General features: G+C 37.4%; 2 protein-coding genes across 2 annotated transcripts; both read right to left on the bottom strand.

Moving 5' to 3' along the window:
• Positions 1-21,141: 21,141 nt before the first annotated feature.
• LOC141510227 (uncharacterized) lies at positions 21,142-23,066 on the bottom strand. The gene is given in 3 exon segments (XM_074220235.1): positions 21,142-22,277; positions 22,319-22,451; positions 22,740-23,066. Coding segments are annotated over 3 exon segments (1,596 nt in total).
• A 520-nt stretch (positions 23,067-23,586) lies between these two features.
• Positions 23,587-37,192, bottom strand: LOC141510103 (uncharacterized). Its single transcript, XM_074220103.1, has 4 exons — positions 36,946-37,192; positions 29,967-30,093; positions 28,637-28,732; positions 23,587-26,517 (listed from the first exon to the last, which is right to left on the bottom strand). Exons 1-4 carry the CDS (start codon positions 36,976-36,978, stop codon positions 23,594-23,596), a joined length of 3,180 nt encoding a protein of 1,059 aa, XP_074076204.1. The 5' UTR covers positions 36,979-37,192; the 3' UTR covers positions 23,587-23,593.
• Between the last annotated feature and the right edge of the window lie 34,897 nt (positions 37,193-72,089).

The raw sequence follows: 72,089 nt of genomic DNA, 5'->3' as shown, positions 1-72,089 counted from the left end.
TATATACATTATATTTATATAATTATAATAATAATTAATTATAATAATTATAAAATTACAACAGGAAAATAGATTTTAATTTAAAACTCTGATCACAAAATTTTATTTCCCAAGTCCAGAACAGGAAAGATGAAACAAACTATTTTCTTATATTCATAGAGGGAATAAATTTAAGGTGCAGAAATATAAATATTGGGTAGCTAAGTGACCAGTGGAGAGGTTGCCAAGCCAGAAGTCAGACTCATCTTCTTGAGTTCATATAAAAGCTCAGGCACCTACTAGCTGTGTGACCCTAGGTAAGTCATTTCATGATGTTTGCCTCAGTTTCTCATCTATAAAATGAGCTGGAGAAGTAAATGGTAAACCACTCAGGAGACTGTAGACAAGGAAGTATTTGTTTAGGATTATACTGGTTTCTTCATATTATCACTTCTTGTAGAATATTCTCCTGGGACAGCCATTCCTGTTGTTGGTCTATAAAAGAGAATCTAGAAAACATTCTCCCTTACCCAACTTGAACTCTATCAGTCATTCACAATTGCCTTGGGAAAAACCATGCAGGTTGTAAGATGCCTACACTCACCAATATAGCCAAGAACCTCAGAGCTGAATGTTTCTTTACCAAAGTTGTGGATTTGTCTCTCACTCTGTGTGTGTGTGTGTGTGTGTGTGTGTGTGTGTGTGTGTGTGTGTGTGTGTAAGATACTTCAGCCTTAGAGAACATGAGCTTTTCAAAAGAAAATGCTATTTTAGTCATGTTTTTAGCTGTCCAAGACAAAACTCTCATGTTTAGCAATTATGAGGATGTAATCAATATTTGTAAATAAATAAAATATTTCAACAGAGAAAGTGCTGATACCTATAGTGAGGGGACAAGGAGAAGGAAGGTGGGATCAAGAAATCTTTGGTTCAGAGGTGGTATCTGAGCAGTGCTTTCAGTGAAGCTAAGTGAGAGATCAGCAAAATTGCAGTAGTGGAAGGTAGTTGTCCAGCTCCCCATTCCAAGAGCATGAATTCTGCCCACTGGCAAGTCAATTTGGCAAGGACTTTGAAAAAAAGGTTAAACCTTGAATTTTTACTGAGTTCCCAAGATCAGGGATTTTATCCCAAATAGAGGCAAACAACATAGGTCACTGACTATAGAGTGGGATCATGAATTCAAGTCTCAGAAAACCAGAGCTGGGTTGCAATCTCTATCACTCTAAACCAGGAACTCTTAGACTCTGCCAAGATGTGAATGACCTGGTCAGGGTCTCTGTCCATAGCTTTGACACTTTGAACCTGTAGAATCATTGAGCTAGTTCACAGTGGGTCAGACAGGCAACTATCTCCTCTGATCCCCCTGGGGGATTATTTGTCATTGTGTTGCCTAAACTCAGAATTAGTATTTGGAAAACTCAGACCAAGAGGGTAGGGTTGAGACTACAGCTAAGATCAGATTGCTTGGGGCATCCTGCCAATTTGATGCTCCATGACCTGAGCCTCCCTGTTATAGCTGAACTCAATACTGAAACAAGGCCCCTAAAATAAAGATAAGGGCCATGTAGGTTCCTGACATTACCTGGAGGAGTGCATACAACTTGATTCTAGTGAAAGAATAAGCATCATCAAGATCATGATCATGATCATTATCATCATATCCCAGGTATTGTGCTAAGGGCTTGGGATACAAAGAAAAAAAAAAGACATTCTAATAGAGGAGACCGCAAAAAAAAATGTACAAACAAACTATAGGAAAAAAGGAAATATTAGCAAAAAGAAGATACTAGAACTAAGAGGAGGTGAGACTGGCTTCCTGTAAAAGTCAAGATTTTAATTAGAACTTAAAAGGAAGCCAAGGAAATTCATAGGTTTAGTTGTGAACATTCCATTCTTAGGAAATAGCTACAGAAAACACCTGAAGCCAAGAGATGGATAGTCTTGTTCATGGAACAGCCAGGAAGCCAGTGTCCCTTAATTGAAGTATACATGTTGGGAAGCAGTTGGAAGACTGGAGAGAGGAGCAGGTTATTAAAGACTTTGAACACCAAAACAGAAGATTTTGTGTGTGATCCAAGAATTCATGGGAACCTACAGGAATTACTGCATCTGGGAATGATATCATTGGAGCTGAACTTCAGGAAAATCATCTCCACAATTGAATGGAGGATAGATATGAGTGGAAAAAGAACAGAACATTATGATAGTATGAGTGTTATCGATGGTGGCTGTCTCATAGGAAAGAAAAGGACTTATTCAAGAAATTTTGCAGTTAGCCAAGATGGTGGCATGAATCTAACATGCTTCCAGTGCTTTTTCTTCAAAATGCTAAATGAAGTCTCTTCACAGACATTAAAGCTACAGATCCCACCAAAAAAAGATCAAAAACATTTTCAACTAAAGACATCATGCAGGGTCCTCAGTGACAAGCTGTCTCTTCTGGAGAATTGGGGAAATAGAGCCCAGCTGAGTGGGAGTGTGGGAAAACCTGCAGGAGGCTTTTAGCCACAGTGTAGTCCGCATCCTAAAAGCCAGATAGTAGCACGTGTCCTGGAAGCTAGATAGCAAGTTATTGGGGAAGGTCCCAACATTAGACAAAGTATGAACTCTGGGAAGACTGGGGCATTGCATAGACAGAGTCTGGACATAAAGGAGGAAAGAAACTTCTGCATAGGTAATGCACAGGCAACATCTTGGTCAAAAATAAGCCAGACAACAGACTCCAGCTCTAGATGCCCCAGGACCAGAGCTCAAACAAAATGAGCAAAAAAACTCAAAAAAGTACTACCCATAGACAGTTACTATGCAGATAGAGATATAAAAATGCTACCTCAGAAGAAACAGTGACAAATTACCTGCATGGGAAGTGTCAAAGGAGTCTATGAATTGGACTCAAATCCAAAAACTCAGAGAAGAGATAAAAAAAACTAAAAACCAAAGAAGAAAAATGGAAATAAGAAATGAGAGCCATTCAGGATAATTGTGAAAAATTGATCAAAGAAATCAACTACTTTAAAAGTAAAATAATCAACTGGAAAAAGAATGAAACTCATCAAAAAATAAAATCGACCAACTGGAAAAGGAATGAATCTCATTTAAAACTCAAATTGATCAACTGGAAAGGGAATGCAACTCAGTAAAAAGTAAAATTAACAAACTGGAAAAGAAAACACAAAAGTTAAGTGACGAATATAAAACCCTAAAAATTAGAATTGGACAAATAAAAAAAACGAATCTATGAAACACCAAGATTCCATCAAGTAAAGTCAAAAGGCTGAACAAATTAAAATGTAAGTACCTTTTAGGAAAACCAAATGACTTAGAAAATAAATTCAGGAGAGATAATTTATCAATTATTGGTCTACCAGAAAGTCTAGATCAAAAAAAAGAGCCTGGAAAATATATTTCAGGAAATTATCAGAGAAAATTCTCGCAATATATTTGATCAAGAAGACAAAATAACTTTGTAAGAGTACACAAAACATCTCCAGAGAGAAATCCAGGATAAAAACTCCAAGGACTATCATAAACAGATTCCAGAATTCTCAAATAAAGAAGAAAAAATGGCAAGGAGCCAAAAAGAAGCAATTTAAATAAAAAGGAAACACAATTAGAATTACACAGGACATACAGGCTTCAGCATTAAAGGATTGGAGGGTCTGGAATATGATATTTCAGAGGGTAAAGGACTTTGGATTACAACCAAGAATTTACTACCCTGCAAATTCAGCATATTCTGTCAGGAGGAAAAACAGATGTTCAATGAAATTGAGGACTTCCAAAATTTCGTGATAAAAAGACCAGAACTGAACAGAGAATTCCATCTTCAAAACAAGAATTAAGAGATGCATAAAAATGTAATTAGAAGGGGAAAAACAAACAAACAAATGTTAGATGAGAACATTAAATTGTATACAACCCTACATGGGAAGATAATATTTGCACCTATTGAGAACTGTATTTCTCTTAGGATAGTTAAAGGGTTTAACATAGTTGAAGAATTTATACTTAGAGGATATGGATAGGGTTGGTTCTTGTCCAAACATAGTGGTATCACTATGTTTGAGTCTAATTACTGTGTGTCTGAATGTACCTGTGCTCAGAATGCCCTACCAGGGGTCAGACACAAGTAGACCAGGTAAACACCTGGGGTGTTCAGTCTAAACGAATATCTCATGTTTCCTTTGAGTTACTTACTTCTTCCTTGCTCATAGAGCTCAGTACTTTCTCTGATGAGGGCATCCTTTTCTGGGTAGTCCTGCATCAATGTCTGTCATGTCTTACAGTCAATGCTAGTTTTTAAGAGAGACCTTCAGGGTGTCCCAGTACATAGAGTACTTAAAGGTTTTGTATAATTAAATCAGAAGAGACATTACTTTACCAGATACTTAGAGGTTACAATAGGGGCAGAGGGAGGGATCCTACTTAGAAGGGTTAAACATAAAGAAATTAGGACCTGATCTTATTTTAATCCATATTTTGGGATTTTGTATCATGATTGGAGTGCTAAAGGGACAGTGGGAGAGAGTGTTCCTGATACTTTGGTTGGGGAGGATCGTGGGGCTGTAGTTGGAGTACTACAGAGATAGAGGGAGAAAAGTACACTTAGACAGACTGGATATACTTGAAAACATCATGAAGAAATATGCTTTGGTGGAAGTTCTGACTACAATTGGAGGAAGTAGCTTGGTGGGGGGGTAGTGTACAAATGATTCATGAACTGATTTGGCTTTGCATGCTGCTTTGACTCATGAAGACTGTGTGTCTATGGTGCATACTTGAGAAGGGGTAAGGTATAAAGTGATTGTAACTTAATGTGATTCAAGATTCTTGAGGAATGACTGAACAAGTTGTGGTATATAATTGTGATGGAATAATACTATGCCAGAAGAAATGATGAACCCCATGATTTTAGAAAAAAAAAACATGAACAAGCTTCTATAAAATAAGTGAGGGTAAAATGAGCATAACCAAGATAATGTTGTATGCAGGAATAGAAATATTGTTTTAAAAACTTTTAGCAAATACATTATTTTGACTACTGTAAATACCCAGATAAAATGCAAAGGACATATAAAGGAAAACATCATTTGAATACAGAGAACTGATAAATTAGAAGTATGAATGGAGATATTTTATATATATGTGTGTTTGTGTGTGTGTGTGTTCACAAATGTATTTGTGTCTGTCTCTAGGGCAAATGGTAGGGAAGAAAAATAAAGAAAAAAGAAACTTATGAAATAATCTTATATATTTAAAAGAAATAATAAGATGTACACAATTCATTTACAGTCTATTTTTTCTTTTTAATAAAGATTTTATTTATTTTGAGTTTTACAATTTTTCCTCTAATCTTACTTCCCTCCCCCCACCCCCCACAGAAGGCACTTTGCCAGTCTTTACATTGTTTCCATGGTATACAATGATCCAAATTGAGTGTGATGAGAGAGAAATCAAATCCTTAAGGAAGAAACATAAAGTATAAGAGGTAACAAGATCAGACAACAAGAGATCAGTTTTTCTCCTAAATTAAAGGTAATTGTTCTTGGTCTTTGTTCAAACTCCCCAGTTCTTTCTCTGGATACAGATGGTATTCTCCATCACAGACAGCCCCAAATTGTCCCTGACTGTTGCACTGATGGAATGAGCAAGTTCATCAAGATTGATCATCACCCCCATGTTGTTGTTAGGGTGTACAGTGTTTTTTTGGTTCTTGCAGTCTATTTTTAAATGGCATTTAATTATACTTTTGAATTAAACTATGCTATGGAAATCATTGTTTTATTCCATAAATTATAAATAAAATAAATAAAAATGTTTTAAAAGAATGCGAACTTTGTTCCTAGATAGTACTAAGCTTCTGATTATAGATTTCTCACATTAATCTTAATATAAAAACTTCTATAGAAGTATAATTGACATTTACCCCAAATTCAATAATATCAAAAGCATAAATATTGGAATAGTCAAACATGGAACTGATTTGTGAGGGAACACACACTGAGGAATATTGACTGGACATTTAAGATGCAAAACCAAATATTTTGGAAAATGTTTCTAGTATCTTGAATTTTAGAACACCTAAAGAAACTTTCTTTTCAGAGAATTACTCCATTGGCCCCCCCAAATTCAAAGGACCCAATTCAGCCCTGAGAAGACCAAATCTGCACTACTTACTATCCTGGCACCATTGCTTGAAAATGTTAAATTTCATCCTTTCCCCAAGGTTCTTTGATATCCTTAAGATATATCAAAGCGTCTAACCCATGGTTCCATTCCCACAAACAGTGTTTTCTTAATTGAAAGAAATGGATTCCCTTGCACAGCAGTTCCATTTAGTCAGGAGGATCAGTGTTTTTACACAATAACATTTACTTCAAAAGGTTTAATCACAGATATACAAACTTACTCTTCCCTTCCTTAACACAATGCCCTGAATCTCCCCCCAATATTCCTAAAATAAAGAGCTTTTACTGGGCTGGGGATTGCCAAGACACATATCCAGAAGAAGTGAATGACTCTAAGGTATCAAGATATCTAAGATATATATTAATGCAGTTTGACATCCAAGAACTGAAGCAAGACCCTTTTTAAAAAATTTTAAAATAATGTTACAAGTGAAATAAGAGCTCTAGAGGAAAATTTCCCCAAAATGAGGACATTAGAAGAAAGACTTAAAGAAAGAATTTACAACTCAACATGAAAGGGACAGAAACATAAGCAATTAACAGATACACTAATATTTAGAAACAACCAAATAGATGTCATTCATTGTACTGGACAATAACATTGAAACAAAGCCAATAGACAGGAAAACGTGACACAATGCAACATTTCTCATAATAAATTGTCAATCTTAATTTATATACTAGAAATTATAAATGTTGAAGTAAATTACTATTGTCATTCAATCATTTCAGTCTTCATGACCTCATTTGGAATTTTCTTGGCTATAAGATATTGGAGTATGTTTGACAAATACTAAAGCATTTTCCTTTTCCTTCTCCAGCTCATTTTACAGATTAGAGAACTGAGGCAAACAGGGTTAAGTGTCTCTTCCAGGATTACATAGCCAGCAAGTGTTCAGGACCAGGAAGAAGTCTTTGTGACTTCAGATCTAGCTATCACTCCATCTACTACATCACATAATTTCTTATAAGGTACCATAGGCAGTGAAGTACTATCGATATTAAAAATATATATGCACAAAGTTGTATATTATTCAAATTCGTAAAGGAGAAGCTAAATGAGTTATAGGAAAACATAAACAGCAAAATTATATTATTGTGGAACTTCAACCTCCCTCTCTCAGAATAAGATAAATCTAACTATAAAATAAACAAGAAGGAAGTTAAGAAGTGAATAGAATGCTAGAAAAATTAGATGAGAGATAGATCACCAGACAAAACTGAATGGGTACAGAAAGAAATATGCCTTTTTCTCAGTTGTATATGGCAACTACACAAAAATCTAACAATCAAATGTAGTAAGGTGGACATATTAAATTCATCCTTTTTAAATCATGATGCAATAAAAATTACATATAATCAAGTGCTATGGAAAGATAAATTAAAAATTAATTTGAAATTAAATAACCTAATTTTAAAGAATGAATATATCAAATCCCAAATCATAGAAATATTCAGCAATTTCATCCAAGACAATGACAATGACAAGACACTATACCAGAACTTGTGCGATGCAGCCAGAGCTGTTATCAGTGGAAATGTTACATCTCTAAATGTTTATATGAATAAATTAGAGAAAGAGGAAATCAATGAAGAGGGCATGTAACTAAAATGACAAATAAAAATTCCAAAATTAAATCAGAAATTATGAAAATCAAAGGAGAAATTAATAAAAGTGAAAGTATGTATTGAACTAATTAATATAGCTAAGAGTAGAGGTTTTTGTTTTGTTTTTTTGGGCAATGGGGTTGAGTGACTTTCCCAAGGTCACACAGCTTGTCTGAGGCTGGATTTGAACTCTGGTCCTCGTGACTTATTTAATACCATACCAATCAAATTACCAAATAACTATTCTACAGAGCTAGAAAAAATAGAAACAAAATTCATCTGGAGCAAAAAAAGGTCAAGAATATCAAGGGAACTGATGAAAAAAATGTAAAGAAAGGTGATCTTGCCCTACCAGAGCTAAAACTATATTATAGAATAGTGGTCATCAAAACTACTTGATGCTGGTTAAGAAAGAGAGTAATGGACTAATGGATTGGATAGTGGTAAATGACAATAGTAATCTATTGTTTGACTAACCTAAAGACATTAGTTTCTGGGATAAGAACTCACTATTAGGTCAAAACTTGTGGGAAAACTGAGAAATAGTATGACCAAAAGCTAGGTCTAGACCCACATTTTATACATATCAAAATAAGGGCAAATTGGGTTTAGAAATTTAGAAATAAATAAGATTTAGAAATAAAGGGCTCAGGCAGCTAGGTAGCTCAGTGAATAGAGTACCAGCCCTGGAGTCAGGAGTATCTGAGTTTAAATGTGACCTCAGACACTTAATAATTATCTAGCTGTGTGACCTTGGGCAAGTCATTTAACCCCACAGCCTTGCAAAAAAAAAAGAAATAAAGTGCTCTATCTGTCAGATCTATGGAAATGGGAGAAATTTATAACCAAACAAGAAATAGAGGAAATTAAAAATTGCAAAATGGATGATTTTGACTATATTAAATGAAGTTTTTGCACTAATAAAAACCAATGCTGCCAAGATTAGAAGGAAAATAGCTCAGACAGCTTGAAATTCCAATAAAGATCTCATTTCTAAAATGTGTAGAGAATTGAATCAAATATATAATGATTTGCAAGCCATTTCTCAATTGATAAATGGTCAAAGGTTAAGAACAGGCAGTTTTCAATTGAAGACATTAAAGCTATATATAGGGGCAGCTAGGTGGAGCAGTGGATAAAGCACTGGCCCTGCAGTCAGGAGTACCTGGGTTCAAATCCAGTCTCAGACACTTAATAATTACCTAACTGTGTGGCCTTGGGCAAGCCACTTAACCCCGTTTGCCTTGCAAAAACCTAAAAAAAAAGCTATATATATATATATATTAAAATGAAAAAAATACTACAAATAATTTCTGATTAGAAAAATGCAAATTAAAGCAACTATGAGGTACTATATCACACCTATCAGATTTGTTAAAAAGGAAAAATGATCAAAGTTGGAGAGGTATTATTCCCAAACTCTCATGATTAACAACATCCAAGTCTTTGGTAAGAATGCAAAAATACTATGCTCAGATCTATGTTCTGATCCTGGAATTATATCCATGGACCATTCTTCAGTCCTTCCTGAAGCCTCATTGGCTCTCAGGTAGATGATCATCTTCCAGAGGAATTATCAACTCATATAATGTGATTTCTTTAGCCATTCCAAGCAAATTGTAATTTGAGACTGCAATAAGAAGAGTAGTTATGTTGAGTGCTGTCCATAGAGATGTTTTTCTTTTGATTTCTGTGAGGTATTGACCAAATAGGAACCATGGATATTGATATTTCAGTATCCTTTGGCTGACACAAAGGGGAAAAATTCCAAGAATCATCTACTTGAGATCCCTCCCTAACCTTTGTATCCTATTCCTAAGGCATCTCCTGCTTCTAAGAAATGGAAGATTAATGTAATATCTAGCGTCAGATCCAAGTTTCTTTGATATGGTGATTGCTTTCCTCTTACTGGAGGTTTCAGAAAGTCATCCTGACCAGAGGATATTCATCTGTCATCAGGGTCAATATATGAATTTCCTCCCTCAAAGAGCATAGAGGTATCTGGAAAATTGTGAGTCATTGTTGATCAGCTCATAGGGGCTAATGGTTGAGGAACATACAGCCAGGAAAGTAGAGGTTTGCATCAACCAGAGTTGATACTAATGACATACATGTCATCAAGATGCAATTGAGGAAGTAAGAGAAAATAAGTGTTCACCAGGAGAAAGATAGTTTTGGTGGTCCTGGTCTCATGGGAGGCTCTGAGAAGGAGCTAAGGTGAATTTTCCAGACCTGTTTGTGATGCCATGTAGCTACTAGTGGAGACCATGAAACTCCTCCCCTCCCCCCCAAAAAAAGTATAAAGAAAGGAAAGTTGCAACTAAGTTATGAATTCCAGAAAGAATATTATGAGAACAATTTCCATTATGCTGTATCTCAGTGATATTTCTGTTTTGTCTGGATCCCTTACTTTCCCAAATAACATGGTTGCAAAAAAAAACAGGTGAAAAATCCAACAGAAGAGACTAGAGGGAATGAGGTATTATGGGGGCTCTGACTTTAAGCTCCACCCATTTGAAATTGTTGGGGCTGATGATGATGGCCTGAAAACCACTCAGGAAGTAGATCATATTGAGGGAAAGGTCCCAAACTACTTTGTGAAGGTAGAAAATAATTTGGCAGCCAAGTCCCTCCAGGAAATTCATCAAACCCACAACTGCCTTGTCTGAGGGATGCCCCTTGTCCAAAGGACCAAGAAGTACAACAAGGCCAGCTGAGTGACAATGGAGTCTATAGGTCTCACCCTGTGTCCACTGAGAAAAATACAAAGATGAAGACAGAAATAAAGAAGGCATTCCCTAGAACCCCAACTCCTATCTGAGAGCAGAAGGCAACACTCAGGATTATATCTTTAGATTTCATGATAGTGATGACTTGGCAAGAAGAACTGTCATGAAAGACAGAGGGAACTCGAGAAAAGTAAAAGTTGCTGTTATTTGTGAGCACTGACTCCACAAACCTACCTTGCTAATCCTATGGGAGATTTTTTCTGGTCTTTACAGAAACATTCTGACATTTGTTTTTGGGCCACGAAGCAGAGAAGTTTGGTGGAATTCTATTCATGGTGGGATGCTATTCCTTAAACCTCTCTTAGTTTAAGAAATAGTTCATGAACTATTCATATAACTAGCCCTCTAAATATTATCCTGCCACAAAATGAGATTTTCAACCATTGAAAAGGAATATGAGATGAATGGGGGCAAAAAAAACACCTAAGATAGTATTTCAGGGTAATTTTCAATAAATTTATTAATAAGGTCAGCTGACAAACAATATATTAATAATTTGTGATTTCTCTCAGTAATTAAAACACACTCCATGGAGAGTATAAATATTTTAATAACCCTTGAAATGGAATTCTCTTGACAACTCAAAATAAATCCATAATAGAAAATATTTAAGAATATGACTTGATGATAAGACTCAGTTGCCTCTAGCAATCTGGACAGGGAAATATGGGTTTTCTCCTTCATGAGCTGGGTCAACCCTATATTTCAATGATAAGGTATGTTAACTGGGGGCTCATTTTCCCTGGGAAAGAACCCATCAAACTGGATTCTGCTTACGTTCTGAACAAAAGTTAGTCTACTTTGGTGAGGCCAGCCTAAGATTGCAGAGCAGATTACTTGAGGACTAGGGATGTCTTTCAGACACTGATTTCAACAATTTCAAGGTCATAATGAGAAGCTTAAGAAGAAAAACTTAGATTCCAATTTAATAATTAATTCTTGATGATGATGTTAGTCCTTCGTTTTCAAAGACCATGATATCAAAGAGTTGATGCAATGACAAACAAGTGAATTGGATTTGAATGAAGCAATCCTGTACTTAATCACTAGTCTCATGCCATTTTCCAGAATTACCTGGATCTCAGTGTCCAGAAAAGAATCATGATGACTGGAGATAGCCCTGGATGTAAGGCTTAAATAACTTGATGAAGGTCACGCAGCTAGTAAATGTCTGAGGCTGGATTTGAACCCAAGTCCTCCTGTCTTCAGAGTGGGCATTCTACTCCTTGTGCTATCTAGCTGTTCCTTAATATAAAAGAAAAGTAGTTTCTCTCAGACATATGTGAGAACTGGGGTTAAAACCATCACATCCAATCCCCCAAAGTTGGTTTGAAGTCATTTTTCTAAACACACTTAGAAAATCAATCAATATTAATGAATTAAGTAACAAATATTTATTAAATTCCTATTATGGTCCATGGACTGAATCAAGCACTGGGGATAAAAAATGGAAGTGAAACTTTCCTTTCTCTCAAAGATTCTAATGAATCAAGAAATATGTCTCTATATAAACATAAATAGAACAAACCTGTGTCACTGGGCAGACAGTTGGACCAGCTCTGAAAGGTCGACTTCAGTGAGGCTTACCTATAAAATTTTATTTCTTTGAGGTTCCACTCTTTAACAAAGGTAAAGATTGTTTCATCTAAGTAGATTGGAGTATATTTTCTTTCTTGTGGGAATAGAAACTTCTACATGCTAAGGATATTTTTATTTCATCCATGTTCGTCCTATAGCAGCTTTCAAAAGACTGACAAACAGTTTGAAATTCATAGATGCTAAATGTTTTAAGGAGGTACAAGAGATCAATGAATATTATGTGTGTGTCTGTGTGTGTGTGTGTGTGTGTGTGTATCAGTTTCTGTGTAAAAGAAAGAGCAGAGAGAGAAAAAGATATTTACAATGTTCCCATCTGTGCCATTCTCACTCACTGAACCATTATCATGGTTCAGTATCTCAGGATCTTTCACACAAAATATTGAAATATTTTTCCTTCAAAATTTTATGGTGGTTCCCCCTTTCTCTCGCTTGTATGAAAAAAAACAAAGCTTATATGAAATATGTATAGTCAAGCAATAAAAATGTGAACATCAGTCATCCAAAATATATATTTTATTCTGCATCCTAATTCATACCTCTGTGGGCAAGGGGAAGTTTTGCAATATCTTTCTAGCAAAACTCCTTGTCTCGAGTCTTTTCCCTCTCCAATCCATCCACCATCCAACTTGGTTAGTTTATATCTTTAATACACTGATCTAGCTATGGGCTTTCCTTACTAAAACATCTTTTTGCCTTTAGAATAAAATCCTGTCAGCTCTCTTGGAGCCTGGTATAAGATTATATATATATATATATATATATATATATATATATATATATATATATATATATATATATATGTCTACTCTCAGACTCCTCTAACTTCCTTTTCCATTTTATTTCATTTCAGATTATTCCTTTTCATATATTCTCTATATTACAATAGATTGCTAGATAGGGTAGCCTTCTCCTATGGGTACATTATTCAGGAAAATGCCATTTTGAATAAGATTCAGGCCAGTAACTCTTCATTGTTTGCCTTGGCTGTGAGTACTGATCTCTAGATCTCCCTGTTCCTAATCTGCCTTCTCATCCTGGAAGTTCCCTTGTCTACCATTTCATTCCCACTTGAGCTGTTCATTATGCCTTTGAAAGTTCCTTCTTTGATTGGTGAATTCCTCTCAGAGCCTCTATTTTGAGTAAATGTTCGGACCATCCATCCTTGATTCATCTCTCTCCTCTGATTTTGACTTTCTAAATCTTTTCACCATGTCCATATGAGTGCCTGTCCTTCCTCCCCCATAATAGGAAAGAAAAGTACTTCAAGCCTTGAATTTTCCCATAAGGTTGCATTGGTCTCCCAAAAATTTAAGTATGCTGTCTCATCATTTTTATTATTGTTAATGAAATTATCCCCCTTACTCCAATCAAATTCATGTGCTTCTCATGGTATCATCTCCCTGTTTTCATGGTCTTCATCACAAATCAAGTACCAACATCAAAGAAATGGTCTAACGGTTCTATAATCTTGTCTTTGACTTTTGACTTAAGAATTGAAATATTTTCTTACCAATTAATATCTAAACCTTTATTCAATGACTATTTATTGAATATAATTATTGAATGATGGTGAACTGGGCAATCGGGTGGGGCAGTAGATAGAGCATCAACTCTGGAGTCAGGAGGACCTGAGTTCAAACCTAGCTTCATATCCTTGACAGATTAAATACAAGTTACCCTTAAAGGAAACCAGGAGAGGAAAGGGATGGGAGAAAGAGGTCAAGGGATGGGAGAAGGTAATGGTGAGAGAAGAGGGAAGATTGTGGGAGAGGGCAGTCATATACAACTCACTTTTAAAGAGGGACAGGGTGAAAGGAGAGAGAAAACAGAATAAATGGGGTTGAGGGAGATAGGATGGAGGGAAATATAGTTAGCAATAGCAATTACGGGAAAAAAATGCTGAAGGAATTTCTCGGATGGACTTATGATAAGGAATGCTATCCATTCCAAAAAGAGAAGTGACAATTCTGAATACAGCCTGAAGTACATTTAGTTTTTCTCCCACTTAATTCTTCTTGAGTTTTCTCTTTGTGGGGGTGGAGAGGAATTATGTTTACTTTTACAGCATGACTATTCTAGGAATGTGTTTCAGGACTACACAATTTTAACCTGCATTAAGTAATTTTATTTCTCAATGGAATGAACTGGATGGAAGGAAGGGAACAGAATTTGGAACACAAGGTTTTGGAAGAAAATGTTGAGACTACATTTAGCATATATATGGGGTAAACAAAAATTAAGATACTCCATGAAAATAATTTAACCAGATAAAATATCTCAAAGTATACTGCCCAAAACAATCCCAGGAAGTATAAAAAATTTATAAAAACAATATTTATGCTAATAAATTCAAATTGAAATTATTGGATAGTAATTATATATGGCTAGTTTGCTTATTTCTGTAAGAGTTTTCACAATGCTTGCATTCTTAAGTTTTCACTTTAGTCTATATTCTTTGATATTTAGCTAAAGAGGATCTCTGAAAGTCTTTGCACAAAGATCACATTCAATTGACTTTTCTTTGGTTTTCATTTTCTGATGATTAACAAGATAAGACTTGAAGCCAAAGGCATTTCCACACTAATTTCCTTCATAAGGTTTCTCTCCAGTGTAGATTCTCTGATGCTTAATAAGATGGTAGGTCTGTCTGAAAGTCTTTCCACATTGATAACATTCATAAGGTTTCTCCCCAGTGTGGATTCTCTAATGTGTAATTAAGACTGGATCTCTCTCTAAAAGTCTTATCACGCTGATTACATTCATAAGGTTTCTTTGCAGTGTGTATTCTCTGGTATTTAATAAGACTGGATCTCTCACTGAAAGTCTTATTACAGTGATTACATTCATAAAGTTTCTCTCCTTTGTGGATTTTCTGATGTCCAATAAGCTTGACTCTCAATCCTAAAGCCTTTCCACAATGATTACATTCATAAGATTTCTCCCCAGTGTGGATTATCTGATGTGTAATAAAATCAGACCTCTGCCTAAAAGTCTTTCCACATTGATTACAATCATAAGATTTCTCTCCAGTCTGGTTTCTCTGATGGATAAGAAGAGATGACTTTTCCTTGAACGATTTATCATATTCAACATACTCATGGAGCTTCTCTAGAGCATGAATTCCCTGGTGGGAAATAAGCAAGGACTGTCTCCTGAAGTCATTTTCTGATTGCATATATTTAGGAAGCTTTTTTCCTGATATGAACTTTCTGATGGTAAATAAGGATGACTTGCTTACAAGCTTTACCACATTAATTACAATTATAAAACTTTCCATTGTCAATTTTCTGGAGGTCAACAAGCTCTGAATTACAGCTCAAAACCTTCTCCCATTCCTTACAGATAATTATTAAGGAATTTTTACAGATTTTTTACAGAATTTACAGATATTAGGCATTTTTCCAATATGGCTGTTCTGAGGTCTAATGAATTCTGAATTCAAGCTGAAGGTCATCTCACATTGATAAGTTTGCACTTCAGGACACCTGTTACAAGACAGAGCAGATGCTACCTGTTCAGTAAAGCTTTCACTATCTCTCCTTTATCTTTTCCAAGTCAGTTGGTTTTCCTATAATATATTTAATATTATCTTTTTTTTAGTTTTTCAAATTACTTTTATCGTTTATTGATGTCACATGTTATTAACTCACTTGACCAATTCTAATTTTTAAAGAGTTATCTTCTTCCATAAAGTTTTGAAGCACATTTTAGCCTTTGGCTAATTCTGATTTTTAAGGAATTTTGTCCAATATTTTTTGTGCCTCTTAACTATTTCTTTCTCTGCCATGATTTTTTCAATTACTTTTATTCAACTTTCCAATTTTTCCTCTGCCATTCCTATTTTGAGAAAGTTTATTTAATGAAACAAAGTAAAAAATAGTGTACTCAAGTAAAAATAACATACTCAAAAATCTAAGGAATCAGAATAGGGAATGAGCTAATGAAACAATTTCCTTTTTTATACAAAAAAATTCAAATCATAGAGATTATTATTCATGGGTTGGCAGAGCCAAAATGATGAAAACCTTAGCTAAACTAAGTGATATATTCAATACTATCTCAATTAAATTACCAAAACATTTTTCTTAGATTAGAAAAAAAAATTAAAACAATTCATTAGGAAAAGCAAAAAGTCAATAATACCAAGGAACTGATTTAAAAAATGTAGAGAAAGGAAAATTCACAGTATCAAATATAAACCTATAGTACAAGGCAGTTATCAGAACTATCTGGTACTGATAAAAAGGTCTATCAATGGAGTAGAAAATACATCAAATTACAGCAGTAAGTAAATATAATAGCTTTGCATTTTAAAAATTCAAAGACATGATTGGGGGGGATAAGATTCATTATTTGGTGAAAAATTATTGGGGAAAATAAAAGTCTGGCAAAAATTGCACATAAATCATTATCTTATACCATTTACCAAGATAGGGTCAAAATGACTTCATGAGCTGAATATAGAAATATTACAAGAAAATTAGAAGAAGATGGAATATATTTCTTGTCACACTTATGGGTAGGTGAACAATCTACGAATTAACAAGAGCTAGGAAGCAGTGTAAGGCCCAAAATGAATAATTTCAATTTAGATTAAAAATGTTTACAAATGGGTATATGTGGCCAAGATCAGAAGCAAAGCAGAAAATTGGGGAAAATAATTTATGAATTTCTTAGAATGTTGGGGCAGCTGGGTGGTACACAGATAGAGCACAGGTCCTGGAGTCAGGATGGCCTGAGTTCAAATCTAGCCTCAGACATTTAATAATTAGCTAGCCGTGTGACATTGGGCAAATCACTTAACTCTATTGCCTGGAAAAATCAAAACAAAAGACCAAAAGTTTCTCAGATAACAATCTCATATCTCAAATATATTAAGAACTTTACTAATTCCATAAGGATGAGTTGTTTTCCAAATGGTAAGTGGTCAAAGGATATGAAGATTTCTGAAGAAACAAAGAAATATGAAAAATGCTCTATATCATTATTAGAGACATGCAAATCGAAACATGCTAAAGATATTATTTTACATCTACCACACTGACTAAAAACACAAAAGGGGAAGTGACAAATGTGTGGAGTGGTATGAAAAAAATGGGACACATTCATTTTATTCTTTATTGTGCACTGATCCATACATTTTGGAGAACAATCTGGAATTATGCCCAGAGTTACAAAACTCCAACTTTGAGCCAATGAGAATATTATTAGATCTATTTTTCAACATGATGATGGAAAAAGAAAAGAACCTAAATGTTACCTGGAAGGGCATCAAAAACCCATATATATTCATATCCAGGAACTATGAAATTTCTTCTATCACCTGTCCCTTCTCTTGCCATTGATAGAATTTCTGACACAATGTTATATAATATTAGTGACAACTGTGCATTCTTGTTTTATCCTTGAGTCTATGGGAGAGTTTCTGGATTAATTAATGCTTGCTGATGGGTTTAAATGTTTTTTTTTTAATCAACTGAAGGAACAATCCATTTACATCTATACTTTAAAGTCTTTTTTTTTAATACTTTGCAAACTTTAATGCTTTCTTTAAATGTTGTTACACTGATATTTCTTTTGTCCTCAATTTTTTCTACATTTTTATAAGTCTTTGGCTTTTTGGTAATATAGTCTATTTGTTTTCCAATTTTACACAATAGTAGTTTTTACCTATTATTTTGTAATGTTTTGAATTTTACAACTTTTCCCTCTACCTTGCTTGCCTCCCTCCAACCCCCCCCCCCGAAGGCATTCTGATAGACTTTAAATTGTTTACATGCTACACATTGATCAAAATTGAACATGTTGAGAAAAATCATATCCTTAAGGAAAAATTAAAATATAAGTGATAGCAAAATTACATAATACATAATACCTCTTAAAATTTGAAGGTAATAGCCCTTGGTCTTTGTTCAAACTCCACAATTCTTTCTCAGGATACAAATGGCATTCTCCATCGAAGATAGCCCAAAATTGTGCCTAATTGTTGCCCTGTTGGTATGAGCAAGGAAGTGTTCTGGTTCTGCTCATCTCTCTCAGCATCAGTTCATGCAAATCCTTCCAGGCTTCTCTGAATTCCCATCCCTCCTGGTTTCTGCTAGAACAATAGTGTACCATAAAATTCATTTACCACAATCTGTTCAGCTTGGATGGACATCCCCTTGATTTCCAATTCTTTGTCACCACAAACAGGGCTGCTATGAATACTTTTGTACAAGTGATGTTTATACCCTTTTTTTATGGTCTCTTCAGAATATAGACCTAGTAGGGGTATTGGATCAAAGGATGTGCCCATTTTTAATTGCTCTTTGGGCTTAATTGCACATTGCTTTTCATATGGATCAAATATTAAGTCTTTTTAATTGAAATGAGTGTTATAAATTATCAAAAGGTTCTTGTGACCATGATTTTTTTTAAAAAAATATTTATTTTGAATTTTACAATTTTCCTCCTAATCTTGCTTCCCTCCCTCTACCCCACCACAGAAGGCAGTCTATTAGTCTTTACATTCTGTCCATGGTATACATTGATCTAAGTTGAATGTGATGAGAGAAAAATCATAATATATGAATTTTTAAAACTTTTGTAATTGATATAATTGATCATGTTAATAATAATTCTTTTTATCAGTTGAAGGAACAATCCATTTGAACTTATACTTTCAAGAGTTGCACTTAGAAGTGGGCAAGGTCTGAGGTAATCACTGCATGGACTTGAACACTGTATGGTCAATCATGACAGCACGTAGTCCCAATAGAAAGAAAACAACTATGGTTGATATGAACAAGTTTGTTGTTCCAGAGGAAAATGTTGAGATATTTACATTTTTACATTTTTCTATGAAAATACTTATGAAAAATTCTAACAATAATTCTTCTGTTCTCAATTTCATTAAATAATTTTTAGCTCAAACATTTTCAACTTGTTTTCAAACCCCAAAAGGTACATCAAGCACAAAATGGAAAAAAGGTGCAATAGGAGCAACAGTGAAGCATGTAGTCCAGTTTCTATCAGAAGGAAATAGACTTTAGGTTCATGATTTTTGTAATTGTAGTTATTACAAGGATTGTGACTTTTCTTTTTCTAATGAGGGAGCAGAAGCATTCAAAGATAAAATTTCAAAAATAAGCTAATTATTGCTATCCTAAAGAAGTGATGGGCCAGAACAGAATATAGTATTCCTTAAGTGAATAAAAAACATAAAACAAGGTTGACAATCATGATGTGGCCTTAGATATGAGAACAAAAACATAAAGGATAAAAGGGATCAGCAGAGAAATTATACATTATACTTTATATCTATGCATAGATCTGAATAGTTCTGAATATAAAACATAGAATACAATATAGGAAACTCCTAGACAAAAAGAGAACTGTTTCTTACATTGGTATATGAAATTAATAGAAAACAAATGTGATAATGGATCAGAGCTGGTCAATAGAGAAAAAAGCATCATGACCCAATTAAGTCTGGTAACTATCATTCTGAACTTCATGAGCTGAGACTGAAGTGAGAATTCTGGTTCTTCCTGTGGGGCAGGTTTGTTGTTGAGAATCCAACTGTTTATGAAACTGTAAATTAAATCAACCTAGAAATGTGAACTAATGGCATTTTCAAATGACTGATCCTCCCCATTTAACTTTGAGGAATCTTCTCTTTCCCTAGGCTTATACATTATAAATCAGGTTCCTTTGATTCAGTTGAGGGAAGATTTTTAGATTTTGTGTTTTTTGTGCATGTTTCCCCATCTATATGTCTGGCTACTTCCTTCAGATGAAGAGGGAGGCTGCTTCAGAATTGAGCATGTGGATGAAAGAATTACATCATCAAAGATTTGTGACCACGGACACTCTTTGCACAAAAATGACATTTAAGTGGCTTCTCTATGGTTTTGTTTTCTGATGACTAACAAGATGAGACTTACAGCCAAAAGTATTTCCTGATTACATTTATAAGGTTATTCTTCAGTGTGGATTCTCTGATATGTAATAAGATGGGATCTCTCTCTAAAAGTCTTATCACTGATTACATTCATAAGGATTCTCTGCAGTGTATATTCTCTGATGTGCAATAAGACTGGATTTCCCACTGAAAGTCTTATTACAGTGATTACAGTCATAAAGTTTCTCTCCTTTGTGGATTTTCTGATGTCTAGTAAACTTGGCTCAAAAGTCTTTCCAAAGAGATTACATTCATAAGGCTTCTCTCCAGTGTGGATTCTCTGATGCTTAATAAGATTGGCTCTCTCTCTGAAAGTCTTATCACACTTCTCTGATGTCTAGTAAGTTTGACTCTCATTCCAAGTCTTTCCACATTGATTACATTCCTAAGATTTCTTCCAGTGTAAAATCCCTGGTGGTTAATAAGTTTGGATCGCTCTCTGAAAGTCTTATGACAGTGATTACATTCATAAGGTTTCTCTCCTGTGTGAAGTCTCTGATGTCCAGCTAGATTGGAGATCTGAAAGTCTTATCAAATTGATTACATTCATGTTTCTCCACAGTGTGAATTCTCTGATATCTGAGACAGGATCTCTCTCTGAAAGCATTACCACACTGATTACATTGATAAGGCTTCTCCCAGTGTGGATGCTCTGGTGTTTAATAAGACTGGATCTCTCACTTAAAAGTTTTATTAGTTATTACATTCATACGGTTTCGTTCCTTTGTGGATTTTTTGATGTCTAGTAAGCATGGCTCTCAATTCAAAAGTCTTTTCACATTGATTACATTCATAAGGTTTCTCCCCAGTGTGGATTCTCTGATGTGTATTAAAATCAGACCTCCATTTGAAAGACTTACCACAATGATTGTATTCATGTTTTCCAGTGCGAATTCTCTGATTTCTAATAAGACTGGATCTCTCTCTGAAAGCATTACCACACTGATTACATTCGTAAGGTTTCTCCCCAGTGTGGATTCTCTGATGTATAATGAAACTGTATCTCTCTCTAAAAGTCTTATCACACTGATTACATTCATAAGGTTTCTCTCCAGTGTGGAGTAAGCTGGGCTCTCATTCCAAAAGTCTTTCCACATTGATTACATTTGTAAGGTTTCTCCACAGTGTGAATTCTCTGGTGTTTAATGAGACTGGATCTCTCACTGAAAGTCTTAGTACAGTGATAACATTCACGTTTCTCTCTTTTGTGGATTTTCTGATGTCTAGTAAGCTTGACTCTCAATTCAAAGGTCTTTCCACATTGATTACATTCATAAGGTTTCTCCCCAGTGTGGATTCTCTGATGTTTATTACAATCAGACTTCCATCTGAAAGACTTTCCACAATGATTACATTCATAAGGCTTCTCACCAGTGTGGATTCTCTGATGCTTAATAAGATTGGATCTCTCTCTGAAAGCATTACCACACTGATTACACTCATAAGGTTTCTCTCCTGTGTGGATTCTCTGATGTACAGTAAGCTGGGCTCTCATACCAAAAGTCTTTCCACATTGATCACATTCATAAGATTTCTCCCCAGTGTGAATTCTCTGATGGCTAATGAGATTGGATCTCTCTCTGAAAGCATTACCACACTGTTTACATTCATAAGGTTTCTCTCCAGTGTGGATTCTCCAATGTTTACTAAGCTCAGACCTCCATGTGAAAGTCTTTCCACATTGCTTACATTCATAAGGTTTCTCTCCAGTGTGGATTCTCCAATGTGTACTAAACTCATACCTCCATCTGAAAGTCTTTCCACATTGCTTACATTCATGAGGTTTCTCTGCTTTGTGAATTCTCTGATGTCAAGTAAGCTGGGCTCTGATTCCAAAAGTCTTTCCACACTGATTACATTCAAAAGGTTTCTCTCCCATGTGAATTGTCTGATGTCTAATAAGCTTGGCTCTCAATTCAAAAGTCTTTTCACACTGATTACATTCATAAGGTTTTTCTCCCCAGTGTGGATTCTCAGATGTGCAGTTAAGCCTGGATCTCCGAATGAAAGTCCTATTACAGTGATTACATTCATAAGGTTTCTCCCCAAAGTGGAATCTCTGATGTGTTATAAGACTGGATCTCTCTCTAAAAGTCTTAATCACACTAATTACATTCATATGGTATATCCCTAGTGTGGATTCTCTGATGTGTATTAAAATCAGACCTCCATCTGAAAGTCTTTCCAGTGATTACATTCATAAGGCTTCTCACCAGTGTGGATTCTCTGATGCTTAATAAGATTGGATCTCTCTCTGAAAGCATTACCACACTGATTACACTCATAAGGTTTCTCTCCTGTGTGGATTCTCTGATGTACAGTAAGCTGGGCTCTCATACCAAAAGTCTTTCCACATTGATCACATTCATAAGATTTCTCCCCAGTGTGAATTCTCTGATGGCTAATGAGATTGGATCTCTCTCTGAAAGCATTACCACACTGTTTACATTCATAAGGTTTCTCTCCAGTGTGGATTCTCCAATGTTTACTAAGCTCAGACCTCCATGTGAAAGTCTTTCCACATTGCTTACATTCATAAGGTTTCTCTCCAGTGTGGATTCTCCAATGTGTACTAAACTCATACCTCCATCTGAAAGTCTTTCCACATTGCTTACATTCATGAGGTTTCTCTGCTTTGTGAATTCTCTGATGTCGAGTAAGCTGGGCTCTGATTCCAAAAGTCTTTCCACACTGATTACATTCAAAAGGTTTCTCTCCCATGTGAATTGTCTGATGTCTAATAAGCTTGGCTCTCAATTCAAAAGTCTTTTCACACTGATTACATTCATAAGGTTTTTCTCCCCAGTGTGGATTCTCAGATGTGCAGTTAAGCCTGGACCTCCGAATGAAAGTCCTATTACAGTGATTACATTCATAAGGTTTCTCCCCAAAGTGGAATCTCTGATGTGTTATAAGACTGGATCTCTCTCTAAAAGTCTTAATCACACTAATTACATTCATATGGTATATCCCTAGTGTGGATTCTCTGATGTGTATTAAAATCAGACCTCCATCTGAAAGTCTTTCCAGTGATTACATTCATAAGGCTTCTCTCCAGTGTGGATTCTCTGATGCTTAATAAGATTGGCTCTCACTCTGAAAGTCTTATCACACTTCCCTGATGTCTAGTAAGCTTGGCTCTCATTCCAAAAGTCTTTCCACATTGATTACATTCATAAGATTTCTCCCAGTGTGAAATCTATGATGGGTAATAAGTTTGGATCGCTCTCTGTAAGTCTTATGACAGGGATTACATTCATAAGGTTTCTCTCCTGTGTGGATTCTCTGTCTAGCTAGATTAGAAGTCTGTCTGAAAGCCTTATCAAATTGATTACATTCATACTATTTCTCCAGTGTGAATTCTCTGATGCCTAATGAGACTGGATCTCTCTCTGAAAGCATTACTACACTGATTACATTGATAAGGTTTCTCCCACAGTGTGGATGCTCGGATGTTTAATGGACTGGATCTCTCACTTAAAGTCTTATTAGTGATTACATTCATAAGGTTTCTCTCCTTTGTGAATTTTCTGATGTCTAGTAAGCTTGGCTCTCAATTTAAAAGTCTTTTCACATTGATTACATTCATAAGGTTTCTCCCCAGTGTGGATTCTCTGATGTTTATTACAATCAGACTTCCATCTGAAAGACTTTCCACAATGATTACATTCATAAGGCTTCTCACCAGTGTGGATTCTCTGATGCTTAATAAGATTGGATCTCTCTCTGAAAGCATTACCACACTGATTACACTCATAAGGTTTCTCTCCTGTGTGGATTCTCTGATGTACAGTAAGCTGGGCTCTCATACCAAAAGTCTTTCCACATTGATCACATTCATAAGATTTCTCCCCAGTGTGGATTCTCTGATGGCTAATGAGATTGGATCTCTCTCTGAAAGCATTACCACACTGTTTACATTCATAAGGTTTCTCTCCAGTGTGGATTCTCCAATGTTTACTAAGCTCAGACCTCCATGTGAAAGTCTTTCCACATTGCTTACATTCATAAGGTTTCTCTCCAGTGTGGATTCTCCAATGTGTACTAAACTCATACCTCCATCTGAAAGTCTTTCCACATTGCTTACATTCATGAGGTTTCTCTGCTTTGTGAATTCTCTGATGTCGAGTAAGCTGGGCTCTGATTCCAAAAGTCTTTCCACACTGATTACATTCAAAAGGTTTCTCTCCCATGTGAATTGTCTGATGTCTAATAAGCTTGGCTCTCAATTCAAAAGTCTTTTCACACTGATTACATTCATAAGGTTTCTCCCCAGTGTGGATTCTCTGATGTGCAATAAGACTGGATTTCTCACTGAAAGTCTTATTACAGTGATTACATCCATAAGGTTTCTCTCCTGTGTGGATTCTCTGATGTTTAGTAAGCTGGGCTCTCAAACCAAAAGTCTTTCCACATTGATCACATTCAAAAGATTTCTCCCCAGTGTGGATTCTCTGATGTCTAATGAGACTGGATTTCGCTCTGAAAGCATTACCACACTGATTACATTTGTAAGGTTTCTCCCCAGTGTGGATTCTCTGATGTATATTAAAATCACACTTCCATGTGAAAGACTTTCCACACTGATTACATTTATAAGGTTTCTCTCCAGTGTGGATTCTCCAATGTGTACTAAACTGAGACCTCCATCTGAAAGTCTTTCCACATTGCTTACATTCATAAGGTTTCTCTCCAGTGTGGATTCTCCAATGTGTACTTAACTCAGACCTCCATCTGAAAGTCTTTCCACATTGCTTACATTCATAAGGTTTGTCTCCAGTGTGGATTCTCTGATGTTTAACAAGGCTGTATCTCCCTCTAAAAGTCTTATCACACCGATTACATTCATAAGGTTTCTCCCCAGTGTGGATTCTCTGATGTGTAACAAGCCTGTGTCTCTCTCTAAAAGTCTTATCACACTGATTACATTCATAAGGTTTCTCCCCAGTGTGGATTCTCTGATGTTTAACAAGGTTTTGTCTCTCTCTAAAAGTCTTATCACACTGATTACATTCATGAGGTTTCTCCCCAGTGTGGATTCTCTGATGTGTAACAAGGCTGTATCTCCCTCTAAAAGTCTTATCACACTGATTACATTCATAAGGTTTCTCCCCAGTGTGGATTCTCTGATGTGTAACAAGGCTGTGTCTCTCTCTAAAAGTCTTATCACACTGATTACATTCATAAGGTTTCTCTCCTGTGTGGATTCTCTGATGTCTAGTTAGCTGGGCTCTCATTCCAAAAGTCTTTCCACACTGGTTACATTCATGAGGTTTCTCCCCAGCGTGGATTCTCTGATGTGCAATAAGACTGGATCTCTCCTTGAAATTCTTATTACAGTCATTACATGCATAAGGTTTCTCTTTGTGCATTTTCTCATGTCTAGTAAGGTTGGCTCTCAATTCGAAAGCCTTTCCACATTGCTTACATTCATAAGGTTTCTCCCCAGTGTGGATTCTCTGATGTCTTGCTAGAGTGGAGCGTACTCTGAAAGTCTTACCACACTGATTACAATCATAAGATTTCTCCCCAGTGTGGATTCTCTGATGTACAATAAGACTGGAGATCTCTCTGAAAGTCTTATCACAATGATTACATTCATAAGGTTTCCCCCCAGTGTGGGTTCTCTGATGTCGAGCTAGACTGGAGCTCAGTCTGAAAGTCTTTCCACACTGGTTACATTCATAAGGTTTCTCTCCTGTAGGGTTTCTCTGATGGATAAGGAGAGATGACTTTTCACTGAATGATTTATCACATTCAACGTACTCTTGGAACTTCTCTCTAGTAAGAATTCCCTGGTGGGATGAAAGCGATGACTGTCTCCTGAAGGCATTTTTAGATGGCATACACTTAGGTAGCTTCTTTCTCGTATGAAATTTCTGATGGTACATGAAGGATGACTGTTGCTTAAAAGCTTTACCGCATTCATTACAACTATAATATTCCTTTCCATTTTCAATTTTCTGAAGGTCATTGAGCTCTGAATAACAGCTGAAACCCATCTCACCTTCATTACAGATATTAGGCATTTTTCCAACATGGCTGTTCTGAGGTCTAATGATTTCTGAATTCAAGCTGAAAGTCGTTTGCACTTCAGGACACTTGTCACAAGACTGAGCAGCTGCTAACTGATCAGTTAAGCACTCACTATATTTCTTGTCTTGAGAAGAGTCATTTCCTGACATCATTTTCTTACAGTGAATTAGGACTGAATGTTGTCTGACACTCATCCTATCTGTAGCAAAGTCCCAGTGACTCTTTTGCTTTTTCTCTGTCTTGATTCCAGAATTACAGATTTCCCTGAGATGTAGGTCACAGTGAGCATCCTTCACCCATCTTTGCCCTAGTGATGCTTCCACAGACAAGCTCAGCTTTGAAGTAGTCTCCCTCAATTCACTCCTGGTCTTTCCATCTGAAGGAAACAACAAAAAATACAAGTCAGAAAACAGAGAAAAACACAATATTAGTTCACATTTCCAGGTTCAATTTCACTTACAAAGAGTTTCACATGCAACTAGATTCTCAAAACAAGCCTGCAACACAGACAAAACCAACATTCTCATTCTTTTCTCAAATCAGGCTATGAATCTGAATGACAGGTTCCTGACCAACCTCTCAGACAAGAGGTAAAATTCAGTGACTGGTCAATCTCTGTCTATAGCTCAATAATATTTCTCCATTACCTTTTCTTTTGTTTTGTTTTTGTTTTTTGAAGTCAGTGGGGTTAAGTGGCTTGCCCAAGGCCACACAGCTAGGTATCCAGTGGTCTTCACAGACAGAAAAGTGAATAAAACTGGTAGGATCTTGACCAGGGGAAGCAATGCTTCAAGTCCAGGAGGTATCCATTCTACTTTGTGGGATACTGTAGGGAAGAATGAAATCTGACAGAGGATCTATACTCTGACAGAGGATCTATGAGCCCTTAATCCTCTCCCAGAGTATCTTAGAGGTTGCTACTCTCCACAAAAAAATTTAGGCAACATCCTCTTAACTGGCACTATAACAAGGCAATCCTTTTGATTTCTTCCCGACTCCCTATGCCATTCACAACAACCTTTCCAAATCTTTTCATTCCTTCCCAGCAATCCATATGACTTAATACCCTGCACCTATGCTCTTGGTACAAAATTTGACCTCATATGTCATTAAAACAATTGTACATTTATCAAGAGCTTTACCTTCTCTTCACCTCATAGAAATGCCTTCTGCATTCCTTTCTCACAAGAGATCCTCCTGATTTATACTTTATATAATTTTTTTTACACAATTCTTTCCAAGTTGTCTTTCCCTCTCAGTAAAGGATATGCATTATCTTTCTCTGAATCACAAGAATAGAGCACTTAGCCTGAAGCATAGTTGGGATGGTTGATTCTTGTCCTTTGTTATCAAAGAAGAACAAAATGACATCACTATGATAGAGACCACTTACAATGTGGCCAATTAAGGTTGATCAGACCAATATGAGCTCAGAATGCTCCACCACAGGTTGGGCACAAATAGATTGTGTGAACACCTGAGAAGCATTCTCTCAACTCCCATATCCCACTCATTCTTTTGTCTTCTTCCATTCTGCCTTACTCATAGGGCACAGCACCTTCTCTGATGAGACCACCCTGTACTGGGTGGTCCTGTGCCAGTGTCTCCCATGCTGCACAATCAATTCTAATACTCTTAAGAGAGACCCCCAGGGCAGCTAGGTGGCTCAGTGGATGTAGCACCAGCCCTGGAGTCAGGAGGACCTGAGTTCAAATCTGCCCTCAGACATTTAATAATTACCTAGCTATGTGACCTTGGGCAAGTCACTTAAACCCATTGCCTTAATATAAAATTTTTTAAAAAAGAGAGACCCTGAGAGTGTCCATTTATTGATGTTTCTAACCTTAAAGTGAGCACTTGCCCTGTGTGAATTTTCCATAAAATAGTCTTTTTGTCAACCTCATGTTTGTCCTTAGAATAACATTGCCAGTCCATCATAGTTTTGCTCTCTGTATAATGTTACAATGCTTGAGAAACAACCAGAGACAGAATCCATATGCATCTCAGCTCCAGAGGCTACATTGAGGACACCATCATCTACAAACAAAAGACCAACACTCCCTCCATTGTGAACTTGGCTTGTAGCCTTTTCACGTTGAAGAATTTACCAGCAGTGTGATAGCTGACCTTGATGCCCTCTCCATCATTTCATAAATGCTTGTTGACTTGAAAAGAGTTTAGAGAACAGCTTTCATTAGTCCTTTCTGGATTCCTGAAGGAGAGTTCCATGACACAGAATTCCAAATAGTGAATCTGACAGGATCATAGTCTTATCCCTGGAAGTCAAAGGCTAGGCCATGCAGTCACTTCATTTCACAGATTGTGAAATTGAGGTTCAGAAATTCAATGACTTGCCCAGGAGTCCACTGCTCAAAATGCCTAAACAAGATTAGCAATCAGATCTTCATACCCCCAAGTCTAGCATTCCCTTCTCTGTGACATATAGCTGGTTCTTCTGATGATAGCCCTCAAGAACTTGCTTCCATTTAACACACCTGGACAGGAGGTTCTGGGATCTCCTTGCTGCAGTAGGCAAGGACCTTCACCTTTCTCTAAATGGGAGATCAAATCTTCTCTGGGAATTGGAACACCTGGGAGTGGGAAATAAAAGATAAGAGGGAGAGGCATGTTCAATATGGTTCTCTTCTTTTTTTTAAAGTTTTTTCAAGGGAAAGGAGTTAAGTGGCTTGCCCTAGGCTACACAGCTAGGTAATTATTAAGTGTCTGAGACCAGATTTGAACTCAGGTCCTCCTGATTCCAGGGTCAGTGCTCTATCCAATGTGCAATCTAGTTGCCCCTCAATATGGTTCTCTTCGGGGAAAGAGTGCATAGAGGAAGGGTCACCAGATGGTTTCCAGGATACCTCCAGGATCATTTTCATGGTCTTTGTATTTAGGAATTTTGGTGGGAGTTGGGAAAGAAACAATTTGGAAACAGAAAAATCAATTTTATATACTTCTTTCATTGAAGCATTGACTGATTTCATAGATTCCATGATCTAAAAATTAAAAAGCAACTGATAATACAGGGTATGAAGTTTTGCTCCTGGATTCCAGAAGCCCTGTTTTACAAATCCAGTCTCAGACAGTTATTACCTCAGTATCTGAGGCAAGATACACAAACCCTTTTTGGCCTTAGTTTCCTCCAATGTAAAACAGTGATGATAATATCATCTGACATTTACTTTGAGGATCAAATTAGAAAATACTTGTAATGAAAGCATTTAGTCCATTTAGGTATATACAAATGCTTGCCTCCTTCTTTTCCTTTTCTACCGTTTGTTCTAGAATTTGGGAGAAGTATGAAGCAGGACCAGTGACACACTACTTCCACCAGCCTTCTAAGAATAAGAGTAGGAGTAAGGACCTACAACTTTAGACTTCTTTTAACCTCCAAAGACCAGACCCAACCCAAAGAGGAAGGGACTACTTTGTGAAGGAAGGGTTTTTCAATACTGCCCATATCAAAGGAAAAGCTGCTTGAGCAGTTTTCAGAGATTTCACAGACAAACATAATGTTCAGAGAGATGGCAGATTATACACAACCTCTAAGATTGGTTCTAAGTCTGAGATTCTCTAATATTGCTGTGATCTTTGACCTCAGGATCTCTAGAATCATCAAGAGACAGTCCCAGGGGTAAGAAAGGAAAAAACCCTGTATCCTGCTACACAGGGCAAAGACCCTTTATGGGAAAACCAGGCAGCAGGAGGACTACCATTTTGGTCTTTCTAAGAACTGATAAATACTGCAAACCCTGAACATGAGGGAGGGAATGAAAGCATTTCCTTTGATAGCAGATTCAGTTACCCAGGAATGGCCCTTACCCAGGAATTGCAGGTTCCGGGCAGTCTCCAGCATGACCTCCTTATACAGCTGTTTCTGAGGAGACTTCAACAGGCCCCACTCTTCCCAAGTGAAGTCCACAACCACATCCTTGAAAGTCACCAGCACCTAATCCATGAATAAAACCAAGATTTAGAGTTGAAAGACACTTCAGAATTCATCTAGTTTAATGTTCATCAATTTACAGGAGGAAATTGAAACACAAAGGAAGGATTTCCCCAAAGTTCCTATCCTCATGAGGATCAGAGTCAACACTTAGAATCACAGTCAGGAAAAGCTCAGTGCAATACTAGGAGAGTTTTTTATATTTGCAGTTAGAATAAAGTAGAGATATTTGTATAGAGAAAATTGTAAAATCAAAATAAATCTTTCACAAAAAAAATAAATTCCTGAACAATCTCATTTTCTTCTGAGAATATATGTTCTATCCAGAACATATCTGGGTAGAAGTAAATGTATAAAAAAGAAAAATCAAAAATCAAAAGCTTAAAATTAAGAAAACCGCTATGCTATTTTGACTCTGCTAAGAAATAAGAGTTGAATATAAGGACATGTTTATAATAATTCATGCTGTCCTTCCTGGAAATATGACTGTTCTTATAATTGTATTGTTTGAAATTCATAATACCTGTTTAAACTTTTTAAAAATCATCTAAGATGTTTTAATTGTTTAAAAGGATTCTAAAAGCAATTTTTATTTATGCTGATTTTTAACCTTGGTTAATAACTAAATATTCTTCTACAAAAACATCTTTGTTTACTAAGGCCTAATCAAGAGGCAATTGGGATTGTTAATTTTATTTTAAACCCAAATTCATTTCACTTTTTAAACCAGTCTTTTGTGAAACCATAGAACTGAGTTGTGAGGTTGTTCTGTAATAGTAAATTATTGTTGCCAATGAAAGATTACATTCACTGTGTGGCATATTCTGATCCTTTGGACTATAAAGTATAGGACTCATTCTCTGTCTGATTATAGGAAATTGCTATCATGAGCCTGAAAATTGGTCTTTTGAGTCTGTAATCTAAGCAAAAAGGAAATTTTGGTTGGACCAATGACTGAGGCCCTAGGAGGTTCACAAATATTTGTGGGTGATGGGTTCATTGAGAAAGGTTAGGGAAGCAATTGTTCAACAAGTACTGAGATTGGACTTTCCTAACTTCTGAACTCATTTCTCCAATATGACATTTGGAAATGTCTTACCTGGCAGATTTGAAATCTGATTCAAGGCAAACTTGGTCATCAATCTAGCCTTACCTGGAAAATGATATCTATTCTATAAATATCTTCTTTGTATTCCAATTATATACAATAGTAGTTTCTACCAATCATTGTTTTGTGAAGTTTGGAATTTGACAATTTTCCCCCTATCTCCCTTTCCTCCCCACTACCCACAGCAGGAGGAATTTAATAATCTTTACATTGTTTCCATGATATTCATTTATGAAAACTGAATGTGTTGAGAGAAGAAAATCCTTGAGGAAGAAATAAAGTATTAGAAATAACAAAATTATGTAGTACAAAAGGCAACTTTTTTAAAAATTGAAATAATAATCTTTGTTCTTTGTTTAAACTCCACAGGTCTTTCTCTGGATTCAGATGTCACTGTACATCATAGATTCCCTAAAATTGTTCCTAATTATTGCACTGTTGAAGTAAGCAAGTCCATTAAATTTGATCATTACCCTCATGTTGCTCTTAGGGTATACAATGTTCTTTTGGTTCTGCACATCTCATTTAGCATCTATTCAGGTAAGTTTTCCCAAGCTTCTCTGAAATCCTATCCCTCCAGATTTCTAATAGAACAGTATTCTATCTCATATATACACCACAATTTGTTTAGCCATTCCCCAACTGATGGACAATGCCTCAATTTCCTATTCTTTGCTTTTTTTCTAGATGACCTGAGGTTAATCTGTGTTTCAAAGCTGTGTTTAATCATATTATGTCAACATTCCTCTTAGGAGATGACCTAAGTTCATCTGTGTTTCAAAGGTATCTTTATTGACACTATTAGAACCATTATCTGGTTCTTTTATCCCTTCTTTACATCACTTCATACAAGTCTTCTTATGACATTCTGAATTCCTCTTATTTATAATTCTTATAGTCACAATAACTCTCATCTCAATGACAAAGGATAGTTGTCCTCTCTTATGTCAGATGATCAGTATAACAGAAAAATATATGCTTACAACTATCTAATTCTAAAAGCTAGACGGGCTAACCTAGGCATTTGTTATCAACCACATCAGGGCTGTCCAATCTTGCTTTTAAAGGTTTTTTATTGAAGCAATAGGCAATATATACTTCTTGCCATTTTAGTGAGAGGTCTCCTGTAGCTCGACTTCCTCTAGGAAAGCATTTAGTAGACCCACAGGCAGGCTGCACGCAGCCCCAAAATTTTGCAAAGCCATGAGTCACATGATCCTGTGAGAATAAAGATCTTTTAGCATTTCAAAGTGCTAAGGGAATATTTAAGCAAGTCAACTAAATACATACAAAGGAGACCTGTGGTCTAGTTTTAAAATTTTCTTTTCATTTTTGTTATCTTTTTTTTTTTTTGCCCTTTCTGACTCTTTTAAAAATGGGCAAATGGTGGGATGGCTAGGTGGCGCAGTACATAGAGCACCTACCCTGGAGTCTGGAGTACCTGAGTTCAAATCCAGCCTCAGATACTTAATAATTACCTAGCTGTATGGCCTTGGACAAGCCACTTGACCCAATTGCCTTGCAAAAAAAAAAAAGCAACCTAAAAAAAAATGGGCAAATGGTTAAAACTGATGTATACCTGATTTATAAAAACCAGCTAATATTCCCCAAACTGATTACTGTTATGGAAGTTATTTTTGTTAGTGGAACACAATCCTCCAAATGGGGAAAATAGAGTTATTTCAAGTATTTCAAAAAGAGTTTTGAAACTGGATTATATGAAATTTGGTTTTGAAAAATGTTCTACTTGTAAACCAAGATCTCTGCCTGCCAAATCAAAGAGTTTCAAAAATCATAGGTTTTGGCCAAAAATTTGTACTGAGACATTTCTTTTATCGGAAGACACATACAAGTAACCTCAATATATGTGGAGAAAGCCTGGTCACTGACAGACTCCTGGAGATACAAAGGACATCAAAGGCATCCAGGAAAAAAAGAAGAAATAGGTCAGAATTTTATATTTGTATTTACATTCTGCCTCTGGAGCTTCTTGACTGTACTTCAGAGAATACATTTTGCTATTTCCTAAATACTACCTAATACCATACCCTCAACACATCCCCAATAATGCTCATCCTGCCCTCCAAAAGAGTTAAGCAGAACATCCTGATTTCAACTGCTAAAATGTGTCACTTTTCACTTATGTGGTTTGCTGCTTATTACCAAAAGGGAAATTATGTGTTCTTTAACTTTAATCATATTATGCCTCTTTGTAGATGAACTGAGTTCATCTATGTTTCAAAACTTTTTTTATTGACATTGTTGGAGCCATTGTGTGGTTCTTTTATTCTTTTTTTACATCACTTCATACAAGTCTTATGATTTTCTGAATTCCTCTTATTCACAATTCTTTATGATATAATTATACTCACAATAACATCTTCAACCTGCTTCAACTGTTCCCTAATCATTACAACGATATCTAGTTTTTGTTTTTTTTAATCAAAATAATGTTTTTCCTTGGGGAAGGGATGAGGAATGAGAGGATGGGAGGAATGAGATGGAACATCTGTTATAAAGAATATGAATAATTCAGTAACTTTCCTCATATAATTTTGAATTGTTTTTGGGGATGCTTAAATCAATTCCCTGTTCGAACACCATGGGATGATGATCAACCTTGTTAGACTTGCTCATTCCATCAGTGCAACAACCAGGGACAATTTGGGGCTGTCTGCAATGGAGAATACCATCTGTATCCAGAGAAAGAATTATGGACTTTGAACAAAGACCAAAGATAATTACCTTCAAATTAGAAAAAAAAAACTATTATCTTATTATGTAATTTTATTATCTCATACTTTATTTTTCTTCCTTAAGGATAGGATTTCTCTCTCATCACATTCAACTGAGATCAATGTACAGCATGGAACCAATGTAAACACTAACAAATTGCCTTCTGGGGGGATGGGGGGAAAGAAGCAAAAATGGGGAAAAACTGTAAAGCTCAAAATAAATAAATCTTTCTAAAAAAAACCTCCTGTTTAAATGGAAGAGAACAAGCACACATATCTTCCCTTTGCTCCTTCAGGATCTAATTTTCCTATTTCATTTATACAAGTTAGATTCTAGAATTCTTTGATTCCAGGATTCCTGGAAAGTAAAATTCCTGGTGGTAGAGTAGGGAATTGTGGGAACAATGATTCTGGTACCTTCTCTGGGCTACCAAGCTATGGAATTAGCTTTTAAGTTCTACTTAGATATAGGATGGGCTAAGAGTAGTCACTTAATTGGGCTTTTGGCCACACTCCCTTAAAAGTTTCCATCCTACATTTCCCAGAAGTTCCTGTAGAGGTTAGAAGTCATAAAATAATTCTGAAGATTGAGAGGTTAAACCTGCTACCCAGGATTCACTGATGCTCTCTTCTCTTTGCTAGAATGGGGTTTATACTTCACCACTTTGTCCACAGCCATGGCCAGGGCCATGGACAACAGCCATGGGAGCAGCTTGAAGGAGAAGGAACAGAATACCAGGGTCTGAGCAGCCTCTATCCATGTGTGGATTTCCTTTTGCAGAGTTCTTGTTGTTGCCTATGTCCTCTACTATAAGGTAAAGGCATTATTAGCTCAAGGTAGGAATGGACACCTTTTCAGAGTTCAAAACAGAACTGAGTTCCACCACGTAGTGAACTGTGAATCTAACCGAATTCCTTAACCTCTCTGGACTTCAGTTTCCTGTTTTGTAAAATGACTGCCCTGACTTCCTCTTAGGCAGGTTAAGATCATGGGCAGGGAAAATTCTTTGAAGAACTGTCATTGTGGAAAAGATTATTTTTCAGCAGAAAGACTGAGAAGTCTTAATGGGTGGGTCTTCCAATACAATGATATTTCTCAGCTCCAGAGATGTTACTGATGTCTGGTTAGACTAGGCAAAGTCAATTTAGGTGATGCCCATGATGGGCATGCTATGGGGAAGAGACCTGCCTAATATCAGATTTTCAAATCTAAACCTATCCATTTTAATACTGCTTGCCATTCATTCTCAAAAAATACCATGACATGAGGGAAACACACGAACTGGATGTGAGTAAGGGGAGGCTGTGCTGTCTGCAGTCTCATTTTCTCCTCCAGAGCCATCTGGATTCAGTAACCAGATATGAATCAGGTCCACTGGAGATGGCCTTAGATGGGAAGTCAATCAGGGTTAAGTGACTTACCCAAGGTTACATAGCTAGTGAGTACCAAGTCCATGACATTGGATTTGAACTCCTGACTCCAATGTCAGTGTTCTCCCTCCACTGAATCCCCTAGCTGCACTTCATCAAGTATTGGGGCAAGAGGGGACCTTACAACCCATCTCGCACATTTCTGTAAGTTTGCAGAGCTTAAAAAGGATTAGGAAATATTTCCCCATCTGTGCCTGCAGAACCCTAATTTTCCTTTTAGGCTTGGCTCAGTTGACATCTCCTAGATGAAATCTTTTGTTTTTCAATAATGAACAGAATCCTTGTCTTGGACAGAAGAAGACCTGGATACCAACCCTGTCTAGGATACTCATTACCTGTGTGACCTTAGGCAAGTCAACTAACTTCTTAGTTTCTTTATCTGTGAAATGGGGCCGACACTTACAGTAACTAACCTCAGGCTTGTGGTGAGTCTGAGAGGATGTTTATAAAGTGCTTTGCCAACTTTCAAATGCTCTATAAATGGTTAATTTCCTACCATTTATTTTCCAAGAGTAGTTCTTATTGGTCAATAGTTTTCAACCCCATTTGAGGTTTTCTTGGCAAAGTTACTGGAATGGTTGACCATTTCCTTCTGCAGCTCATTTTATTATGAGAAAATTGAGGCAAATGGTGGTAAGTGACCTGCCCAGGGGCAAGCAGTTAGAAATGGCTGAGGACATTTCCTTTTTGATCCCATAACCCTCGAGCTTTTATTTTACTTAACTATGAATAGGTCATATTCTCCTTTATTTAGTGAAAGATAAGGGCAGAGAACACTTCCCACTGCTTTATACACAGTAAGAGCTAAACATTTGAGTTGAATTGAGAAAAGCAGGGCCAGAGAGGCCAGAAGTGATCCCCCCAAGACCACACCTCTAGTAAATAGCAGAAGCAGAATTTGAAACCAGGTTTCCTAATTGCCTATGCAGAAGTATTTCCCCTCTTTTCCAATGTTCTTGACGTTCCTGAGGCAATAACTTCTCCCTCCTTAAAGTCATTTCCTCAGGGATTATGGCCCAAAATAAGGGCAGCTGGGTACAGAAGACAGAGCTTCACTTCTCATTCTAGGTTTTAATAAATACAGCCTAGGAAATTGCTTGAACATCCTAATCCATTGGTTCAACAAATGGATATTAAGTTTGCTGGGTGCCTACAAGTTTTTACAACTATTCCTCATCAAAGATCATTTTTCTTAGGAAGGGAGGGAATGTGTCCTCTTTAGCCTGAAAGGCAGACTAGTCCAGGACTCCTTAATCCAGAAAAGAAATGCAGCCTTGACAATTGGAAAGGAAGATCTAGTCTTGCCCTCCTAATGCGGAAAAGAGTTCTGTTCTCCTTCACCTCCTCACGGTGCCCTTTTGGTAGGGAATTTTTGTTTTTGTTTTTGCAGGGCAATGGGCCATCATTAAGTGTCTGAGATCTGATTTGAACTCAGCTCCTCCTGACTCCAGGGGAGGTGCTCTAGGCACTGCGCCACAGAGATGGCACAGTGGTACCTGGCCTGGGCCAGAGGGCACTCACCCGGGCCGGAGGGCACTCAACCGGGCCGGAGGGCACTCACCCGGGCCGGAGGGCACTCACCTGGGCTGGGGGTCTGCGGCTCCGCGGGGCCATTCCCTCGGGGGAGGAGGGTCCCGGAGGAGGGGTTCTCTCGGGTCTCCCTTCCGGGGCGGGAGGCGGCGGGGAGCCGGAGGGAGAAGGTTCTGGAAGGCAGAGGGGAGGGGGAGGGGCCCTGGGGGGCGGCTCAGCCGGGCCCCCGGGGGGAGACCTGACTCGGGGGAGCAGATGGGGGCCCCCCGGAGGCGGCTGGGGGAGGCGGGGGCTCTGGGGGCGTCTGGGCCCCGGCGAGGAGAGGACCGGGGGTACGAGGGGGGGCGCCCTGGGGGGGACCCGGCGGAGGGGGGGGGCGGGAGGAGGAAGAAGGGAGCCCCAGGGCGGCGGCGCAGAAGCCGCTTCCTGAATGGCGCGGGCGGCGGGAGCAGCAAGGCCACGTGACCTCGGTCCCGCGTGGCCCGGCCGGAAGGCGGAACCCGAAGGCTGCCCCGCCCTCCTGCTTCCGGCCCCGCCCCCGCACCGCCCCGGCCTGCCATTGGTCAGCAGCTGGCAGGGGCGCGTTCTCCGGGGGTTCGGCCGCCCCGCCCCCCGCCCCCTCCGGGGACCCCCCCCCCCCGGCCCGGCGTCACGTGTCGCCTCCCCGGACCCGCCTTCAGACTCGGTTCCATAAAAGCAGGAGCGCCCAACTTGGAGTCCCAGAGGCCTGAGTTCGGATCCTGCCCCAGGCGCTGCTGAGGACCCCGACCGAGATGCTGAACGGAACTTGAAGACCAGCAGTTAGAACAAGCGTGAGACTTTTTTAAAATACTCAAACCCATGGGGCGGCCAGGGGGCGAAGTGGCTAGCGCCCCGGCCCTGGAGTCAGGAGGACCTGAGTTCAAATGTGGCCTCAGACACTTAATGATTACCTAGCTGTGTGGCCTTGGGGAAGCCACTTAACCCCACTGGCCTTGCAAAAACCATACTCAAACACCATTAAAACACTAGCTATTAACATCTTTAGGAACGAAAGTCATTGATCTCACTCTAATAACTCTTTGCCAGCCATAATTAATACATGACTAATTACCCCCAAATTAGGCCTAGCCTTTATTCACTGAATGTCTCCACAAATTGAGACCTGAGAGAGACCTTAGTTTAAAAAGACAAAGATCTGGCTCTAGAGGAGAGAATGATGCTGATGACTTTGCACAGTCCTGCTTTACCTCAGTCCAATTCACTTGCACATTGAGACTTTATACTGCTGCTGCCCTTGGTCCTTTTTGAGAATGAAGGATGAAAAGCAACTTGGACATCCCATTTTGTCCTCCTGGGCCCATCGTTTCCTGAACAATAGAGGGAGAAGAAATGGAAGTAATGTCCGATTTTATATTCTTCAGCTCAAAGATCACTGGAAGAAATCTATGACAAATCTGTATAGAATATTCAAAAACAGAGATACCATCTTGCCAACAAAGGTTCATCTAATCAATCATAGTAATCCAGAAGCAATTTAAGACTGAGAGTTGGACTCTAAGCTGAGGCTTGCAGAATCACTGTGTTCAAATTGTCTTCTGGAGAAGACTTCTGAAAGTCCCTTGGACAGCTGCGTAATCAAGTCAGTCAGTTCTTGCAGAAGTTCAATGTACTATTCACTGGAAGGTGAATACATTGAAGCTGAAGCGTAAATATTCTGGTCAAAAAAGATGATGATGGTGAAGATGACTGAAGGCAAAAAAGAGAAGGGAACTGCTGAAGACAAGATTGGTAGATGATGGAATGGAAACGGTGAACATAAACTTGGAGAGACAGTGGAGTAGAGAAAGTCCTGCTATGCATTGGTCCTGAAAAATCAAACAGAACAGAACCACAACAATACAACAACCACAACATGCTTGAGATATCCTTCCCATACTCAGTATTATTAAAATGAGGACATATGGGGGGCGGGGCAGCTAGGGGGCACAGAGGATAGAGTACCTGGAGTCAGGAGTACTTGAATTCAAAACTTGGACAAGTCACTTAAGCTCATTACCATGCCCCCCCCCAAAAAAACAGAAGTATTCAGGGAACAATCTTACCAACAATGATTCAAAAAGAAATATCCCTGGGATTTTCTTGGGACAACCTAGGGACTTTACCTTTATAGAAATGGATGATGGAGACATTCTTGAATTCTTATGAAATAGCCTCTTCATGTCAGCCTTTGGAGGAGCAGTGGACACCCCAACTTTGTAAATCTCAACTGCAATAGAATCATCACCAAGTGTTTTGCCACTTGAAAGCTTAGTGACATTTTTCTTCAATTGGAACGTCAGCTAGGAACTGATTGATTGACTTCAGTTTTAAGGGAAGTGGTCAATGGCTTCTGCACTGATTGATTATGAACATCATGGAAGTCTTAAATCCTCTCTAGGATCATGTCCCTATTATTAATTAATGTGGATCTATCAGCACCAAGCAGTTGAGATGCACCATAGATCTGGTGTGTGTTCTTACCAAGCCCTTTTCATAATTTCTCATCCATCTTAGGAATCCTCTTATATCCAACTCTCCCTTGTGGCTCCAAGGAGGTGTAACATAAAGAGGCCACACCCTGTGCACCTAATCTTCTTGGCAGATGGGGAAAAGCAGATTGAGGGTAACTGACAGGACTCAAATGTCTTGTTGGGGGAGATATCTACCTAGGCATGTGAAGCCTTTCCCTGGACAGATGGACTGATGAGAAGAATTTGTTCCAGTGGCCATGAAGGTGGCTGAGGTAGGTGCTATGGAGTCATCAGAGTTTGGTCAACCATCAAAGACACCAAAGTAATCCACTGTACCCAAGCCCATAGCCTGCCATCCTGACTTTAGTTTTGAGGTTCTTAGGAAAGAACCTGGAGTGGTTTGTCATTTCCTTCTTTTTTCATAGATGAGGAGACTAAGGTAAACAGAGTTAAGTGACTTCCCAGGGTCACATATCTAGTTCTAAGGCCACATTTAGACTCAAGAAGATTAGTCCTCCTGACTTCAGGGTTGGCATTCTCTCTATTGGGCCATCTAGCTGCCCATTCTAGAGAATGGAAGACTGGTCTACTATCTGGGAATACATTCAGGTTTCATTTGATGTAGGTATTCCTTCACTGTGGTTGGGAACTTTTTTGTACCCACATTTCATAGAGGATTTATATCTACTATTCCTTCCACAAAGAGTATGAAGGTATCTGTGAATTTGTGAGTCATTGCTAATCAGCACATAAGGACTAGCAGCTGGGAAACTGGAGTTTAGGAAGGCAGATGTACCTATCAGTGCTAATGAGAACTTTATAAAAACCATATGTGCTGTCAAAATACAGTTGAGTAAGAGATGAGAAAGGTGCTCACTAGCAGGAGGATAGCTTTGGTGGCCCTGATCTCAGGGGAGAATTTGGGGGAGAGGCAAGTACTGTGCATTTGTTGTACTTGCTTGTGAAACCTACTTGGAAAAATCACCATGTAACCACTGGAAGAGACCATGAATCCCAAACACACAGCATCAGGAAACAAAAAAAATGCTTTTTAAATAAGGAAGCATAAAATCTCAAATGAATTTCATGAGAACAGTACCCATAATGTTGTATCTCAGTCATGTTTCTAGTAAGTCTTGGTCCTTTCATTCCCCAAGCAATACAGACATTTAAAAGCAGGTGGGAAGTCCAGCAGAAAAGACTAAAGGGAGTGAGATATTTTGCAACTCTGGTTTTTAGTTCCATAAAGTTGAAATTGATGGGGCTGATGGTGGTGACCTGAAAGGCAATCAGGAGACAGGTCATACTGACAGAATGACTCTGAGCTACTCTGTGAAGGAAGAATACAATTTTACAACCATTATCATCCAAAAAATTTGTGAGACCCAACACTGTCATTGTCTGAGGGATGCCTTTTGAGAGAAGTCCCCAAAAGTTCGCCATGGCCTGTTGGGTGACAATAGTGTCTATAGATCTCAACATTTGTCCAGTGAGAAACATAACAAGGAAGAGAAAAATAAGGAAGGAGTCCCCTCGAATTCCAATTCCAAGCTGGGAGAAGAAGGCAAAACTCAGGATTTTGTTTTTAGGATTCATGGTAGTGTTGTCTTAATGAGAAGAACTGCCATCAAAGTCAAAGAGACCTAGAGAAAAATGAAAACTGATATTTGTGAGCATTGTCTCCTCATCCCCACTTAGTTGATTCTTTTTGAGAATGTCTCCTGTTCTTTATAGATTTCTACACTGATACTTGAACATAGACCAGAATCTACAGTTGACATTAAAGGTTTGATGTTGATTGTTCTTTCCTAGACTTTTATAATTCATGAAATATTCAAATAATCATGCCTATGTGTCTAATCCTATTGAATCAGAGTTCAAAGGGTATCCAAACTAAAAATGACATATTTGGTTTGTATGTATATATGTGAGTATATTTTCTTTTCTATGGGAATGTTTTAGAATGTAGACTTTTAGATTCCACTGACTTTTCATTTCATAGTCCCTCTGAAGTAACTATCAGAAATAGTTGGTATAAGCATACATTTCTTCACTTTAGTAAGACTCCCTCCAGTTCATCCTCTTTGACTGCCCCCAACCCAAAAGTCATAATCATGAACCTGTTGCAACTCATGATGAAAAAGACAGAACTTTTTCCTCTGATCTCATTTGCGAGTTTTGCTGTAATTGGAAAAACTTGTATGTCTCTCTCTCTCTCTCTCTCTCTCTCTCTCTCTCTCTCTCTCTCTCTCTCTCTCTCTCAATATATATTCCCTTTTCAAACTGATGTGATTGTTAACAGAAAGAAAAACCCGGAACCATGGGAAAATTGGAATTCTCATCAGTCTCAAAAGCTTAGTACATTTAACCAAAAGTGGGAACCTATTGAAGAGTTGTAGACTCTCAAACAGTTGATCAAATAAAGACTTTCCTTCTAAAGCACACTTTCTAAATCTGGTGGAAACATTTCTGCATTAACTAGACTCCTGAAACCAATGTATGGGAGTGCTTGTGCTACATTTTTGAGCTCTGAGTAAGAAATTTAATTTGGTCTTCAAAGTGGCATGCCTAGCAACATCCACAGAATCAAAAAATAAAATTCTCTTATTTGCTGTCTTGAAAAGTTGAATTTTATATCATGTATGAAGAACATTAAAATATTCAAGAGAATTTTTTGCATGCATTTCTATTTCTGTAGTCTTTTGGAGCGATTATGATGATTTGTCAGATGAATTGTCCACTAAAACCAAGTGAAAATGTGTTATTTATCTAAAAAGTTAGATAAGTATTTCATCATTGAAATAAATCATCTTTGAGTCATTGGAAAATTAGTTAAAAATGTATATATATATATATATTTGAATTTTTGTACTTGAACCTAAAAGATGTAAAAAAGTATTTTTCCACAATCATTTTCCCAGTTGAAATGTAAAATTTATTTCATTCAGTTTAATGGAACTGCTATTAAAACTTGATATTTTAGAAATCATGATTTCATTGGTCTCTTATAGACATACTGCAAAAGATATTGTGGGTTTGGTTCCAGATAATTGCAATAAAACAAATAACCCAAAGTGAAAAAAAAAGAAATAGTTGGTACTCATTAGAGAAATAATTCTATTTTTCTGGTATTTATATTATATTTTAGAAACATTTCTAAATACATAGAGAAATATATTTTCTATTATATATAATATAATGTATTACACATAATAATATATTCTGTTAATAGATGAAAATACTTCATTTAACACAATAACTGATAAATGAAAGAGTATCATGTATGTATACAAGTATATTAAAAAGAGAAAATGGAGCAAGAGAGGAAAAGCTCACATCCTTCCCATTTCATTCTCCTAATCTCAAATACTAACTTCATAACTTTTCATGGAAGATGTTGAAATAGCTTTTCCCTCCCAAAAATTTATGTAATATTTTCTCTTCCTCCTATTCTCTTTCCACTGGATCAAAGAACAAGTTCCTGACTCTAAATATGCAGAGTCAAGTAAAAGTGAATTCAAATACCAACAATATCAAAAGATAGATGGCATAGTCTCCATTCTGAATCCACCATCTGTTGGCAGTAGCATTTCTAACAGAACTCCCTGCTGTAAGTCTCTTCCTCCTCAATTCATCTATCATCAAAACTGTCCCCTTGATATCCTTAATGTACTTATATAACAACCCTTCTTTTCCTGGAGATTCCCTTTCCTTCTATGACTCCTTTCTCCCATTTATGACTTTTTCCTAGAACCATCACCTTGAGGAAAGTCTCAGGTTGACCACTCCTCCTGGTTTGGGCTCTGATTCTGATTCTATTGATTTCACCACCATATCTCAGTTACCTTTTTATCTCCTATATCCATGCCCTAGAAGCTATTGCTCCCTAATTTTAAAACATTTTTATTTAAAGTTTTGAATTCAAAGTTCTAGCCCTTCCTCCTTTTTAACTCTCTCCCATCCCTGAGATGCTAAGCAATCATATATATGGGTTACATATGTGCATTTATGTAAAACATTCTTGCATTGGTCATTTTGGACAAGGAGATTTGAATAAAAAGAAAAAAAAGAAAGTGAAAAATAGTGTGCCCCTATATTCAATCAAAATCAATTTTTAAATAAGTGAATTTATTTTTAATTTTTAATAGCATATTATTTTTGTTTATTTCATTTACATATTAAGAAAATTTTTTTGCATTCATTTTTACAAGATTTTGAGTTCCAGACTTTTCTCCCTGTCTGTCTGTCTGTCTGTCTGTCTGTCTGTCTGTCTGTCTCTCTCTCTCTCTCTCTCTCTCTCTCTCTCTCTCTCCTCCCCTTGCCTTTTACAGACAATGGGAGGCAAAAGAATGTTAAGTTCCCTGGGGACTGAGCCTCTATTGCTTGTGTCTTGTTTTGAAATCCTCAGTGCTTAGCAGAGTACCTGCCACGGTATTATTGATTTATTCATTTTGTTTGACTGGACTTATTGACTTCCAATTTTCAGCATTCCATCATTAGTTTACATGCCTTTGCAAAACTAGTTCTTTCCATCTGAAAGTAAACTTTACCACTTCTACCAAATAGGACAAATGGAATTTTATAGAAAGGCAAAAAGTTCATCACAACTGATTGAGGTATTGAAAAAGTCTGAACACATGTGCTATGTGTAACATCTCTAGAAATGGCTTTTAGTTTTTACTGTTTATGAGTTTGTCCAAATTGCCCCCATCCTCAAAACCCTCACGTGCTCCTTCCATCCCTGCCAGTTATTGTCCTATATTTCTTCTGCGCTTTGTGATTAAACTCCTTGAAAATTCCCTCGCAATATGTGTTCACTTTCTCTCTTCTAATTTTCTTCTTAACCCCTAAACAAGCTGACTCTAAGCTCATCATTCAATTAACACTGCTCTCTCCAAAGTTTCTAATGATATTTTTTCAAACATTAATTATTTTCAAAATTGTTTTCTATGGAAATGGAAAACAAGAAATAAAAGAACACTAGAAGAACATAAACCAGAGTTTCAGAATAAAATCAAAAATTTCCTTTTCAGGCTGTTAATATCTTTGTGAAAAACTATGTCATAAATACTATACATTATTTTCAAAACTACCCAGGTTTTTTCTACTTACTTCCAAGTTTTTTCTCTACTATGCATTTTTTATTTTTGTTCTCTCTTCCTCCCCACTCTGCCCTAGAGAAGGCTTCAATTAAAATTATCACTCTCTCTCTTTATCTATACATCCAGCCATCCATCATCTATATATATATATATAGCTGCATATATAATGTGAATATATATGAATCTAAATATTAATAAAAGTATATAGATATATAGATATTATGTGTTAACTTAACACATCCACAAATACATTTATGTAAAACCATACTACACATATTTCTATTCCAGTTCTTTCTTTGGAGGTATATAGTATCTCCTTTATAGGTTTAAGTATTTCCATAATTTTCTAAAATCAACCGAAAATCAATCATCATTTCTCTTCTCACACCAATGATCTTCTCCTTGTAGAATCCAGCAGCCTTTTCCCACAACCCATCCTCTGAGGTCAAAATCTTTTTGCATTTTTTTGCCAGTTTTAATTACCACCTTCTCCTTGATATTCTCTTTTCTCTAGGTTTTTAGGATACATTCTTTTCTGATGCTCTTCTACTCATCTGACTTCTCCTTCTCAGTCTCCTTTGCTGGCTTCTTATTCAGGTCACACCCACAGGACTTGGTCCCCTTTCCCCTATGTCACATCACTGAATGAGTTCAATTCCCATGGATTTAATTATCAGATCTATGCTGAGGATTCTCAAGTCTACTCATCCAGTCACAAACTCACTGATGAATTCCAAGGTCACATCCGTTCACAACCTTGAACTAAACATTCTTAGACATCCTAAGCTCAACATGACCCAAACTGAGTTCCTTTTTCCCCTAAACCTTTCCCTGCTTTTAAACTTTCCTTTTCTCTCAAGGGGACTACCATTTTCCCAGTCCCTTAGGTTTATGACTTAGATATAATCTTTTTTTCCTCTTTTTAATTTATTTAAGACAATGGGGTTAAGTGACTTGCCCAAGATCACACAGCTAGGCAATTATTAAGTGTCACCTAGCTACTCCAGAGATAATCTTTAAAATCTCTCACCACCAATATCCAGTTTGTTGCCATGGCCTCGGGATTTTGTTGATACGTCATTTCAGTCACATTCAACTCGTTACCTCATTTGGGGTTTTCCTGGCAAAGATAGTGGAGTAGTTTGCCATTTCCTTTTTTTGCTTATTTTAAAGATGGAGGAGAGAGGGATAGGAGGAGACTTGCCCAGGATTCCACAGCTAAGTGTCTGAGGTCAGATTTAAACCTAAGAAGATGAGTCTTCCTGGCATCAGATTTGCACTCTATTCATGGTTCTACCAAGCTGCCTTAATTTTTTACTTTTGTAAAATTTCTTAACTCCTTTTCCTTCCTCTGAGCTAGCCACCATCCCTAAGACTTGTATTATTACAATAGCCTGCCAGAGGATCTACTTGCCTCAAGTCTTTCTCCACTCACATCTATCCTCCATTCAGATGTGGAAATGATTTTCCTGAAGTTCAATTCTGACCATTTCACTCTCGTACTCAGTAAATTCCAGAAGTTTCCTTTCAATTCTAGGATCACATACAAAGTCCTCTGTTTTGTTTACTCCCCAACAGGTATGCGCTTCAGGTAAGTGACCCTGGCCTCCTGGCTGTCCCATGAACAAGACCTTCACCTCTCCTCCAGGCCCTTTCTCTAGCTGTCTCCTATGCCTGAAATGCTCTCAACTCTACCTGCTGATTGCTTAGATTCCTTTGAGTCTCCATTAAAATCCTGACTTTCACAGGAAGCCAGTCCCACCTCTTCTTATTTCTAATATTCTCCCTCTGGTAACATTTCCTGTAGATAGACTGTACATTTTTTTGTTGTCTCCCCCCCCCCCCTTTAGATTGTGAGCAGGGATTGTCTTTTGTCCTTTATATTGCAAACCCTTACTACAGTACCTTTGAAATGATGAAGATGATGATGATGATGATGATGATATTTTATCTTTCTTGAAGAAGACCATGGCATTAGGTATGTGAGTCTGTGACATTCATGTGAATTGGATTTGAGTGAGGGGGTCTTCTGCAAAGTAATCAACCTCACTTTCTCCTCTGGAATCATATGGGTCCTGTGGCCAGATATGAATCAGGATGGGAGAAAACCCTGGATGTGAGACAATCAAGGTTAAGTGACTTGCCCAAGGTCACACATCTAGCAGATATAGGAGGGCAGATTTGAATTCAGGTTCTCCAGACTTCAGGGCCAGCGCTCTACCCATTGTGGAGCTTGCTAACCTCAACTGGCATATCGTAGGCCCTTAATTTGTGTTAATTAACTGATTCTTATGAATTTGGGATACATTCTGCAAATGACATTTATAAAAGGAACTTACTACAAAGATTTTTTCCTTCCTAACTGATTCAATTATAATTTTGGATCAATTTTTATGCAAAAACTTAAATTTCAGGTCCACAAAATTATCCATTTTAATCTTCCGTGATCCTTTCTATCCCTTATTTAGTCATAAACTCTTACCTTATATACAGGTCTGTCAGGTATTTTCATTCTTACTCTACAAATTTGATTATGATATATAGCATTTAATATTTAGATATAAATCTTTTATTTAAAATTTTTAAGTTTTTTTAAATAAGTTCTTAAATTTAAATATAAAGACACTATCTGGGAATATGAGGTGAATACTCTGAATCACTATTTATTAGTGAAATGTAAATTAAAGTCAATTTCAGGTGCCACTTACATCAGTTTTATGATTTTGAGAAAAAAATTTTGAAAAAGTCTGTGGAAAACAAATTTAGTCTGGTGAACAATTTAGAAATATGTACTAAATGTACTCAACTGTATGCATATTTTTTTCATTCCTGTTTTCTTTTCAACATCTTTCTAATTTTCCATTTTTTGTTAAACACTGTTACCTTATTCCAGTAGCTGGTGTAGGGTTCAACATATACCTCATATATTCTACTGATCAACCTTTCTACTTTTTAACTTGTACCATAATGCCTTAATGATAGACTGAGATCTGGTAGAGTTAGTTCTTATTATTTCTTACTTTTTTCCCATACTTTCCCTTGAAAATCTTGATCTTTTGATTCAACAGAAGAAAGCCATTATTTTTCAGCTCTAAAAATTGATCAGTTGGTGCTTTGATTGATATGACAGTTAATAAGCAAATTAATTTGTATAGTACTATCATTTTACCATGCTGTGCTTTTGATTTTCTTTGCTTCCTCATAAATAATTAACATTCCTTCAGTATTAGATTTCCTCATTTATGATGTCCTTTGTAGTTGAATTCATATAATCCCTCTTATCATCAGTGACTACTTATCTTCTGACCAGTGCCTACTTCCAGCAAATATGCCTATGTATACATCCTCAAAAAATCTTCCCTTGATTTATTTTCGCTAGCTTTTTTGCCATACATTTCCTTTTTGTTACTGAAATTGAGAGAGCTATCTATAATAAATGCTGCCATTTCCTTTCTTATAAGTTCCTTCTAGTATCAAACATCATCAGTTAATCAAAATTACTTTCTCCACAATTAGCAATGACTTATTAATCATCAAACCTATTGCTTTTTCTTACTCTTCATCCTTCTTGACCTCCATGATATTTGACAGCATCAATCACCCTCTTTCTTGATATTCTGTTCTCTCTTGGTTTTCATGACTGTCCATTTCTGGCTCTCTCTCCCTATATATGTGACTTTTTTCCCCCATTCTATGCTGGATTTTCTCTCAGGTCTTGCTTATTGACCATGCCTGTCCCCAACTTCTTCCCTTCTCTCTGTAACCTTTTCATTTGACAAGTCAAGTATCAATCATAGCAATGCAAACATCATAAGATTCAAATGATCCACATTAGCTTTCCCCGTAAACACTCTCTGCTCCTTTACGCTCCTGTTATAGTTGAGGGTACTCTTCCTAGTAACCCGAACTAGAAACCTAGTGATCATCCTTCATTTCGCATTCTCTCCTCTCCCCTCCCCCACACCCAATTTCCATATCAGTTCTACATTTGTGATTTCTCTCACAGGTAAGGAGGTGACCTAGTAGGCAGTGATCTGGCCCCAGAGTCAGGGTGATCCATTTTCCTGAATTTGAATCTACCCTCAGACACTCACTAGCTGTGTGATCCTAGGTAAATCACTTAACCCTGTTTGCCTCAGTTTTCTCATATTAAAATGAATTAGAAAATGCCAGTATCTTTGTCAGGAAAAAAAGCCCAAATGGGATCAAAAAAGAGTTGGATGCCATTGTAATAACTGAACAGCAATAATTTCTCCCATATATGGCCCTTTCTTCCCTCTGATAGTGCTACCACCTTGGTCCATCTATTGTCATCATCATCTCACATTAGACCTAAGGTAATGGACTGCTGATTGGGCTTCCTTCTCGCATCCCTTCCTGGTCTATTCCATCTGCTACTTATTTGACACATTGGTCTTCCCAACAGCCAAGTCTCACCACGTCACTGAATGTTGTAATCAGCTTTGAGAACAAATATAAAATCTGTAGTTTGTTATGAAAATCCTACATCAGCTGATCTCTTCCTCCCTTTGCAGTCTTCTTGCACCTTTTACATCAACCCTATCTCATGCTACTCCACACTTTGTGAACCAATATCCCTGAGCTTCTTGCTCTTCATTCAACTAAATCTCTCCCTCTAGGGAGTGTTTTTCCCCATGCCTGCAACTCTCTCCCTTTGTGTCTCAATCTCCTAGCTTCTCTGGATGCTTTCAGATCTTAGATAAAATTCCCCTTTATTGTAAGAAGTTGGGTTTTTTCCTGAATCCCTTCAATGCTAGGTTCTCTCTGTTTGTTTTTTGCCCACCTCACTCAACTGACTATTAGCTCTACAAGAGCAGGGATTATTATTTTGTCTATAAATCCCTGGAGCTCACTACAGTGGTAATCACTAAGTGACCACTTAATCAATGTTAATAAATTGACTGACTTTGAGGCTTTACTTATGGATACTTTGGAGTTATTCAACTCTTCTGAACTGCATCTTGGGCATATCTGGCAGTTTAAAAGCTTAATAAAGGGGCGGCTAGGTGGCATAGTGGATAAAGCACCAGCCCTGGAGTCAGGAGGTCCTGGACTCAGGAGTACCTGGGTTCAGGAGTACCTGGGTTCAAATCCGGTCTCAGACACTTAGTAAATTACCTAGCTGTGTGGCCTTGGGCAAGCCACTTAACCCCATTTGCCTTGCAAAAACCTAAAAAAAAAAAGAAGCTTATTATAATTATTAAAGTAATTATTTTTTGTTTACTCATTTCACCAGATTTAATTTCTGCATTGTGGCCTTGCATTAAAGCCAAGTTGTATGCACTCTGCTGTCAAGACCTTATAGGACCCTCCTTTTTATTATAGGGATCTTAGGTTGTCTAGGAAACTACCTGGAGAGGCTCTGGTCATGAAGCACCAAGATGGCAGGACTCCCCAAGCAATCTGGACTTAAATGTGGTCTGATCCCTGCTCTCTTGAACTGAGCTTTCCAGGACTTGACTCTGTGTTTAGACAACACAATGACAGATGTGCCCTGGGGGGATCTCCAGGAGACAGCATGTCTGACCCATTCTGAGCTAGATCAAAGATTTTGCAGGTTCATGTTAACAAAATTGTTGGTGGAAGCCCTGACCAGGTCCTTCACTTCTTTTTTTTTTTTTTGCTGTTTTTTTTTTGTAAGTCAAATGGGTTAAGTGGCTTGCCCAAGGCCACACAGCTAGGTAATTATTACGTGTCTGAGACCGGATTTGAACCCAGGTACTCCTGACTCCAGGGTCGGTGCTTTATCCACTATGGCACCTAGCCACCCCGGTCCTTCACTTCTTGGCAGAGTCCAAGAGTTCCTGGTTCAGAGTGACAGAGATGCCAACCCAGCCTGGTCTTTTCCTGAGACTTGAATTCATGACCCCACTGTGTGGACACAGTGACCTAATGTGGCTGTCTCTACTTGGGATAAGATCCCTGATCAGTGTGGAATCAGTTAAAAACTGGAAGTTCAATCCTTTTTCAAATTCCCTGCCACATTCACTTGCCAGTGGGCAGAATTCAGATCTTGGAATGGAAAAAATAAGCCACTGTGTTTTCCCCTTGGATTTCCTAATCTCTGTTCTGTCTGTTTCTCTTGGATATTTACTTGAGGAGCTGTGGGGACAATAGAGCTGTATTGCTATCTCCCATTCCTCCAGTGTTGCCAGTCTCTCTCTTAGCTTCATTGAAAACATTGCTCAGATACCCCTTCTTGGACCAAACATGTCCTGACCCTCTCTTCCCCTTCCTGTCCCCTCACTATAGTTATCAGCACTTTCTCTGTTTGAACATATTACTTATTCACAAATATCGGTTACATGCCCATAATTGGGAAACACAAGAGCTTTGTCTTGGAGGAATAAAAATTGGACTGAAATGGCATTTTCTTTTGAAGAGTTCACCTCCTCTGAGTGGGACTACCACCATTCCCCCCACCCCACCCCCCACACACACAGACACATACAACTCCACAATTTAGGTAAAGAAACATTCAGTTTGGCCACATTGGTGAGTGCAGGCCCCAAGGCGATTATGAATGGCAGATGTAGGGGAAATGCCTTTCCCCAAGCAGAATCCCAACTGCCAACTTTGCCTTAGCTTATAGTAATTGCAGAACAAGTTCAAGTTGGGGCAGGGAGAATGTTTTCAAGGTTCTCTTTTAAAGGTCAACACCAATAGGGACTGGCCCAGGAGAATGTCCTACAGGAAGTGATGATAGAAGATGCTATTACAATCCTAAACAAATCCTTCCTTACCCATAACCCCATGAAGCTGACCAGCTGCGTCTTTTGGATCTAAATCCATGGTAGCTCAGGAGATGACCACAAGAGGCTTCTGGGACATCAAGTTTACACTTAATTTCATTTTATTCACATTCATTTTCCTGACGATGTAAGTAGTGCAGTGAGTACCTTCCTGGGCCTCAATTTCCTTTTCTGTCAGAGGTAAGAACTCAACTAAAAGCCCTCTGATGTTCTTTCAAGTTTGAAATCTAAGCCTCATGGAGCCTGGGCCTTATCACCCCAAAACTATGCTATAGCAGAACACAAGAGCCTGGGAAGTGTGGGACAAAGGGAGGAAGGGAAAAGAGAAGGAAACATCAGAGGTATCTGAGCAGAGGAGGAGGAGACCAGAGCTAGCACAGAGCAGGGAAAGGAAATATCTTTTCTGTCTTGGATACTGGGCAGCATTCTAGCTCTGGTTCTCAGAATCTTCCTTTAGAGTCACCTCCCTGCCCTTCTAGAAAACTGGCCCCCATGTCTCTGTCTCTCTCCTTGTCTCAAGAACCTCTGATCTTCTCAGGAGTTCATCTCTATATTTGGGGCTGAGGTATAGAAAGACACTCACCAGGCAGCACAAACAGCTGGCACATGGGGACTGAGGCTGGCAGTCAGCAGGTTGGGTGACAGGTTTGGTGAAGCAAGGGCCCTAGTTATAGAGTTTTGATCCCTGAACTGATCTGCACCCTCTCATTCCTATGTCACTAGGGAGGGGGGGTTTGTCTTGTCTTGCACAAGATTTGACGATGACAGTCAGCAAGAAAGGCCAGGGCTGTCCCAGAACAGGAAATCTTTTCCCTTAAATGCTAATTGTCACCTGTAATTACTGAATATTAATCAGAACTTCCCAATGAAAACTAATTATCTTAATGAAAACTGCCAAATGGACAGCCAGAAGCAGTTGAGCAAGGAACTTCCCTGAGCTCTGAGAGGAGGATGAATGTGTCAGATGGAGTCACAGAGATGCTCTGTTGGGGCGGGGGATAAGCTGAGAAGAAGAGCCCTAAATCTAGATCCATCACCCCACTGTTGGCCACTGGCATCACAGAGGCCAGGGTGCTGACCTTAGATTGAGTTCAGAGCCTTCCTCCTACACACACTGGCTCTGAAACCCTGATCAAGACCCTTCCATGTCTCAGCCTCAGTGTCCTCATCTATAAAATGATAAATCAGAATTTACCTTTGTGGTTGAGATCAGATGACTTGCAACCCTGGGGCTGACAACTGTTGTTCATAACTCTCCTCATTGGAAGAGATTGATGACTCAAGCTGCTCAAGGAACTATTTGTCTTGGCAGAGATAAATGCTCTGATAACTCCTCACCCTCCCCAAGGAGGCCACATCTCAATGATAGAACAGTGTACTTTTGGATATGATGGGAGCTCTGAGCCCTTCTCAAAAGGCTCAGAGAGGTCATGTGCCACTTCTAGTACCTGGAGAACATTCTATCAGGAATAATGCCCTAGGTTCTAGAGGATATAGCTCAGGATTGGGAGAACCAAGCTTCCCCTCTCACTGACTTGTGTTTTTGAGGCAGGAATGATAATGCTACTCATATTCAGTATCTCTCCCAATTGAAGGAGAATCTGAGAGCTGCCATGGTTCTAGTTCAGAAGAATTGGAACACAAAAGAATGTTATATTGAGATGTTATGATTAAAAAGAAAGTTCTAATGAAAAACCTTGATATTCATGTGACTCAAAAAACTTAGGTGACCAATGGAAACCCAGCCTGTACAAACAGCTGACCTTTTTGCCAAATAGCCCCAGAGGAAGGGGAAAACATTTGAGCACTCTTTATTTCAGTAACCTATTGCCCTTAGCAGTGTTAGTTGAACTTTTGATGTCTGGTTGACACTCCTCTCCTCAAAGGCTGAGGAGAAAAAACAAAACCTGTTCATCAAATATACAAAAACTTTCTGATCCAGATTTGAATGATGAAAATTATGCATACAGATGACTACTAACAGGTCAGGAGAATTAATCCTAGACAGAATTCTTTTTCTTCTCAGAACTGCAGCAAAATCATAGGGTCCAGATTCAGTTTACAGAGCATGAACCTATTGTGATGATATCCAACCATTCCCTGCTTCTACCCTAGCTGAGATGCACAAGTCTACTAGGATCCTTAACTTATTTTATTTTTTTAAGGCAATGGGGTCGAGTCACTTGACCGAGGTCACACAGCTAAACAATTATTAAGTGTCTGAGGCAAATTTGAACTCAGGTCCTTCCAGATTCCAGGGCCAGTGCTCTAGCCACTGCTCCACCTAGCTGCCCCTTATAATCTTTAACTTAACACATGCTTGCTGTAGAGAAGCTTAGAAATCCATCAATGAAAAGAGAATCAGATAGATGCATCTGAACAGCCAATAGGCTCTTTTGATGTTACAAGAAACCTGTTACCATATAAAAAGATTGCCCAAGGAAAATAGTCTTGCATGTAGCAATGTGTGTTTATTGCTGAACATATGAATCATTTCATGTTTCTTAATGCTTGTTTTTTTTTTGTTTTACTGTCCATACATTTCACTGTTTTGTTCTCTGTTCAAGTTATTATGTCTGTCTATGTAAGAGCAAGTGCCTCCATTTAAACTGCATTTATATAGACTTACTGATCGTAAGAATCTTGGGAAAGAGATTTACAATGTTCCCTTCTGTGAACTTCTCACTCGCCCAACTATTATCCTGGTTCAGTTTCTCAGGATCTTTCAAACTTGTGTTAGTTTTTTTCCCCTTCTCCTTCTCATTTACATTAAAAAAGAAAACAAAAACTTGCAATAAAAATTTTGACATCAGTCACATCCAAAAACATATAGTTCATTCCCTGATTCATTAGGCCTCTGCAGACTCAGGTCAGTTTTGTAATATCTTTCTAGAATAACTTCTTGCTTCATGTCTTTGCCATCTCCATCAAACCTGATCTAACTATTACTGATGTAACTATCACAATTTTGATATTATTTTTTGCCTTTAGAATAAAATTCAGCCATCTATCTTGGAGCCTAGCTTATATCTACACTCAGTCTCTTCTAACTTCCTTTCCCATTTTGTTTCATTTTTTTCTTTTCACGTATTTTCTATTTATATTAAAATGGATTGATAGATTGGTAGATGTTTCCTACCCTAGAGTACCTTTTTCTCTTGGCAAATTATTCTGGGAAATTCCATTTTGAATTAGTCTCAGGCTAGTAACCCATCATTATTTTCTTTGGCTTTGAGCACTACTCTCTGGACCTCAACTAATCTACTTTCTCCCCCTGGAAGTTCCCTTATTTCCCTTTTTCTTCTCACTCTGGTGATTCACTTTGCCTCTGAAGGTTCCTTCTCAGATTGGTGAACTCCTCTCAGATCCTCTATTTTAAGCAAATTATCAGGCCAGTTATTCTTTTTTTTTCTTCCAGTTCTGAGTCTGACTTTCCAAACCTTTTCACCATGTCCATGTGACTGCCTGCCCCTCCTCACCCGCAATAGTGAAGAAAGGACTTCAAGATATGAATTTTCCCAAAAGGACTTCATTGGTCGCCTCCCCAAAATGTTAGTATGATGTCTCATTTTTATTATCATTAATGAAATTGTCTAACCTATCATTTCTTTAGTATTGAACTCCTTTTCATTAATTTTTTAAATTTTATTCAATGACTTTCTTGAATATAATTTTTATTAAATTACAGTGAGATGAGCTGTTAAATGGTGCAGTGGATAGAGCATTAGTCCTGGAATCAGGAGAACATGAATTCAAGCCTGACCTCAGACATTTCATACTAGTTGTGTGACTCTAGGCAAATGACTTAACCCCAATTACCTCACTAAAAAAATGATTTTGATCAACTAAGGAATAGCCTTAATATTTCTGCTCTTCTGCATTTTTATGACTATTTAAGGTTCTAATACATAGAAACAAATTTTAAAGTATTATGTTATTTAGAAATGTGAGCATTCATTTTCAATTTCCATAAGAAGTATAAGGACTTATTTTCCATTTCCATGAAATAATCATCAGAGGCCAGTAATAGATTATTGTAGAAATGCTACTCAGCCCTTTAATATCTCTTAGTTTTTAATCTTTCTTTAAAAAAAGAATTTTTCCAGTTGTGAAAAAGATAATTGGAGCATTGCAGTATAATAGTTTTCTTCTTTATTTCTCCCTAAAACCATTTCCTTCAAATGCATATATGCCCTGTAATTTGGTGCATACATATTAACAGTGACAATTCATTGTCTATGGAACCTTTCAGGCTAATCTAGTATGATCATTTTTTAAAAATTCAAGTCTAGTTCTAGCTGGGTTTTTGGGGGGGGAATTCAGGTTCACTATTACAGTTTTTTTGTTCCATTCATTTATTGCAGCTATGCCTGATTATTAATGTTTCAAATTAATTTATTGTTAACACGATATTCCAAAGAAAAATATATAGTGTAATAAACACTAATAACTCACCCCCCCCAGAAAAGTCCTCTAGTTCTGTTTTTTAAAAAAAAAATCAATCTTTATGACCAAGGAAGAGATGAAGAACAGCATTAAAAACAAACTAGATAATTTTGATTACATTAAATTAAAAGGCTTTTGCACAAACAAAACCACTGTAACCAAGATAAAAAGAAATGTAGTAAATTGGGAAGCAATTTTTACAATTAGTATTTCTGACAAAAGACTCATTTCTAAAATATAGAGAGAACTGAGTCAAATATATATATAAAAAAGCCATTCCCCAATTGACAAATGGTCAAAGGATATACAGAGGCAATTTATAGATGAGGAAATCCAAGCAATCCATAGTCATATGAAAAATTGTTCTAAATCATTACTGATTAGAGAAAAGCAAATTAAAGCCTCTCTGAGGTTCCACCTCACACCTCTCAGATTGGCCAATATGAACAGAAAGGAAAATGATCAATGTTGGAAGGGATGTGGGAAATCTGGGACACTGATATATTGTTGCTGTGAATTGATCCAACCTTTCTGGAGAGCACTTTGGAATTTCCACCAAAAGGCAATAAAAATGTGCATACCCTTTGATCCAGCAATACCACTACTGGGTCTATACCCTGAGGAGATCATGAAAAATGGTAAAAAAAATCACTTGTACAAAAATATTCATAGATACATAATATATATATATATATTACATATATATCTGTTTGTGGTAGCAAAGAAACAGAAATCGAGGGGATACCCATCAATTGAGGAATGACTGAAAAATTATGCAATATGTACATTATAGAACACTGTTGTTCTATTAGAAACCAGGAGGAATAGGAATTCAGGGAAGCCTGGAAGGATTTGCATGAACTGATGCTGAGTGAGATGAGCAGAACCAGAAGAACGTTGTATACTCTAACAGCAACATAGGGGTGATGATCACCCTTAAGGGTGGATTTGCTCATTCCATCAATGAAATGATCAGGGACAATTTTAGGGTATCTGCAATGGAGAATACCATCTGTATACTAAGAAAGAACTGTGGAATTTAAACAAAGACTATTATGTTCAATTTTTTTTTAAAAAATTGTCTTACGTACTCTGAAATTTTGCTATCTCTTATATTTTATTCTTTCCTCAAGGATATAATTTACCTCTCAACACATTCAATTTTGACCAATGTACAGCACAGAAACAATGAAAAGATTATCAGACTGCCTTCTCTGGGGAGATGAGGAGAGGGAGGGGAGGTTGGGGGAAAATTGTAAAATTCAAAACATTACAAAAAAATGATAGGTAGGAACTACTATTGTATGTGATTGGAAAACAAAATATTTATATTAAAAAATCAATTTTTACTTTTTTATATTGTACTCAGTATTTCAAGGTAAGTAATTCCTGGTCTGTCTCTTTTTCCTTTAATATTGTGTTAAAAGCTCTCCACTCCTTTGGGGGAGTAGTTGCAAAATCTTGTGTAATTCTGTGATTCATTCTGCATTGAATTTTTTTTTAGGATCCTTTCAGAACTTTTTCTTTGACCATGAAGTTCAATTTTGACTTAAATGACAAGGAAAGATTCCCATTTGGAGTTTCTTCCAGGACCTCCACATCGTAATTTTCACTAGGCCTTCGGATGCCAACAGGTTAGGCAGTTTTCTTTCAAGATTCATTGAAACATAATTGTTGAGTGCTTTTCAGTAGATTTCAGGTAGTATTAGATTCAGGTAGTTCAGATTTATTTAGATTCAGATAGTTCAAATTTAAAATAACCTCTTCAGGGGTGGCTAGGTGGCGTAGTGGATAAAGCACCATCCCTGGAGTCAGGAGTACCTGGGTTCAAATCCAGTCTCAGACATTTAATAATTACCTAGCTGTGTGGCCTTTGGCAAGCCACTTAATCCTGTTTGCTTTGCAAGAACCTAAAAAAATAATTTCTTCATTTGTTTTACAGGTAAGGTGCTTTTTATAATATGAAATGCCTTAATATACAGCTTTTTTCAACTGTGGGAACTTATTTTATTTTTTTTTCTTGTCTCAAAGAGTTATTAGCTTCTATATGTTTATCATAATTATGTATGGTGCCTATTATGTGATTACAGTTTTTGTACTTTTCCTAAACTATTATTTCTTCTTTCAAGACTTTCTTCTAAGTTCTCATTTATTTCTGATTCTTTTCCCTAAACTTAGATTATAATTTATATTAAATTCCCTAAATGTGTGTTATAATTTTCAATTCATTTTCAAGACATCTTCCTTCATTTCTACTAGAAATTCTAGTTGACCTTGTGGCTGTACTGTGTTTTCCTTGTGTAGTACCAACATGCAAATATTTTGAACCTTTGGACCTTGTAGCATGGGATTCATTAGTACCATCAAAGGTCTTCATCCCTGGAATGTTTTTTGTTTCTGTGTTTACTGATTCCATAAGCCTTAAATCTTGAATTCCAGCTTTGTGTGAGAGTGAGGTTCTCTGTACTTGGAGAGAAAATATTGAGAATTCATGGCCACAGTTCATTTTCTCCTTCTCCCCTTTGTTTACTGGGTATTATAAGTGGTAGTGATCGGGGAGGCTCTGACTCAGGAGTTGAAAATGTATGAATGGGTTCTGAACACTCTGATCTCGATTACGATCTTGTCACTGCCCTCATGGACTGAGGTTTCTGGGCTTCAGACCCTGGTTTGTGTCCAGGCAAAAGAATTACAGATTCATCTTGGAGTGGGGGGAGTTAAGTAGGCAGAGGCTATGAGCTAACTCGATTGAGTTTGACAGAAGCAAAGGTGGACCATTGGTCCCATAGGCTCTGTCCAGGTCAGTCATCTCTCATTAGGGTGCTAGACAGAACTTCAGAATCAAAGTGAGAGACATGCCAGTTCACAAGAGAAATGCACCTGAAGATTGGACTGAAGACATTTTGCCAGATTCAGGGTAAAGGAAGGACTAGTCTCCTACTTAAGTCCCTGATCTTAGCCCAGTGTGAAAGTGATAGAACTGCTGACCCATCCCTCCGCTACTGTCCCTGCCAGGGTCACTTCCAAGGGGACAGAAACCTTGACTTTGCTGTGGTTGAATGACCACTGGACTTTTGTAAATTTCCTAAACTCTACTCTGTCCGGATATCTTAAAAACTGGTTTGCAGGAGAGCTGGGTATCCCTGGTGGATTGCCCCAAGCCTGGACCCTTATTGCCTGCTGCTACTGCTGTCTTTGGACTTCCATACCCCCACCCACCCACCCAATGAGACAGATCTTTCCTGCCAGGCTGGGTCCTAGATCAGTTTTGAGTCAGCTTTCTAGGTGTTTGGAATTGAGGATGATTTCCTTCTTCATTGCACCATCTTGGTCTCTTTCAAGTTCTTTATTTTTTAAATAGAACCACCTTTTAAAATAATGAACTGATACATAGATGAATAGTCAAGAAAAACAAATCCCCACATTGACCAAGTCTAAGAATGCTCTTTCTTTTTTTGTAGTTGACACATTTCAGTCATTCTGACTCTTTGTGACGCCATTTGGGGATTTCTTGGTGAAAATACGAAGTCATCTGTCATTTCTTTCTCTAGCTTGGACTAGGGATAAAATCCTGATAGAATCTCATGGTCTCATAACTCTAAATTATAAGAGATAGATAAAGTTTAACATGCAGGTACAAGATCTTTGGATGTGGGCTTTATCCTTAAAGGATGAACAATTAGCAGGAGAAAAAGCCAAGGCTTATATAGGGGTGGGCTATGCAGTGGGGGAGGCATAAGGGCTGGCCCAGGTAAAAAGAGTATAGAAAGGATTATGTCAGGTTTTTCAAGGATTCAGTTCTTGGGGACAGAGAGGCAATAGTTCGTTATCCTTTATTGGGCTCAGTCCTCTACCTCACTGTCCCTGGAGGATGTTTTTAAGCAGCTGTTGCATCTCCAATATTACCAGATAGCTGGCTATATTATCAAGGTCTGGAACAGAGAGGTAGTTAGGGATGATATGACAATGTTTCTCTAACATACTGTCTCCCAGGAATAGCATTACATAGTTTGCTCTATAGCCTATTTTTCACAAGGCATAGTATAAAGCATGAGTAGCAGTTAGTTGTGAAAAGGCAAAGAATTTAACTTTTTGTTCTCTGTGTAGTATTTCCTTGGCTTCATTTCCCACCCAAATGATTTTGACCCATATTCTATTGAGAGTAAGGGACATGGGTCTCATTTTCAGAAACTTCTTCCTGCTAAAAGGGGTGTAGAACTGCCGGGGAATCAAGATGCATTTAGTAGATGACTGAGGATGTGTCTGGGGGTCACACACACATCTAAGATTGTGTAGAGGATGGCATCCAGCTCTGGCCACCAGATGGTTATGGATGGCCTCTAGCCTGAAGGAAAGAAATTTTACAAGGAGATTGAACAGACGGGGGTCAAAAAAAGTAGCAAAAGAAATGGGTTAGGATCAGGGTCAGCAAGGAGAAAAGCCAAGAGCCCCATCTAGAAAGGTCAGAGTTCAACTAGCTGGGAGCTGGTAATAGTCAAACAACAATGGCATAAAGTAAGAAGAATAATACAAAGAAGCATAAGTAATAATACAGAGCTCCATGGCTTCAGCAGTTAATGGTTCGATCAGTGTTTCTAGCAGTAGGCCAAGCCTGATGGCAATAGTGTTTTCAGTATGCAGGGAAATATTTCATGGTACCATGATGCATTATCCATATACCCATGTCCTTCATCGACTACTTGCTATAAATGTAGAAATTTGCTAAAGAGGGGGGAAACTGGGACATGAAAACGACTTCAAACTAGTCCATGATGACTCAACACATACACAGAAGGCTCAAACATCCTTAGCTCCATTTGACTTCAGTTAAGTCTCATGGTTGCCAACCAATCCATGCAGTAAGTACAACATTCTACCTCATAGTCAGGGATAGGAATAAGTAGGCAGGAAAACATTCCTTTCCACAGAAGCACAATAGGGAAACTGAGGCAGAAGGGACTTATCTTGAACTGAGACCAAAGAGCGTCCTTTCAGACTTTTCCCCAAACTTTAGATCTTCACCTGTTACAGTTTAAATTACATTCCCTTAGAGTAGTTTGTAGCCACTCTTCTGACTGGTGGATTACTGACTTAATGATCCATCAGACAATAATACTTAAGGTTTAACCTTAAAACAAAATTCATCATAGTTCCAAAGACTTTTTCCTTCAAAAACCCAATCTTTCACCAATCGCAGCTTTGGGCTAGACAGTTATTCTCCCTCTCTCATGGAGCTGCAATAAGCTCTAAAAGTTTAACAGCATTTAAACAAATATCTTACAAAATTTCCACTTCGAGTCTACCACTTATTTTTCTTGTCCATTTAGAATTTTCCCTGATGCAAAAAACTAAATATTAAAAATCATTTCTGTATTAGAAAGAAATTTGCATATCCACAGCAAACGAAGTTCATTCAGAGTTGGCTCATTGCCCAGGGTTGGTGACCTTGCCCATACCCAACTAAAAGAGACCCCAGAGAAGGGATCTGGGTTTGATGTCCCTATCTGCTCACCCATCTATTTATCCTGAAGTGGGCTGGACTCTTTGATACTTTAGGTTTCAACATTAGGACAATAACCTCAAATACTTTCTATTTTTATAAATGATAAACAAATTGCTATAGATGTGATATTTCTTAACTTTAGACAAAGGTGAAAAATAAATTCCAGCTCTTCATATAGCAATTACAAAACAAGGGCTGATAAAATAACATAGCTTGGTTTTAAAATAACTTTTCCACTGATTTTTTTCTTTCAACTCATTAATAAAATCTAAGTGATAGAAAGTTATTCAACATAACTTATACAAAAGTTTACCAATTTGCCTATTATAACCAAGAAAATCAGTAGTCTTGAAAGTTGAAACAAACTTATAAGGTGACTTCAGTACAGTTAAATGCATGTAAGGTTAGGGTTTCTTGTCATCTTTAGCATCCTAATATACATTCACATTTTAAAACCTCATAGAAAAGTATCCCATTTGAATTCTTAGTGAAGAAAACAATAATGACAATTAACATATAAAGTATAATGCTCCCAATGCTAAGCAGTTTGTGATCACATGAAGGTGAGGTAACTTGCTTCTACTCACCCAGGTAACAAATTTCAAATCCATACATTTCACAATTTGTCTTAATGTGAAATACTATAATAAATTAATAAATTCTTACTTATTTTAAACCTCAAATTAGGAAAGATACATTTATTTAAAACGTGTATTTGCTGCCTCTTTTGGGATTTTCTTGACAAAGATTTCCTTGTTTTGGTTTATTTTGGTTTTATTTTTGATTTATTTATTTTGTTATTAAGATAATCTTATTATGAGAGTAAACATAACTCACCCCCCCCAAGAAGATGAGATACCACAAGAATAGAGAGAGAAAAAAAAAGTATTTCAGTCTGTGTTCAGACTGCAATGGCTCTGTCTCTGGTATGAGTTGTCTTCCCCATCATACCCACCAGAGAAGTTGCTTCAATATTTTTCCCACTGTATTTCCCTCCACTCTATTCCTCCCCATTCTCATTTATTCCATTTTCTCTCTCCGTGCAATCTATCCCAGTTCAAAAGTGTGTGATATCTGAATACCCTCCCATGATCTCCCCTCTTCTATCATCTACTCCTCCCTTCCCTTCTCCCCATTCCCCCTTATCCCATCCCTTTCTTCTCCTTTTTCTCTAGGGTAAGAGAGATTTCTATACCCTCTTAAGTGTGTATTTTATTTCCTCTCTGAGCCATTTCTAATGATAATGAAGGCTCCTTCATTCCCCCCTCACCTTCCCCCATTCCACTCCACTGTAAAAGCTTTTTCTTGACTCTTATGTGACATATCTTAGCCCCTTCTTCCTCTCCTTTCTTTTCCTCCCAGTACTTTCCTTTATCTCCCATTGACTCTATCTCTTTACTGTATTAGACCATTATAGTCTGCTCCTTCCTGTGCCCTGTCTGTATATGCTCCTTCTAACAGCTCTTATTGATGAGAAAGGTCATATAAGTTATCAGTATCTTCTTCCCATGCAGGAATACACACAGTTCAACGTCATTAAGTTCCTCCTAGTTATAATCATACAATCATGTAATTAATGTAATGGTTTTTCCAAGAGCAATGTGTCACTATAAAAGTTAAACTCTAGGATGGGCACTGCAAAATCAATACTTTCACATTGTGGTGCTGGAAAAGAGTCCCTTGGAGAGCTAGTAAATCAAATCAAACAATACTTAAATAAATTAATTCAGGCTATTCACTAGAAGGTGAATACACTGAAATGGAAGCTTAAATACTCTCATCAAAAAGACTGAGGGAAGTTCAGAGGATGAGATTGATAGATGGTGTCATGGAAACAATAAGCATAAACTTGAAGAGACTTGGAGAGATAGTGGAGAATAGGAGCACCTGGCATGCTTTGGTCCTAGAAATCCTGAATAATCAAAGACAGAAACAACAACACAATAAAGACATATGGGATGTTTGCTTCTCATACTCAGTATTATTTAAATGGGGACATAGGAAGACTGACACTATCTGCAATCAGGGACAGAAGTGATTGATGGAAGTATATACTGAATAATATACACACATGTCTGTGTGTTTCTATGTATCTAACAGTAACCATCTCTAGGATAGGAGGAAAGAGGGAAAAAAAAAGAAAAGAAATTATATGATAACTTTTTGATATATTTGAAAGGAATAAAAAGTTGTACATAATAAATTTTCTGTTTCATGGGCAATCATTTTTTGGTATACTATTACATAAATTAAAAATAAAATAAGAATATTTAAACTTTTATTAATAATGACATTATTAAGATAATTATTGTAATGTTTATCAATATAAATTCATTCATTTATGTGAATGCATAAATATATTCATTCATATAACCAAACATGTGAATGGAACATAAAACATAAGTATAACTTGTGCATTTCATATCAATTATGAATATTAATATCATTGACATTTAAAACTAATTTTTCAAATGAAGCATTGTTTTCTACTTCAAAATTGGTCAGAGTACAAAGTTTTACATTATTGGTCCAACTTTTCAAGATTTGAACATCCTATTTAGGTTGAAAATAGGTAGGGACAGTTTAGCACTTTGGATTATGGGTACAATTCTCCTCTAAGTAGCAAAATGCCTGGGTTTTTTCATATTCAGGCAGCTATCCCAAGACTCATCTCCTAACTTTCCGTCATTCTCTGCTCCCATCTTTTTCCAGTCCTTATCCTTCTTGATCTTTGCTCAGCCTCGGACAGTGTGCCCTTCCGTACTCTCTCCTCTCTTGCCTTCCACGCCACCGCTGTCGTGGCTGTCCTCATCTATCTCACTTGCTGTAGTGCAGGCAGCATCCCCTAATCACCAATGTCCCTCCGATCTCTGCCTTCTACAGTCTTCTTCTTTACTACTGTTATCATTTGATGAGCTCATCGGCTCACGAGGGTTTGTCTTCTATGATTCCCAGAAGCATTTATCTAACACTGCCTGATCTTCCTCTCAACCCCTATTCTCACATCCGCAACTATCTGTGTTTCAAAGACATCTTAACCTCAGCATTTCAAAGTTGAATGTACCACCTTTCTTTCCGAACCCTTCCCCCCTCATACCTTCCCTGTTACTTTAGAGAATAACACTATTCACTATTCTCCCACTCATTCAGGCTAGCAAGTTATGTATCATTCTCCTCTCTCTCTCTCTCTCTCTCTCTCTCTCTCTCTCTCTCTCTCTCTCTCTCTCTCTCTCTCTCTTCATCTGCATCTCCATCTCCAGTGCCATCTCCACCTCCAACTCTGTCTCTAATCTGTGGCCAATCTTTTCATTTCTGTCTTATGGTATCTCTTTCAGATACCCCTTCTTTTTTTCTGATACTGCCATTCTACAGGCCTATATCGCTTTACAATAAGCTTTTCAGGAGCCTTCTGGAGGCTCTGCCTGCATCCAGTTCATCCTCCTCCAGGCAGCCATTGGTCTGACTCCCATCACTTCTCTCCTCAGTTAACTCCATTGGCTTTCTATCATTTCCAGGATTGAGTTTCAAATCCCCTATGTACTGTTCAAAGGGCTCCGTAGCTTAACTATCCATTTTTCTAAAGGAAAGTGGAAATAGGAACATGTTTCTTAACCAGAGAAGAAGATAAGAGATAAGGAAAGATTGAGGATTATGGAGAGAGAGAGAGAGAGAGAGAGAGAGAGAGAGAGAGAGAGAGAGAGAAGGAGCAATCTACTGGAGAAGAGAGGAAGGGATAGGATCTAGCATATTGCAAGAGGAGTATATCCTTTTCAAGAATAGAAGTTGATAATGGAGGAAAACCTATGATTGATATGAGATGAGAAGATAGAAAAATCTCTCATTAAATGACCTCAATTTTAAAAAGTGAAAAAGGAGACCAGGTCCTCAACTGAGAGACTATTAGAAGGAGTATACTTCTGAAAGAGTATAAAAGAAGGATTAAAAAAGATTTGGAAAAACTGTTGTGGTGAATAGGATAGTGAATAATTTAGGGAGTTTCAGGAGGATTTCCTTGCTACAAATGACCTCTACTTCATATCTCTACCTCCTGGCTTCCCTAGCTTCCTCTAAGTTCTACCTCAAATCCCACTTTCCTTGAGAAATCTTTCCTGTTCACCCTTACTGCTAGTTCCTTCCTCATTGATTATGTCTAATTTTTCCCTCTCTAGATTTTGTTTATACATAACTGCGTGACTTACTTGAACAGGTAGTGTCCTTTGACATTTTTTGTATCCCCAATGCTTAACACAGTGCTTGACTTATGGTAAGCACCTCATAAAAGCTGATTACCTGAGAGTCTAGTTAATATTACTGAAGTTTACAAATGACACCACTATGTTGGGGACAAGGTACAATGTGTTTGACTTTGACCTTGACCAATAGAAACTTCAAAGACTATACCACAGGTCGGTACAAATAGTCTATATGATCATTTAGAGTGGAGATGTCTCTGAATTTGAACCTATCACATTTATTTTGAGATCGTGTAATTCTGCTTTGTTCATAGATTATAGCACCTTCAATGTGAGCACACCATGCTGGGCAGTCCTCTATCAGTGTGTCCCATGTATCACAATCAATTCCAAGGTTCTCTAGAGAAATCTTGGGACTGTCCTTGCATCCCTTCTTGTGACCTTTATGGGAGTACTTGTCTCATGAGAGTTCTCCATAAAACAGAATTTTAGGCAAAAGTATATTTGGCATTCAAACAATGCAACCAGCCCCATCCATTAGGATTGTGCTCTCTGCAGTAGACTTTGACTGTTTTGCAGGTCATCTTGAGAAAGGATCGCAATTTCCAGTTCCTTATCTTGCCAGGGAATTTTCATAGTCTTCCTAAGATAATTTAAGTAGAAGCAATTCAATTTCCTGGCATAGTGCTCTATAGTGTCCAGTTTCACAAGCATACAACAATGAGGTCAGCACAGTGACTGTAGGTCTTCAGTTTTGTAGGCATCTGAGTACCTCTTTTCTTTTTTTATTATATAAATATTTTATTTGTTTTCCAATTATATACAATAGTAGTTTCTACCAAGCATTTTTGCAAGGTTTTGAATTTTATAATTTTTCCCCCTCCTTCCCTTTCCTTCCCCCTCTCCCCAACAGAAGGCAATCTGATAATCTTTCCATTTGTTTCCAGGATATTCATAGATCAAAATTGAATGTGTTGAGAGAAAAAACATATCCTTAAGGAAAAAAAGAAAATATTACAGATAGCAAAATTATGTAACATATAAGATGACTTTTTAAAAATTGGAGATATGGGGTGGCTAGATGGCGCAGTGAACAGAGCACTGGCCTTGGAGTCAGGAGTACCTGTGTTCAAATCCAACCTCAAACACTTAATAATTACCTAGCCATGTGGCCTTGGGCAAACCACTTAACCCCATTGCCTTGAAAAATCTAAAAAAAAAATTGGAGATATTAATTTTTGGTCTTTGTTTAAATGCCACAGTTTCTTCTCTGGATACAGATGGTATTTTCCATCACAGATCCCCTAAAATTGTCCCTGATCATTGCACTCATGAAGTAAACAAGTCCATCAAGGTTGATCATTACTCCATGTTGTTGGTAAGGTGTATAATGTTCTTCTGGTTCTGCTCATCTGAGTACCTCTTTTCACCCACACTTTTCTTTGGAGTCTTCCAAACATTGAGCCACTCTGATAATGTATGTGTCAACCTCATCATCTGTAAGTAGATCCCTGGAATGTGAGGGCACTTATCCAGAACAGACAACTTTTCTCTATTTGCTATAACCAATGGGTCCACCTATGGAATGATGCAGGCCCAAATTAGCCCAAACAGTAGAAAATTGGTCCATTCGTTGTTATGTCAGAGCAGAGGCTCAGAGACTGCATTGAGGACACAATCATCTGTGCACAGAGTCACATACCAACTCTTCCTCAGCTTTAGTCTTGGCTTGTAAGTTTTTCAAGTTAAATTATCTATTGTCAGTGAAATTGCTGACCTTGTTCCCATTTATATTCTTGTTGAAGGTGTTCAACAACATCCCTGAAAATATCATGCTAAAAAGCATGTGAACAAGAACAAAGTCATGCTTCAATCCACTGATGACTAGGAAAGGGCAACAGCAACGTCCATTCTCCAGATTTGTGCAATCATGTCATCATGATACTGATGTATGACATTGTAAATTTATTTGGGCAACCAAATTTTACCATAATTTCCCATGAGCCTTTATGAATGACAGTATCAAATTTCTGAGGTGGGGCAGGAAACCCAGAAATGGAAGATCTCTTATGCACTTTGAAAGGTTTTGTTCCTGTTCCTTCATGCCAACCACAGGCTGGGGGCACAATCTAATTGATCCATTGGCTCCCATACATTTCCCCCACCCTGCTCATTGTACTAATGAGCAAGAATAACTACATGTCCTTGAGCATGGGCCGGCAAAGGAGAAGGTCAAGACCCACCTTAGAAATGTGGGGGTATGCCCACCTAATCTCAGTTTTGATCAGATTGAGTCTTTTGACTTTAACTCCTGCCCATAGGCAGAGCCCAGTCTTTGTAATATAATCTAACAATTCTCCCTTCACATTCTTGTGGAACCCAAACACTCACATATTCCAACTATTCCTTGGTCCTTTCTGAAGCCAACCTCAGTCTCAGGTAGATGATCATTTTCTACAGAAATTACTAACCTATTAAAATGGACATTAGCAAGAGTCTTTCTAGTAATGATTAAGAGAGAAACCACCTCTACTATTGTCATAGAATAAATAATTTCCCTTTCTTTTCTAGAGTTAGACTATGGAGGCATCCTTGAATTCCCATGGGGTGATCTCTTCTTGTCCTGTCACCCAAAAAACTTCAGTCAGCTTTTGTATAAACAGCAGACCCACATCTTTTAAATCTCACCTGGAATAGAATCAGCACCAGGCACTTTTCCACATGAGAGGAACCTAATTGTATATCTCTGTTTTTAACTATGGACAAATTATAAGATAGGTCAAGAAACACAGACAAAGGAGATGGAACCTTTTCCCCTATTTGCAGAAATTTATGACATCATTAACTAATTAGAAATGGAATGTGGGGGCAGCTAGGTGGTGTAGTGGATAGAACACCAGCCCTGGAGTCAGGAGTACCTGAGTTCAAATCCACCCTCAGACACTTAATAATTACCTGTGTGGCCTTGAGCAAGCCACTTAACCCCATTGCCTTGCAAAAACCTAAAAAAAAAAAAAAAGAAATGGAGTGTGACTGGAATATAAATTTTGCTGTGAATTTCCAAATTGTGATTAAAGTGTTTTTTAAATGCTGATCTATTCCTGTGAGTTTTGAATAAATATTCTTTAGAATTTTTTTTTTTAAATTAAGAGCATGAATTTGAATCTTAGATGAACCTAACTACTCTGGAGATTGAAAGATTTATTGTTTTACAACTAAGGCAATTTTGATGATTAGAAAGAAACTACTTTGAACATAGTATCAGTAAAATTCCAAAATGAAGGTGGAAAAAATAGGTTGCAGCATGAATTTTAACTGTTAATCTTAGGAGCTATCTGCTTAGTTTTAACTCTTTACTAAAGTGAGGAATGTAGGGTGTTGGTCTTCACAGGGTGTGGAATCCATTACAAAGGGGCAATGGCCCAGCCAATCACAAAACTGGGAGAGTTTTCCTAATCCCATTCCAGAGATGACAAACCCAAGAGATCTTCACACTATTAGGTAATTGAATATTATCCCTTACACCCCCTGTGACAATTGGGGTTCATCAGCATATCATGAGTCTATGATGTAGGAGGGGAATCATATTAGGGACATGCCATGGAATGGGTAGACCTCTAAGATTATAACTCAAACTCTGAGAGTCTATGAAAATCCAAGAGAGAGGGGAAAGAGTTTCTGAAGACTATATAAAATCTGCTGTACTAACCCCACCTTGTGCCTCCTGCTAGGTGAGGTACCAATATCCTGCAGGATTCATGAGTAAAATCTACAATTTTCTCTCACTCTAGCTGGGTTTTTCTTTCTTTCATTTATAATAACAAAAAAGAGGAAAGTTTGTGTAAATCAGAAGGATATTATTAGAAAGATAGATTGAATTTGAATTCTGCACCTTAGTTTACATTTATTAAACTCTATGGTAGGAATTTGGTTAGAGCAGTAGTATTAGGGGAGAGACTCTGGTCCCTGATTCCACCCCTCCTCCAGGTGACACTCCTTGAGCACTGAAAGCCTGGGGGAATTTTTTCTGGAGAACTATAAACAAGAGAACTTTGTTTCATTCTTTAAATTCATGAGACTACTAATATTATTATTGTCCTAAATTTTCTTGTTTTATACATAATGAGAAATCATTGTTTAAGAAATACTGTTAGGAAAATAATGCAACTGTATCATTTAAAATATTAACTCTTGATATGATTAATTTGAAATTATTAAGTTATTAGAGGTTATTGTCATAATGGTTAAAACTATAAAGTATTTAATTGAGGATATATTAAAAGGGGGAATTGATAATTGTTTACTAAGTGGGAGAAAGTACAAAAGAAAAAACCTTGTAAAACTGATAAACCTGCCAGATTTCTTGAGATCATCTGCCTGGTCAAGGTCACACAATCTTATGTACCCTGTGAAAACTTGTGAATTAGTTTACTTAGAAAAATGGAATCCACTTGACCAATTCAAAGCTTCTTTGAAGATTTATTCCTCCTTCTTTGTCAAACAAGTTTTTTTTAATAGAATAACACTGTTATCTATAATTGAAAGAAAAACCCAGCTAGAGTGAGAGAAAATTGTAAATTTTATTCACGAATCCTGCAGGATAGGGTGACTCACGGAGGCACCTCAGTGAGGCAAGAGTTAGCATTAGAACATCAGGTCATTTATAGTCTTCAGAAACTCTTTCCCCTTCCTCTTGGATTTTCATAGACTCTCAGAGTTGGAGTTACAATGTAAGAAGTCTGCGCATCCTAGGACATGTCCCTAAAACTCAGCTGCCTTAGGTCAAGATCTCTAGGTTACTCTTGACCAGTTAAGTGCTAGTTTCTACTAATCTTGGGTTTGTCATCTTTGGAATGAAATTAGGAAACTCTCCCAGTTTTATGATTGGCTGGAGCCATTCCCCTTTGTAATGGATTCCCTAGAGACCCACACAAACACACACACACACCCCGTGAAGACCAGCACCCTACATTCCTCACAACAATAACATGATTCAAGATGATGAAAATTTTGAAATTAGTATATGTTGAAGCTGCATCTTGAACTAACAATGTTAACAGACTCTAATCTTGGAGATTTAATTTGGTTTAAAGGCTTAATATGCAATACCTCAAGAGAATGACATCTCTTAGTCTATATGTAGTAATTAGCCAATGTTTTTTTCTGTTTGTTTGTTTTGAGTGATTGATCATTCACTCTATGTGGAGTTCCAAAATGATTGATTTTTATATCAGGATAAGTTTATTTAGGGGAAAAGAAGAAGAAAAGGCTATGAAGTAAATTTTTTTCTGTGTTGTATAAAGCCTGGTAAACTTTTATTGCTAATGAACTTATTGCAGTGACAAGAAGTAACAGCAACTGTAACCAACTCTAAGCTACTGGGGTTTTTTTTAATTGTGTTACTTTATTTTTTTATTTTCATCCATAAACTACTGCTTTTTGAAGTAAAATCTCACATAATCTGATTTGTTTTGAGTTTTAAATTTAATCTAATTGTCTGAATGATTATTAAATTAGTAATTCACCTTTTGAGGGAAATGCCACTAGCTGCTATCTGTGATCTGCTTCAGATAAATGTTAGTACCTGAATAAGGTTGAGAGGATGACCTTGGAGTAGCCTAAGGTAGGATCTTCTTGACTTGGTTTCTCCATTGTATTATTTCCTTTTAAACAAAAATGCTTCCCACTTGATTAATCCTGAAACCTTGTTAGGATGTTTTGAGAATAAAGTAAAACTTATGAGTAGCAGTTCTAAATAGTAAATATGACTTCCCTGAAATCAAAGGGAACTGATCCTATTACACCTGGATTGAGACTTGGAGGGTCAGTTTTTGATGTTAATATAAGTATGTCCCTGCAAGTAAAAGTGTAATTTTAAAAATATAATGACTCTTGCTGTTGCAATACTCCACTTCCTTTGGACTCATATAATAGGAAGTAAGCATGAAAGATCTTTCTGATTGCAATTAAAAATTATAGTTATTTCCATGTCCAAATATTCTAGGAGAAGCTTCTTTGAGAACAGTCCCATTATAGAATGCCCCAAAAGATCTGTTTTCAGAAACCCAATGGCTGTCTGAGTCATTGAGCCCTAAGATAGAATTTGCAGATGGAATAAACATTGGGAATGAGTTAAGAAAAAGTCTGAATGTTCACACTTCCCTCTTTTTCTTTCCCCTTACACCTGTCTCTGGAAGGTATATTTGCTAAAGGGACCTGACCCCAAATGACCTTGTCAATGTGCCAGTTAGTCTTCACTCTCTCTCTTTCACACTATTCCTATCATGGTAGGATGTCAAAGTCTCATAAGAATAACTAAGTCATTTGATAATTGATATATCAATTCCTTGAGGAAACACTGTTTTTCATTGAATTAGAGTGAGGAATTGAAGAAATTAAATTGATTCTCTAACATTTTATAATTGATTCTATTCTAGAATTGGTTCCTACTCTGTACTACTGACTCATTTTGAATGAATGCTTAAGACACATTTCTTTATCTAGCTGACCATAAGCTAATTTTAGAAATTCAGTTGTGCTAATCACTATTCCATTCTTGTCTTAAGAAAATTTATTGCCTTGAGGGATGTAGGTGTGACTTAGCATCTTTATGCCACCAAGCTCTCTTTCAAGAATATCTGTTTTGCTATCCAAAGAAGTCTGGTCCACTATCTCTTGCTTTGCAG

Source organism: Macrotis lagotis, chromosome 1, assembly GCF_037893015.1.
Source record: "Macrotis lagotis isolate mMagLag1 chromosome 1, bilby.v1.9.chrom.fasta, whole genome shotgun sequence".
Classification (NCBI taxonomy): Eukaryota; Metazoa; Chordata; class Mammalia; order Peramelemorphia; family Peramelidae; genus Macrotis; species Macrotis lagotis.
This window is presented reverse-complemented; position numbering and strand designations above follow the sequence as displayed.

Excerpts from the sequence above, each read along its gene's own strand:
- LOC141510103 (XM_074220103.1), bottom strand. The coding sequence starts at position 36,978 with ATGGCCCCGCGGAGCCGCAGACCCCCAGCCCAG. Across the intron at positions 30,094-36,945 it reads GCCGCAGACCCCCAGCCCAG|GTGCTGGTGACTTTCAAGGA; the intron begins GTGAGTGCCCTC and ends TTCATGGATTAG. Across the intron at positions 28,733-29,966 it reads CCGGAACCTGCAATTCCTGG|GTGTTCCAATTCCCAGAGAA; the intron begins GTAAGGGCCATT and ends TCCCACTCCCAG.